Source organism: Pinus tabuliformis, chromosome 1_1 (genome assembly GCF_031772625.1).
Source record: "Pinus tabuliformis cultivar Carrire ecotype Pingquan chromosome 1_1, CPIR1, whole genome shotgun sequence".
Lineage (NCBI taxonomy): Eukaryota > Viridiplantae > Streptophyta > Pinopsida > Pinales > Pinaceae > Pinus > Pinus tabuliformis.
In genome coordinates, this window is record NC_142297.1 from 381,129,616 (window position 1) to 381,201,704 (window position 72,089).

At 39.3% G+C, this 72,089-nt stretch overlaps 1 pseudogene; it reads right to left on the minus strand.

The window, feature by feature from the left end:
* Positions 1-19,999: 19,999 nt before the first annotated feature.
* On the minus strand, positions 20,000-60,109 carry LOC149213226 (polygalacturonate 4-alpha-galacturonosyltransferase-like; annotated as a pseudogene).
* Between the last annotated feature and the right edge of the window lie 11,980 nt (positions 60,110-72,089).

The window sequence follows — 72,089 nt, forward strand, 5'->3', positions numbered from 1 at the left end:
AAACTAGAGCTTTCTTTGATTTGGATTTTACAAATTCCAAATCAAACTCTTGAAGGATCGCTATCCATTTTGAATATTTGCCCCCCAGTAACTGTCGCGACAATATATAAGTCATGGGGTTGCAATCAGACAAAATGGTAGTTTTCCGAAAGAGGACATAGTGTCGAAATCTTTGTATCGCCTGAACAGCTGCAAGCGCTAGTTTTTCAACATAAGAATATTTACTTTCTGTATCATTTAATTTTTTACTTAAATAATATATAGGGTGTTCAATTCCATCGACTTCTTGAACTAAAACCATTGCGATGGTCGTATCTGCTGCAGCCAGATACAGGTTAAAATCTCTTTGATAATTGGGGGCGTACATTAGTGATGCTTTCATTAAGGAATCTTTTAAAGCATCAAAGGAAGCTTGCGCAACCTGATCCCAGACGAAGGGTACCTCCTTTTTCAAAAGACGTGTATAACCTTTAGCAAGTTTTGTGTAATTTGGAATGAACCTCCTCAGAAAGTTTGCTTTCCCTTGGAGTTTCTGAATCTGAAGCAAATTTGAAGGTGGAGGCAAATTTATGATTGCCTGTACCTTGCACGGGTCGAGACGAATCCCATCCTTGGAGACTACAAAGCCAAGTAAACGACCAGAACTGACGCAAAATACACATTTGTGCGGATTGAGTCGTATCTTGTAGTGTCGGCAACGTAGAAATATTGCCCTTAAATGCTGTGGATGATCAGTCCGCTTCCGCGAATGAGCCGGAAGGTCATCGAGGTATGGTTGAACGATGTTCTTGATGTCATGGAAGGCATAATTCATTGCCCTCTGAAATGTCGCCTCTGCGTTCTTTAAACCAAAGGGTAATTTTCGATATGCGAACGTGCCCCACGGACAAATGAATGCAGTCTTTGATTGGTCCTGTGGGTGGATATTTATTTGATTATACCCGGAAAATCCATCCATGAATGAAAAAATTTCACATCCGGCGCATTCATCAATTATCTGGTCGATGAAGGGTGTCAGGTAGTTGTCTTTTGGGCAAGCCTGATTTACATCCCTATAATCGACACACACTCTGATTGTCCCTTGTTTCTTCATAACAGGGACAATGTTCGATACCCAATCGGTTAGAGGAACCGGGTAGATGAAACCAGCATGGAGAAGTTTTTCAACTTCTGCCTTAATGGCAGCGGCTTTCTTGGGGTGCACCTGCCTGAGCCGTTGTCTTACCGGTTTGACATCTGGATACATCTTAATTTCGTGTTCAACGATACTCGAGTCGATGCCTGGCATTTCACTGTATGACCAAGCAAAGACATCTCTGAATTCGCGAAAAAGAGCGTTATATATTTCCAGTTCTGAAGGAGAACAACATTTGCCAACATAAATATTCTCTACAACATCTGTTTTAGTCGAGATATTTATGGCTATAGTCTCTTCAATGTTGGATAAGTTTCGCTCGGAATCCACCGTATTTACAGTATTTGAAAGGAATTCAAAAACTGAAGGATGATAAAGGTCATCTTGAGTATCTTCTTTATAATCTGGAAGAAGGGAACGATGGTGGCAATCATTCCATGGTGCCCCTTCAATCAACATTGATTGTACAATTCCTTCGTCGGTTCCATGCACTCGCGACCAAGGGTCTGAAGGGGTGCCATATTCTCTAGACCTATCTACCCAAACGCTTGACGAGCGTTGATTTGGGTTTGCCTCCCATGCTAGAAACATTGATTGCTACAATATTTCTATTGGGCTTGGGGGAAAAACCATTGCATGATCCATGTTGACATCGTTTTCTGAAATCTTTGTGGAAGATATCATATTGCAGGTACCTATCAACGCTACCTCCGCCAAGTTGATTGGAGGTGGAAGAGCGAAAGTTCCCATTAGTATAGGATCTTTTAGTAGGCCTACTCTGATATTCTGAAGCGAATGGGGGCTTCCATGGATCATGGGAATGCTTCCTGTAACTTGAGAACCATTAGGGAGGAAGTTTTGTTGATCGATGATTGTAATCCCTCCTTGGAAGGGGAATGCAATCTTCCTAAAATAGGTCGACACAACAGCTACCATGGCATATATCCACGGTCTTCCTAGTAGGATGTTGTAATCAAGGTTTCCATCGATGACTTCAACATCTATTTCTACTGTTTTTCCCCCTAGTTCAACCTTCAAGTTATTTAGGATACCATACGCAGTATATGTCCTTCTGTCGAATGCTTTTAATGTCGTCGAAGATCGCGACAAGGTTGGAGATCCTAAAGTTTTCCAGCAACTCATCGACATAATACATGTAGATGCCCCCTCATCAATAATTGTTCGATGAACAGTTTTGTTGAGGGCTTTCACTTGAATAAGGAAAGCTAGTTGGGCTGGTAACTGAGGATCGTATCCTTTGTGGTCGAAGGATACAAGATTGGAATCCTTAGGATCAACCCCACCAATGGCTGATAACAAAGCCTACCTTTGGGATGGGCAATTTTGTAGCACCTCAAGAGTCGACATAGCGGATGGCGATTGGGCCAAATCTTCCACTATGTTATAATGTTGCGCCGCTCTAGCACGAGGATTAAACGTCGACTTGTGTACTACTCCCTTTGGCAGTTTTATTGTTAATTCAGGAATGATGGGTGGTACAACTTCTGTCGAAGTTGTTGTCGAACTACTTGGTTGATCTTTATCCTTGTCGTTCAACAGCTGCGGATTCCCGTAATATTTGTTCCTTGTCGAAATCAAAGCATCATTTTGTTGCTTCGAAATCGACAACATTAGCACTTGCGACGGGGAAGCATTTCCACTATCAACCATATTTGTGCCTGGATTTGGAAACGGATCGGTTAACACAGCTGAGGTTTTCGAACTCTTAAAGAACTTTTTAAGCTCAGATTTGTATGGGCATTCTCTCGTCCAATGATCCTCATCACATATCTGACATGGATATTTTTGTTTCCTATTTCCAGGAGGGTTTGAAGAAGTTTTTTCAGGAGATGATTCACCCTATTTCTTCTTCTTCCCTTTGCTTTGTTTCTTCTTGCTTCCTGGTTGTTTGGTTTCTTTGCCCTTATCTGCTGATATGGCATTTACTTCCGAAGCAAGAATTTCGTCTTTTGCATTTTGATCTGAAATCTTACGGGCTTTTTTGGACGTAGCCTTTGTCGATTTCACGTTTTTCGTGCCAATCACGCCATCGCCGGCGTGAGAGTCATTGTTTTATTTAGGAGGAGGAGGAATTGAGAATTATGGTCTAGGGGCGTCAGGTATTTTGTCGTAGAGCGTGCTAGACTGAGTATAGACTAAGTCCAGATATTGTGCACGAGTGATGACTTGCTCTTCCGTTACGAATCCCCCCTTCGCCACATCTTCCGTGATGGCAGGAAGTAATGACTTGATAAACCATTCAGCTAATAGATGATCAGGAACGTACGTTTTTACCATCCTACGACGACATCGTCACTCATGTATATGATCAGATATGTGAGTGGCCGTTGTCTGTTTGAAGTTGGTTAGGATTTCCGTTCCCATTTCATACCTTATCGGTAATTGAAAATGGGTTAAGAAAGTCGTGGCTAAGGTACTGAAGTTGTCGAACGAAGCTCTAGGCAATTCAATATACCATTTTGCCACTGGGCCCGTTAACGTCCTCTGAAAAAGGCGAAGCCTTATCGAATCATCGTTTAGGGTGTTTGACGAACACCATAGATGAAATGTCATCGCGTGATTCGATGGATCTTCACCTGGATTTCCATTAAATTTAGGAATATCTGATGGAAGTTTATGATGGATCGCTGGCCACCAAGGGGCATAAGCAATTGGATCGTTTGTTAACCGGTCTAAATCAGGTAACTCTAAAGTTGCCATGAATGGTAACTGTTGATTCAGGTTAGGTGAAGCATACCCAGGATATGATGGAATTGCCTGAGCAGTTGGCCTTTGCATACCAGCATAATGTAGTTGATGCTGGTATGACTGATACAGTTGGTGGACATGACCATTGTAAAGTGGTTGATTTTGACTGTTTTGAATGTACGGCTGTCCACTGTTCGCAAAGATCTGCTGCTCAGAACCTTGGTATACTTGTTGGAATTGTGGTTGTTGGTATTGCACCAGCCACGGTTGTGAAGCCATGTTCTGTTGCGCTATACTAACCGTTGGACCAAGGTGTGGGGTAATTGTACCCGTTTGGACCTGTGTCATCCCACCAGTTGGCGATTCTGGTTGAGTCACAGGGTCAAGGGGCTGTTGCATTACAACCTGAGAAATCTGAGGTTGATATACAACAGGCAGCGTTTGAACTTGTGACACTGTTACAATAGCCGGTGTAGTCGGGATGTTCGACATAGGTACACATTGTTGCATAGCATACACAACCCTTGGTTGTTGGGGTAGTATAGGTACCCAACCCCTTGACGTAACTCCAGTATAACCTGAATACTGTTGTGAACTCCCATATGGATATCCTCCCGGAGGGGGTAATGAAAGGGCATACTGCCCCCCATACGGTGGCAATCCGGAACGCAAGGGGATTGTCTGCCCTTGGGGACTGGATTGCCCAAATTGACCTCCAAATGGATCAATTTGGCGAGTCTCAACATAAGAGTTGCCGGATATTATTCCGGAGGAACAAGCAAGAACGGACCATACTGTCGAAATAGCCCCCGGATGGACTCCTTCTAGCAGTTGTGAGCTAGTCAGGACATATGGTACGCCGGCAAACATTGTCGGAGTGACGGCAGGGAGTTCTGCTGTCGCTGTGTCAGCCGACACAATCCTAGATGTTGACTGTTGTTCAGACATTTTGAGTCTATCCAAAAGATTACCTAGCGATTCTACAGGAACTTCCACTGGTGATAAACTAACTTCTGATGTCGAAGGAAATAGAGTGACCCCGACTCCAAAATGTGTTGGAGTACTTGCTTGCGGATCTTCTACAATTTCCTCTATCGCAATCAAACCAGGTGGAAGGGGAAGACCGTCAGGTCCGTAAAATATTTCTGGTGCCGAAGAAGGGGTTGAATCGACAGCGACAGATGTTTGAGGAGCAAGACTCTCTGAACCGGTTACAGATGGAACTGGTTCAGTAACACAAGTGTTTGCTCTCAGACTAGGATCAGTGTCACTGTCCCTCTGTGGCTGTTGAACTTCTTCTGTAGAGGCAGGGTTTCCAGAAATGTTTGGACTAACCGGAATCTCGGATGTTGTTGGAACACTTGTTCTAACTTTAATAGGAGATTTCGAACTGGTTAAACGAGTTCGCTTTGTCCATACTGTTTTCGACCGGAGACAAAGACGGTTGGCTCATAAGCCTCCGCGAACGACGGGGTTTTAATTGACTTTCTTCCACGATTGCGGATTACTCGATCAACTAAAATAAAAAAGGGGAAATGTGTTTCCGAATTAAATGAATTTTAGATGCTTTAGACACAACTTGCTTTTTCAATTTTAAAGAGTCGAGAAAAAGCAAGAGATGACTCTAGTCTCCTTCGATGTTTTAACGAGCCCGAAGTGAAAAATGCTCGGATGGACTTTTTCCGTTATAGAGTCTAAAAAAGGCCAAAAGGAACTGCTCTGGAGTTCTAGGTAGAGGGTGTGCCAAACTTTTCGCAAAACCGCAGAATACTTTTTAAGGTACGGGCGGTCAATCTTCCCGAATGCTGTGTTCAGTGCATTGCGATCAGTAGGGTAGCCGACACGGCTTCCTATGGATAAAGGTTTTATGCCTATAGGGGTCTCCCAATATATACTCGACGGTACGTGGGAGCACAATCCGTACTGGCACTTATCGTCTCTCAAGAGGAATCACCCAACCATTAGTGAGGCGACCAGTGACCAGGTTTTACGACGCCGGAACACGTCTCTAGCCTAGACCTCTATGTTGTGCGTTAAGTTACAAAGCGTTGTTAAGTTCATTCAATTTATTTTAGGTTGATCTTTCTTATAATTTTGCCTTTTTGGATCACCATGAGATGTATGATACAATTCCTAAATGCAGTCTAAAGATGATAAGCAAGCTTTTATATCTTTTCAACAATGAAAATCCTAGCCACAAGGGGAAAATAAAGACACAAACTTTTCTCAAAGAGCATAGAGCACACTGTAAATGCACTTTTCCTAAATCAAACCATACAAACTATCAATATGCAAATGCACAAATGCATGTATTTGTTTTTCACTTTCTTAATATTGATGCCTAAAAGGAAAGCTGTTGTACAAATTTGAATTCGATTTCAAGTGAAAACACAAACAAGTTTCTTTTTTGAAATCAAAAAGACGATTACGACACTTTGTGATTTTGAAGTAAACACTTGTTTCGACACTAGAAATTCCTAAATTCAAACCAAAAGACAAAAGTAAAAGCGTAATCAACTGTGAACAGCAAACAAACTCACTCCTAAGATCACAACGACACTTACGACAGGTCTAGATCTAAGGGCAACAATATGACTAGTTTACTTTTGTAATGGGAAACTGCAAATGATGTAACAAATACACAAAAACAAATACAGTTTCTTTATACAACTGAGGTGGAATTAAGGCAAAGAAAAGGGGTTTCAGATAGGTACACACACTGATAACAGGCTGCAAAAAACAGAGACAAAACTGAGCAAAAGGAAGCAGGGAACCACAGCTGCACAAGGCAAAGGCTGATCAGCGCACCCCCAGCACAGAGAAACTGAATTGCAGCACAGGTAGCCCTCTCGGGACCTGCGTTGAAATGCAAAACCTCTTCACAGAGCCTGCGCTGAAGCAGAAACGAGAATTGTCTCTGGGTTCTGGGTCACGGTTTGCAGTTTAATCTACAGTTTTTGGCCGGATAAAAGCTATCAATTAGGTACAATTAGAGGGATGATTTAAAGGAGGACTAAGAGCTATCACAAAGGGCTGTTAGAGCATTTGTGGATCAGTTTTTCAGATCATAAACAGGCCCAGTGAATGGACTAGAGTAGCAGATCTCTACTTTGCATTTGTAAATGGCAAATGCAGTTCGATTCAGCACTCCTGAGTTTATGAGAAGAACAACAATAGAAACACAAATAAACTAACTAGATACGATCCCCAGCGAAGTCGCCAATTTGTTGTTGGGAAAAGTATCCATTCAGAACGCCCCTATCCCACTCTAAGGTGTGATAGTGCCTTAGCAACAAACAAGGAAACTTACTTGAGTATTCTTCTTTATGAAATGTAAATGAGGAGAAAGGATCTAACTAACCTGTGTCTTTCGCTAGTATGTTGATCCAATCGCTCCTCTCTTCAGTAGCACCTAGCTCCCAGCTCCCTCACTGGCCTAGCTTCACCGAATTCCTGCAAGATCACAAGAGAGAGAAACTATACGAAGATATAGATATACATTCATAAAAAGCTCAGGATCAGATTAAGCTAAACATGAAAATATAACAAAACATCATTGATACACAGCATGTAGGAGAAACTCAAATAGTTTATTGATAGAATAAGAAAGTCCAAGAGGAGATACAACCAAGTGAGTCCCGATCCAGCATCTACCTCCCAGCAAAGGAATCCCTTCCTCTCCTCCAACAAAGCATAAATCACCCAATGTACTAATCTCAATCTCAAACCAACAGCAATTCTCTGCAAAGTACAAAATTCCAGCCTCTTGGATCTCTGGGTGAGAGACCCATATATAGATGTAAGCAGAGAGGATGAGTCAGCTTATGTTTTGACTTGTGGCTTCTCTCTGTCAGTTCTTGCTTCCACTTGGAGGTTGAGAGCCTCTTACTCATCACTAGTCGAATTCATTGAGGCAGGTGTCACTGGAGAAGATTCTGGAAGCTTCCATGGTCTTTCCACCTCGTTGAATGAGCTTTCCATTTGTCATTTCCCGCTCAGCGCACCCTGGTAGTGCATTTAGGTGCGTTGCAACGCACCTAGCTAGTGTACTGGGGTGCATTGCAACGCAGGCAGCTAGTAGAGCATCTGAATTGATCCTGAATTGACTGTTTCTGAGTGGTTTTTGGTGGAGAACTTCTGGGAGAAGCTGTCATTGGTTGACCTTGTTCCTTTAGGGGCAGGAACAACTCTTTTAGGGACTTTGGATCCCTTGGATTATGGACATTTCATGCTCAATGTTGTAAGGCACAAAAATGTCTATAACACTCATAGTGTGTTTTTAATTGGGGAGTTAGCAAAAAATATTTTCCATCATTCCCAAGGTAGCTTCATCAACAATATCATCATAATCATATTCCAGTATGAGAGAAATCACCAAAATTTCTTCTCTAGAAGGATTTGGAAAGGAAAAAGCTGGGAAAGGAAAGATAATTTCAAGAAGAGGGACTCCTTTTCGGAGGCAATGAGGCTATAGGCGTTTTACTTGAATTTTTTTTATGGTTTTAAATATTGCGATGAAGGATTTTCATTGTCCAAGTGTGCAACATTCTTATATAGTATTGACATCTGATAAATAAATGTAGTAGTTATAGGAAAAGTAATTCAAGAATAATCAATGGACATCATGGCTTGCTAAGAAGGATTATCAATTTTGGCACATAGAGAGACACAATCCTAGTTGGGAATTCAATCACAAGAATCCTAAAATTTTCCAAACGTTACATTGAAAATATTGTATCGTGTTTCCCTAGTAACGTAGGTTGTGAAAATATATAATTCATGGTGAATTGGGCTTTCATCTTTAGGGTTGTTAGAAAGGGTTTTTAGAAGGAACAACATATTTCTCTAGAAGCCATAGGAAATGTTATTAATACTACAACTAATTCAAAATGTAAAATGAAAGTAGAAAAACAAACATATGTGATTATTTTAAAACTTTGGGGTAGTGAATAATGCTTGATATTTGAAATGGGACTCCAAATTTTTCCAAGTTCTATGCTTGTAAATTTTAATGGAATTCCATGAATAATAACTTTCTAGATGATATTTTCAAACCATGAACTTGAACTTCCATTGGAAATAATTAGTTGGGATTAATACTCCCTTGTCATTTAGGTAAATTCCCCTTTTTATTTATTTTGGTTGAAAATCAAGTCATCACTAATTACTTTTCCAACCATTGTATAAGGATTGCAAGAAACCTCATTTGGATTTATGTTAGGGTCCAACCCTAACCCCTTTATTTATGTAATAGGGTCGAGTCATAGTTATAGTTATTCAAAGATTCAATAAAGCTCGTATTAATAATTGTATGTGGTTGAACTGCATTTAAGAAAGGGGCCACAGTTAGTTGCAAACAGGCCATGGTATTAGATAGATGGTATTGAGAGAACCATGGTAATGACCCATGGTATTTTATTTATGAATCCTATATAAAGGATAGAGACTCCCCATTGAGATATATCGAGTCTTATTTTGTAATTGAGCTCTGCTATGTTGGAGGTTGCCTCCTCGAAGAGGCAAGTGAACACTACTTTCATCTCCTAATAATAAAATACTTGTTCTTTTTCTCATTTTGTTCTATGTTTTGGGTTGTATTTCTTTGCATATTTGGTATTCTGGAATTTCTCGCAGGTCAAGGGCATAACAATTTATGAATGGTACATGGAGGATTTTCCAATGGTTTTTAAAACTACCATTCTCCTTCAACATACCATGTGTGGTTCAACAAGTGCAAGGTTATCTTATGATTGTGACACCTTGTTAATCTTTGAAATATCTTGCAACCTTTTCTTTGCAAAGTATACATGAATTTGATCATCCATCCCATCACATTTTTCTTTCTATAATCCTTGGATTTACTTCCAACATGTGAATAGATTTTATTGAGAATTGTATATTGAAGATGCCAACTATTGACATGATTTTAATGGTGTCTTGTGCTAATAATTACAAATCATAGATAAGCTTACATAACACAATGCCTTAATTTGTGGATGAGATCATCAAGGCCAGCTTTACTCATGAAATTTTAAAAATGACTACAACACTTACAATCTCAAACTCCTTCCTAAAAAACAAAATCGTAGGGGTCAAAGGAAAGGCTTTATGAAACCTATTTTCAACTTGAAACAAAATATAAGGAGGCAAGCCATCGGTTCTCCACCACCCCAACTTAAGTTCAAATGAAAGGTTTATAAAATAGTATGAGAGATTCATCACAACTGATTTGAGAGGTAAATCCTCCAATTTTGAACTCAATTATTTTTCCTTAAAGATATCTTCAATAACCACCGAATATCTATAATAGTAATCTTATTATGAATCCAACTGATATTATTACATGAAAGAAATTGATACTAGATAAAACTATATGCATTTCTAATAATATTAACCACAAAAATACATTTCCAGGAAAATAATGAATCGAGTGATTCTATTGAAATAAATTCTCAAAAAGTATTAAAAAAAAAAAACAATTATTGACAAGACTACCAAAACCTATCTTACATAAACAAATTTATTATTATCTTACATAAAAAAACCTCATTATTAATAATAATTAAAAAATATACCACACATATATTTCCTTCGGAGTATAGAGCTAAATGTGATACCTAAATTCAATGCAAGATTACCTTATTATTAATAATAATTAAAAAGTATACCACATAGACTAGATTTTCATATAACCACACTAGATTTTCCTTCCGGAGTATAAAGCGACATGTGATACCTAAATTCACATGGTAAAAGTCCACCAAAAAATTGTAGAGCAACTTATGACACCAGGTAATGGCAACTTAACTAGACCAACTTATACTAAGTGGCTTTTGCTTTCCTCTCTGAAATTTATGCATCGCTTTTGCTTCACTACTGCACTATATGAACAAATATGTCATCGTTAATAATTTTGGCATTAAATATGTCATGAATTTCTTTTCCTTAGGGTTAATTACATTGTCATTGCATGGCAGGTATGGGAAAGAATAAATGCAGTCGAAGATTATCTGTTTATCTAAGACTCACTATGTGCTGATATATAGTTAGTTTAGAGCCAAATAGTCTACTTATAAGGCATTCCCATATCAATTCAAGGTTTTGGTTAAGTACATTATTATTGCATGCCAGGTATGGGAAAGAATAAATGCAGTCGAAGATTATCTGTTTATCTAAGACTGACTATGTGTTGATATATAGTTAGTTTAGAGCCAAATACTCTATTTACTTATAAATAGAAGAAGATAGATGCTGGTATATTGTAATTCTAATTTATGTATGAGCAAAACCTACCTACCTGGTTACTTTGTTTTAATGATTTTATGGTCGGGTCGTGATATCTCCTAATAAGTAGTTAATTGAATAATTAATTAAATAAAAAAATTATCAATCAAAATTAAATTTAATGTATATATTCATTTAAATGTATCTAATTAAATTTAAGTGTACCTATTATTACATATTTATAGATATTTATGTGATATCTTGCTTCATATTTCTTCAGTGCAGTACAAGCAGTTAAATATTTCTTCAGTGTAGTATATGCACAAATATGTCATGGTTCATGATTTCGCTTTCTTTTTGGTCTACACAAAGGTGTCATCGATTTCTTTTCTTTTGGTTTTGGTTAAGTACATTATTATTGCATGGAAAGTATGGGAAAGAATAAATGTAGTGCAAGATTATCGATTTATCTAGGATTGACTATGTGTTGATATACAGTTAGTTTACACTACTACATAAAGGAGGGTTTTAAGACAATATTTGAGACAATTTTTGGGTAAATTATCTTAACTTAAGAGAAAAAAAATTGTGTATTGTCTTAAATATTGTCTTTAAGCGAGTGTCTCAAAAACGATTGTCTTAAAGATTATTGTCTTAAAAAATAGTTTCTTAAATATTATTGCCTTAAAAAATATTGTCTTAAAGTATATCGTTTTAAAGATTATTGTCTTAAAAAATATTGTCTCTATAAAGAGAGTATATAACACAACCATTATTGTCTCTTAGGAGACAATTTCATTTTTGTCTCTCTAAAGATAACACTTGGATTAGAGACAATATGTCTTTAATACTAGCTATTGTCTCTCTAGAGATGATAAAAAATTTATTTAAAGATCACTTTTGTCTCTTTAGAGACAATATAAAACAATGAATCCAAAAATATCTCGCCATTGAAATAAATCGATATAAAAAACATTTAATTAAAAATGAACTACAAAATAATTGATTAATTCATGTTACCTCCTAAAGCAGATGCATTCCCTTGAGCTAGCACACTTTAAAAAATTATGTGAATAGTTATGCCAATCCTTAAAATTACATTTATAGTCATTGATTTTAAATTAAAGAACAAAGTTGAAAGATACAAATTAAAAACTACGAACAAACCCAAACACCAAACCAAGTGAAGAGTTATGGAAATCCTTAGAATTACATTTATAGTCATTGATTTTAAATTAAAGAAAGAAGATAAAAATTAAAAACTACTAACAAACCCAAACACCAAACCCAAACAGCTTGTGGAAGCTCTTAAATTTGTGACCAAGGCACTAGTGTCTTTGCACAACCTTTTGTTTATGCACAGGGATCTCAGGTGGGATAACGTGATGAAGAAGGTTGAATCAGATGAGTGGTTTATAATAGATTTTTAGGATGCCATTGGTGCACCTCAGATTTACCCTCATAATCTTAGTGGCTTGAACCATGCTTCTGAGATGTCTAGGGGTGTTCATGGGGTTAAAGTTGATGTGTGGAGTACTGGACATCTTATCAGGACAAGTGGACTGAATGTGTCTGTGCTGTTGAGGAATTTATAGAATAGATGCTTGGAACAAGACCCGGATCAGAGGCCTTCTGCTGCAAATTGCTATCATCACCTTCTTCAGTTGCAGTCTTCCCTGCCTAATTACTGAGATTAAACATTTCCAACCATGGTCAATTCTTAGTCCTATGTATCCCATTATTACTATTCATATGATCCAAAATCACATGATTATTGAATGTTGTATTATCAGAAAATTTGATATATCTAACAAAGAACTTGTTTCAGATTTTACACAAGGAAGACACCCCTTCCTAGAATGCTATTAGTTCACAATGGCGATCTCATGTAAACAAACTGCAATTTTCATAACATCTCTCATTATTATTCTTTCTTATTTGTCCTGATGATGGACCCCCTTTGGGGTTTGAAACGTTGGCAGAATGAACTGAAAACTGTGGATAATCCGGATCATGAATCAAAAAACTTCCACAGAAGCCTAAAATCTAACATTATCATAGCCTTGACACTCGATTCTAATGGAAATAAGCATATTTCCATGTTGTTCCCTGATAGGGGGATTTTTAAAAATGGGTGTTCTGATTTGTACCTTTGATATAATTTGACTTTTAATTCGATGAGCTGCATGTTTATTCTGTTAAAATAGAAATGACGTGTTTCACAGTTTGGTGTATGCCACGCCAGAGAAATCGAAACAACATATCTCTCCGTTTTTTTCATTCAAATAAATTATATATAAATAAAGCCTTATTTTTTATGATTTATGGTGAAGGGCAGATGATAGTTAATGCTCAGCGTATAAAACAGTACTGAATGTTAAAGATCATGTAGTGAAAGGCAAAGCACAAATAAGGGCAGATGATATTTAATGCTTAGTGTATCAAACAGTAATGAATGTTAAAGACCCTGTAGTGAAAGGAAAAGCACAAAAAATAATTGAGGACTCAACTGTCCATAATACCCAAGTGTAATTTACCCATGTAGAAGGCCCCACAAAGTTGGACATCATATAATAACTAAAAAAAATAATGACTTGAATGACTTGAATAGAAACATCCCGTGTAAGACTAGTGATAAAACAACCCAGAGTGCACTAGGACATTTTCAATTCATTTGGAGACCGATTTCTGTAGTCTCATGAAAGAAAAAAAGTTTTGAAGTTGGCCCCCATTTCTAACATTCAACATAACTGGAGATGAATAGCCAAAAGAGAGCAGCTCAATGCACCCTTTAAAAATTTCACTTTGTTTTCCATTTTTCTCCATTATATCATATAGACATGTTATGCTCAATTGAAAAAATGATTCATCACCACCGCCACAACAAAATCTCACTGTTTCAATCCACTCCAAACTTATTTCATCAACTACATAGGTTTACACACATATGCATCTTATGATAGAAGAGAAAAAGGCTCTGCTAGGTACTGGAAACTTTAGATTCAATCTTAGAGAGAACAAGTAGAAGGAAAAAATAAAATCCAAAGCTGCAACATTGCCATATAAGTGGGGAAAGGGAAAATAAAAGTGATACAATGAATCTGGTTCTTCCTCAATTGAATGAAACTGTGAAATTACAAATATGTAATGTGGGAATACTCTGATTATCATCCAGAATCCAACTTAAACTCTATCCACTAATTCCTCTAAGAAATATTTCCAGCAACTAATAAAAAGATGAATGTAAGAATAAGCCAATTGTCAACAACCATATAGGTAAGGCAGGTCTACCCTTCCGCAAGGGCAGGTGCCGAATAGAATTTCAAGCTTTTACCATTAAGTCTAGCAACCTTGTTAGATCCTTTGGGGGTAGTGACTAGGCCGAGAGTACCCCAGGTGACCAGGCCATTATGACCTTATCATAAATGTGCAGACTGTAATTGAGACCAAAAGGGATTTAGGAGTACGGCATACTACATTGAGAGAGCCTCGGGTCACCAGGTCATTATGAACCTAATCGTAAACAGACAGACTATAACTGATCAAGAATTGTCGCATAAAATATTACATTTGTTGAAGCCCGAGCTTTACCAACTCACGCCCAAACAATAAATGGATATGGCAAAAAACTGAAATAAGTAATTTGAGGATGTTGTTGTTTCAATTTATCCTTGAAATAATTTTCTGGACACTCTTGGAAAAACAATATATGTAAACCAATCAAAATGACCATATCCAAAAGAGTGAAAGAATATGAAGATGAAGTGTGGGTTTGGTGAAAAAACCGCTCTTTTCTTAAAACCCACTCTTAAGGGCTATAAAAAATCATTCTCAAGCAGCCCATGGACAAGAAAAAATTCAATCAATCCACAGATGCACCAATAAATCAAAAAAATAATACATAGTGAAAGGAATGGGATTTTTTTTTTTAAAAAGATAAGAAAAAAACCAATTTAAAATTAAATAAATAAAATAAAATAACCCCAAAAAGCAGTTTTCAGAGTGCATGAGAACTTACCCTCTCAAGCTCATCCTGGGTTCCCTACAGCTTTTCAATGGAGAGAACAAGCTCACCATCTATGTGCTCTTCCTCTTCCCCTTTTGATCTCTTGGACTTGTCCATCCTGCCCAGTCCTTCTGACCTAAAAGTCCTAAAAATCGAACAGAGTCGAAGGTGCATGCAAAGTGGTCCTAGCATTCATTATTACCTCCAGAAACGTTGCACGCTCCATCTTACCATCCTCAATGAAGAAAACTTCCAAAGCTTAAAATTTAGATCCTATCATTCATTATTACGTCCAGAAATGTTGCACGCTTCATCCTACCATCCTCAGTGAAGAAAACTTCAAATGAAATATTATCATTAAAATACCAAACAAGTTGTTGATTATTTTTTACTTCCACCTACAAAAGAGCATTTTCCAGTCCAGGAGATATGTTTTGAAATAGTACCATTGGTAGCAGTGTGTGTGCTGAGCTACCAGGCTGCAATGGTGGCAGCTAATTTACTAGGAATGAAACTTAGGAAAAGGACTCAAAATAGATGTGCATCTACATCCTATTAAACTAGCAATATTTATAGTAAATAGAACTAATATCTCAACTATTTTCACACTATATGAATTGTACCTGTAGAGGTCCAGTAGCTACAATACCGAAAGAGTTATTCTAAAGCTTCAAGCTATAAAAAATTTGACCATCACGCCATATAAGTTTCCCATTGATATGAAGGCCTTGACATACTGATGTTGCAAGTAAAACAGGAAATGGAGGCCTACACAAAGCATTAACCAAATATCACAAGTTGCTTTAATCATGTTGACACTTATCATAATAAATACAATTCACATCTAACAACAATAAAGACAATTTTTTCCATTTGTTATTTACAAAATCAAATGGAATTGACTATCTAATACCCACCCAGAGCCTACTACTCACTAATCTCTAGGGACAAGTGCATTTCCTAAACCTATCAAATAACCAAGAAGAACTAGGATAGGAGGTGGAGTTGCTGCTATGGGTACTGCTTTTGATTGAACATTGGCACCTTTGGCAGGTGAAACATTGATTTCTGTCTCAGTGGCTGATAATTCTTCATATGGAAGATAACAGTTTACTTGCAAGTTTGGAGGTAACAAGGTACAAGGTACATATGGAAAGACATATGGGAGGTAACCTGTACAAGCATAAAAGGTGCTTAGAAGAATATATGTGTGCTCTGACTTCTCAGCAACATCAAGGAAAGACTTAATTTCAAAAATAAACTCTTTAATGATCTTTGTACCTATTACTGACCACTTCAGATAGAAGTGTTGAGCGTGACAACTGCCCAAAAAATATATTATTATTACACATATTAGAAGGAAAGTCCTTGAACTAAACATAAAATATAATACTTATACTATAAAAACCTATACAAATGCAAACATCTCAAATAGTGATAGATGAACTTAAGCCTTTTCATTGAAATAACTTACCACTTCTCTGGTATCCATTTTAGAATCCAAACTAAATCCCAAAACTTAGAAGACTAGCCATTCTTGAACTTCTTTCCTTCTCATTCTCCAGCTCAAAATGGTGAGCCCCATTCTTGTGATCATAGGGCATAAAAGGAATGGCATCCAACAATCGAGATGATGCCATTAGCTACAAGTCCTTCTATGTTAAGTATTTATTGTAGCTTTTTTAGAGGATATAGAGCTTGTGCCATGCATAAGCATGATACAAATGACTTTCTAATATCTAAAATATCTTTGTTAACTTTGAATAGTAGATTATCACCATTTGAGGTTTAGGAATATTCTTGACCATACACAAGGCCATGAATATCTTCTATAGAGTGAAAAGCTTCCTACATATCATATGCCATCTATCATAAGAAATAGTATAAGGCAAAAATATATTAAAAATAAAAATAATTTAGCTCACAGATTCTATAGCAGGTTCATGAAATTTCATTCAACCCAAATCTTCCTCTGCAATAGGGTATTCTCCAATAATTAATTCCTACAAGATCAAACTATATCAACCTTCCCATCTCAAAAAGTATAATCCTATATCTAATTCAATAGATAACATTTTAGATTTCTGGCCCCCATTTGATAGTGATACCTTCTTAAAGGTGTGCCAAAAATCTACTCAACATGACATTATAACTATTTACATCATGGGAAATATGGGTAAACTCCCAGCCAAAGATAAATGGTTTCTAGAATATGAATTTTCTACACATTTACCTCATCCCATTTCACAATGGCAGCCAACAAAACAGATGATGCCATCAGCTACAAATCCTTCTATGCTAAGTATTTATTGTAGCTATTCTGGAGGATATAGAGCTTGTACCATGCATAAGCATGATACAAATGACTTTCTAATATCCAAAATATCTTTGTTAACTTTGAATAGCAGATTGTCGTCATTTGAGGTTTAGGAATCTTCTTATGGTGTGCCAAAAATCTACTCAACATGACATTATAACTATTTACATTATGGGCAATATGGACAAGCTCCCAACCAAAGCTAAATTTGTTGTGTTTTTTTCCCATAAGCATTTATTAGCATACCCTTTTTAGTTGAGAGAAGATCCTTTGGATAGTGGGATACAATCTTTAGTTCTTGTGAGGGAATCCAAAAATCACCCTTGGACAATTGACTGCTAGCATCTTTACAACAGTTTTTTCTCACTGACTTGATACTTGTCTCAGGGGAGTTTTCCTTGAGGGTATTTTGCCCAACACTTTTCCTTAAGGTAAAAATGTTTATACATTGTTTTACATAATCTTGATCTTCCATATTATCAATACAAGAAGATACAGATCCACCAGTTGAATATGCAATAAGTGCAAAATCGGACAGCTAAAACTATTCACACTTTGTGTTTTCATCGAAGTTGGCTGATGTTGCATGTTCTTCATTAGAATTTGTCCATATTTTTCCATACTATTGTATTTTCTTTTTCTACAGTACAACTTTCATCCACATTGCCCCTTGAATGCGATTTCTCCTCATTCATTTCTTCAACCTTATCCTCATTATACATCATACTGGACAATCATCATTCTAGTACAGAACAACCTCTAGATATTATTGGTGAATAATTGTAGTTAATGGGTTCTCATGTAATGATTCCCAATACCAATGGAACAACATATAATTTGAATCACTCAAGTAATGAATCTCAATTTAACAACATTATAATATAATTACATTCTACCATAAATAGACATCAAGAATGCTTTGCCTTGTAGATTTTGGCACCCATGTATTCGATGGATTTATGGGAATGAAGGGAAATTGGAAAGCCAATGATCTCCTACAGTTATGTATGGCCTTGTCTAGTACCTATGGCCTCTTAGACAACCAAGATTGAGCTCAAACTCACCCCAGCAAATGAAAATAATGCTCAGGGGAGAGGGAAATGACTCTAGTAAGTAGAAATCCACCCAAGAACACTTAAGAACACTCCAGGTAAGGAGAGAGAAATTCTTAACAGTTGTACATAAACCAAATTAGCAACTCCTTGAGGAAATGTAACAGCTCCAGAACCGTGGCAGTTGATCTCTAACTCAACAAGAAAGTGGATTATGAGTAACTCAGAGCTGATGCATTTCATAGAGCATCAATCAATCAAGAGTTTTTGAATGATGCTAATAGAAATTCAATGGAGAGCTATTTATTTCAGCCATGAGCACAAAGACAAGGAGCGCATATAATATAACTGAGGAGTAAGAATGATGATAACTCATACACCATAAGTTTATTATATCTTAGGAACATATATTAGATGAGAGCCTGGCACATTGCCTTCATTGTCAAAAGAGAGATGTTAATGTGGAAATTAACCCTCGCTCGATGTGAGACTATTGTAGCATAGCTGCTATGGGAAAATAAAGGAATTGGACATGGCAGTTAAACATTGAATTGAGGTAGTTTCAGTGTTGTCCAATTAGGGCTATTGCATCTTGTCACAGGAAAAGATTGCAGGACATTCCAACATTACAAAGGGAACAATCCAGTAATAGTCACTCTTTGTTTAGTTAAGTCAAAGCTCATGGAGAATGATATCCAGGTGTTTTAGCCTATATTCAACCTCTTTTGGGTAGAAACCACGAAAGTGAAAAAGCTCAAAGTCTGTAATCCAATGGGATAAGAAAAACTGAGGATAAAAGCAAGTCTACAACACTTAAAGAAACCAATGTCTGTGACTAAGATGAATCTCAATCTAAAGCTATCTATTTGCAGCAGGATTTGAATATCTATGGTAAAGATTCAAGGGTTTTCTATAGTAGCTAAAGATCAGTATTAGAAGGAAAAGAGTCTGTAATTGGAAGTCATTGTATTATAATAAGAGACTAAACCTACAATAAGGACAAAAATTCAGAAGCTGCTTCTGACTTTGACTAGGCAGAGACTCAACTATTGACCTTGACGTAAAGAGGAGGGCTAACTTGGAGGGACTCTTTGGTCTTGTGTTGGATATCTCATTTTGAATAAATTCAATAAGAGGAGGATTGTTGGGTTTTCCCCTATTGAGAGGTTTAACCATGCCTTGAAAGCCTAAATCTTTGTGTTGGAAGAACAATTTGTGTAATTACTTGATGAAAGAGAAATATTAACTAACCAAGAAAAGAATACTTATTGAGGAGTTTACTTCCAACTATCAAGGAATACAATGAGGACATAAAATTTGTAAATCTTAAACTTGGCTAGGCCACTGCACCTCCAAAAACCTGACTCATTAAGCCATAAACTAGAAACCTTCTGTGGAACTCCAAAAACAAATGAATTAGAATGAATTATCAACCAGAATCAAGGGCCTTTACACTTTACATTTGACAATCTATTGCAGTATGAATATTGAGGTCACAACTATTCATTTATATTGCACTGTTGTAAGAAAGGATGATCATATTTTATATATTTTGTCTAGTAAGGCCAGCACTTCATCATTGCTAGCTCTAACCAGGGTTTCATGTTCCCATTGTAATTAACAGTAGCCGCATTGTAAATCTCTCAACAGTCCACACTAGGATTATATCCTAAACCCAACAGATGCCAAGACTTGTCCAAAGGATGGATCAAGCCATAAAACGTTCAATCCAGGGGGTAGTGTTCCAAGGTTCCGCAACACTTTATCCTCATTCTGACATACAATAAAAGAAAAACTTAGAAATCGAACAAAGAAAAACACATTAAGTTTTCTAGCTAATTACTTTAGATTTACTTCAAATACTTTAAAGTAAGCATCACAGGAATTAACATAAATACACCACACTACACACTTATCGTGTTCTGCCACTTGTGATATATACCAGTTATATCTTTTTTCTCCCATTCTTTGAGATCAAATACATTCATCCCATATCCCACACCACAAGCATTAGGATCAAAGTGCCTGGCTATGTGTGGATTGGAAAAATTAAGGTATTTGTCAAACCAGTGAAAGCTTTCTCCACAAGTTTCCACTAAACCATTAACCTTTCCATGAAGATCTACTGACCACAAGGGCATCAAATCTTTCTGCACCACAATATCATCATCCAAGAAAAGGATCTTGTCCATTTTGGGATAAACTTGTGGAAGATAGAAACGAAGATGATTTAGCATGGATAAATATTTTGGATTTATATATTTCAAATTGGAGGAATGTGCTGAGAGTGTAGTCGAGTGATTTGCCTTGAAATAATACTCTTTCATAGCTGCAGATTCAAGTTGGCGAAGCATAGGGCAATAGGAGGAATTGAGCCATTTAAAATCATCTACATTTTCTACATGTATCGCAGCTTTCCCTGGGGGATTAAGTAAAAACCACATTTTCATGGCCCCAAAATTTAACTTGTCTATGATGAGATGAAATACATGTTTCTCAGATTCCTGCAAACACATGTAAATCACCTACAATGAGATCCAAAGATTAAATGTAAAATGCAGCAAAACTATTGAACTTCCAAACTTTAGAGTAATTTAAATTAATAACACTTCACCTTAGCATTCATGACATTTGGATTCACAACCACAGATGCAACCAATACATTGTCACAAAATAATGCATAGTGATAAAGAGTCGGATCCTCCAACTTGTCCCTTTTAAGAAATTATCGCTTTCTAAGAGGAAGAAAGATATAATCTATGGTCAATCGCATGTACAGACAGTGCAGGCTCTTGCGAACAGACTTTGTTGCCACCTGACTTAAAAATTTACTTTGCTTTTCTGAGGTCCTTACTTGCTCATCTGCAGACTGAAGCATGGATTTCAACTTCTTTGTTACTATCGCATAGCCATAAAATTGTTCTCTAGCCTTGGATAGGACATGACCCATAGCCTCAATCTTCTCAGGTGCACTGAAACATTCATATAGATTACCGGTCATGAAAAAGAGAATGAAAAGCAAAAAGATTGACACACAAACTGCAACTTTAAAAAAAACAAAGGATATGAGCACCAAATGGAAATGGAAGCACTTACTACTCTTGATTTAGAAGCAACCAATGTGAAAATCCAAGGGGTAGTGTTCCAATCTTGCACAACACTCTATCCTCATTCTGACATACAATAAAAGAAAAACTTAGAAATCGAACAAAGAAAAACCCATTAAGTTTTCTAGCTAATTACTTCAGATTTAATTCAAGTACTTTAAAGTAAGCATCACAGGAATTAACATAAATAAACCACACTACACAGTTACCATGTTCTGCCACTTGTGATATATTCCAGTTATATCTTGTTTCTTCCATTCTTTGAGATCGAATACATTCATCCCATATGCCCAACCACAAGCATTAGGATCAAAGTGCCTGGCTATGTGCGGATTGGAAAAATTAAGGTATTTGTCAAATCGGCAAAAGCTTTCTCCACAAGTTTCCACTAAACCATTAACATTTCCATGAAGATCTACTCACCACAAGGGTGTCAAACCTTTCTGCACCACAATATCATCATCCTAGAAAAGGATCTTGTCTAGCTTGGGATAAACTTGTGGAAGATAGAAACGAAGATTATTTAGCATGGATAAATATTTTGGATTTATATATTTCAAATTGGAGGAACTTGCCAAGAGTGTAGTCGAGTGATCTTCCTTGTAATAATATTCTTTCATAGCTGCAGATTCAAGTTCGCAAATCATAGGGAAATAGGAGGAATTGAGCCATTTAAAATCATCAACATTTTCTACATGTTTCGCCGCTTTCCTTGTGGGATTAAGTAAAAACCACATTTTCGTGGCCCCAAAATTTAACTTGTCTGTGACGAGATGAAATACATGTTTCTGAGACTCCTGCAAACACAAGTAAATCACCTACAATGAGATCCAAATACTAAATGTAAAATGCAGCAAAACTGTTGGATTTCCAAACTTTAGAGTATTTTAAATTCATAACACTTCACCTTAGCATTCATGACAGTTGAATTCACAACCACAGATGTAGCCAATACATTTTCAGAAAATAATGCACAGTGATAAAGAGTTGGATCCTCCAGCTTGTCCTTCTTAGGAACTATCACTTTTCAAGGGCAAGCAAGTAATAATCCATTTTCAATTGCATGGACAGATATTGCAGGCCCTTGGGAATAGTCTTTGCTGCCATATGACTTAAAAATGTACTTTGCTTTTTCAAGGTCCTTACTTGCTCGTCTGCAGACTGAAGCATGGCTCACAACTTCTTTGTTACTATCCCACAATCATAAAAATTTTCTCTAGCCTTGGATAGGACATGATCCATAGCCTTGATCTTTTCAGCTGCACTGAAACATTCATATCGATTATCGGCCATGAAAAAGAGAATGAAAAGCAGAAAGATTGACACATAGACTACAACTTTAAAAGAAACAAAGGATATGAACACCAAATGAAAATGGAAGCACTTACTACTCTTGATTTAGAAGCAGCCAATGCAAAAACTATTACCTTTGAGGTAGATCAGAATCTGCATTAGCCTCACCCAATGTACGCTAACATTCTTTAATATGAAGCATCAATTCATGGTATAAATCAAGATTATTCCTAGCCTGGGAAATGCTTGAATACACCCTAGCCATGATCAGTTGGTCTCGCATCAATCTAATAGTGGAGTCAGAATTCTCGTTCTCATTCTCTCACCTCAAAATACTATATTTTCCCAGGACAACAGAATCTACATCCTTTGAACGTTTGATTGTTGCGTTTTCAAGCTCAACTCGTTTTTCTTCATCCTATTGAATCAACTCTGTTGAACTTTTCTCCCTCGTCTTTTGTCTTAATTGTTGTAAGCATTAAACTACTATAAATTAAAGCATACTATGCTAAAATCTAAGAAATATAAAATTTTTCTATTGGAGAAGTAACAATCAAAAAGAATTTTGGAAAATAATATAACAATTCCCTTTTCCATGAGAACAAAAGTAGCGATCTAGTGCAGCAAAGAATTTTACCCTCTGTGAAACTTTGGATGGAATTTCTTCAAGCTGCAAATGGTCTGCATTACAACAACCATTGTCCTGGGAGTTTGACTAGACATTACCTTATAGTGGGCTACCAACATCATAGATCAGTTAACTAGGGAAAATCAAAACTTACAATCAAAAGCATTCTCTTTGACGTCTTGATGTTCACTTCATGTGTCATCCTCTTGAAACCTCATAAGAAGTTCTTCATCATTGGAAGTTTTTTTCTGCACCTCTTCATTCATTTTAAACCCCTCAGGATTTTCCTTGCCTTCTTCATTGAAGATCACACCACCTTGTTGCAAATGTAACTTTTCTAAGTTGTCTCCAGAAGTCATTTGCCTCTGCTTGAGGTACACCGTTAGAAAGATAGAAGCACCCCTACCAATGTCATTTTTCACGTTATGCTTAATACAACCCTACTTAACTACATAGATCATCATCACATAGGTTTCCTTACATGTTCAATAGAGAAAATAACCAAAATCTTCACCAATCATACCTCAGAGTTAGTAATATCCATTTGGTTTACTTCGGACGGCTTTTCTAATACCCATGAGGTAGATATCCGTTATGACATCAATCACCTACCCAGTAAATAAAATTTATTTTCAATTCTCTTCTCAATAAGGGAGAAATGAAATTTAAGATATCCAAATGGAGCAAGTTTCTTATACTTGCCTCTTTTGGGAAGAGAGAGTCAATGCTCTCTGTTAAACTCTTCTTTCTCCAGTCATCTGCCTATTCCTGTGAACCCCACAGCTAAATAGATAAGAGTGATTTTAAACATATGACAAAGCGCCAGTATCCTCAATAATTCCTCTTTATTTCAATCCACTCAGGTCAATTAAATTTCAGTTTAGGGACATTATTTATTTTTTGGGATTAGACTAACGTAAGTGCAAGTACAATGCCTAGATCCTGAAAAAGAACAAAATGGCCATAGAAAAATAGAATTGGTTTTCAAGATGTGGAAAGAGAATACCATTCTAACAGATCCATCTCCTGAGAAGTTGTGCCCTGCTATTTTAAATGATAAAAAATGCATAAAAGGTCAGGTAGAAAGACTTGATGGAGAAGAATATCTATAAAAATACTGAAACGCTAAAAAGGGGGTTGCTTTGCTATCATGCATATGCTAAGATCGAGATTTCATTACACATCAATAATAAAATGGTGTGTATAATATCTATCGTTTTTTTTGGCCAATGTTCTTTGAACACTGTGGGAATAGTGTGAAAATGATATGTATAGCAGAAAGTAGCTGCTGAACAAGATTATCATTGTGAATTGGGTCTAGGTTGGGTGGATCAGAACTGGTTTTAGCTTGATTGATGAGAAGTGGATTTAGCTTTATGGATGGAAAGTGGGTCTAGCTTGGATAATGAGTGGACCCGAAGAATGATTGTTACCCTTCCCACCCGGATTCAATTCCCACAAGATTTAATTCCCATGAGTAAGATGTTGAACTGAACTTTTAACAAATATATTATTATAATATCCATCCAGCTTATGCAGAATTCAACGCACACTTAGTACCATCCTACTCAGAATGGGCAGTGCCCAACGAATTCACCGAGTAGTTGCCCAACGAATTTACCAGTCATATGCATTTCCCTTTATTAAAAAATGGAAAGAGCATTGTTATTTCTTGCTATCAGGATCAATTGTGTGGAGTACTAAAAAGGTATGGTTTTGATGATCATTTCAGTGGCTTTTCAGTAGAATTTGTAAACCTTTTTGCATCATGAATTTGGAAAACAATAAAGAATTATAACAAAACATATGAGAATTAACATGCAAGACTTAATCACTGATAATTTTTATTCTTCTGTGCAGGAAAGGGTGAAAACGAAGAGTTGCCATTCCGAAGGGAAAGACAAAGACGAGATAACTGCTGTCCCTTTGAAGGGAAACCGAATGCAAACAAGGTTAAGCAGATCAAAGCAAATCGGCCCGGAAAAGGAGGAGAAGACACCACCTCGACGGAGAAGAAAAGAAAAGATTAAGGATTGATAGTTTGGCGAATCCCTCAGGATCTTTGATCCGGAGGGATCGCTGCTTTATTTATCTTGTTAGTTGGACATCTCTGCCGTCACCTCTATATAAAGGGACAACACTGTTAGCTTTGGATATAATACTTTTATGTAATTTTCTGTTAAAGATCAACTTTGATCATCGAGTCTCGTTGAGAACTAGTTCATTGTACTTTTGTCTTATGCATTAATATAAACTTGGTGATTATCTCATCTCTGCGTCTGGATTAACTTAAGGCGGTGTACCCTTGGAGGCTAAGGGCCCGGCCCCGGAGGACACTTCCTTCTGTATCACTACGATTTGATTTCTGCGTGGTTTGCTTATCGTTGTTATCTGGTAATCTAATATGCTTTATAAGTTACATCATATGCTCTGTTAAGATTCGTTCATTAAGATTCTTTATACTGACTCTGCATTATATCATCAATACTTTCAGAGTTGATTTGATATTAGTAGACTTAATTGAACATTGTTCTCATTTTGTTACGGAGCCTTTATGCTATGTATTTGTGTTAAGGAAAATATCTGAAGATGTGTTCTTTATGATTCAGGATTCATGTTGTTCCATCTCTGAAACACAGTTGTAATTTCTGTTAATGATTGGTGTTAAATCAGATTACTTTTCCAGTGTGTTGCGCATGTATATGATTTACTGGCACTATTCCATAACTTATCAATAATTAAGTGTTGTTCCATTAGTGTATTCTGCTTGATTTGCCTTAAGAGTGAAATATTGTTATCTGATTGTGAAGAGTGCATTTGGGTTAGTAGGTTAAGTTTGGTTACAACTCGCGAGACTTAGTTGTTCGATTGCTGTTCCATTTTAGAATTGCTGTTCCATTTTAGAATTGTTGTTCCATTCTAGATTTGTCGTTCAATTTCTTATTTGTTGTTCCATTTTGTTATCTGTCGTTCCATTTACTTGCATTTTTTATTTTTGTGTGAGAGACGATCTAAGGCTGTAGCGAGCCTCGGCTTTTACTGCCTCGCTCCCAGACCTGTGGTCTATGCTCTAATTTCCCTTCCATCAGTTTCCAAAGGGACGGGCTATTGTTGCCGAACCCTTGACTGATAAATTGCCTGGTTTTCTGAACGTGTGATTTTCCATGCTTTAAATTCCCTTTCCATCAGTTTCCAAAGGGATGGGTTATCGTCGCCGAACCCTTGACTGATCAGTTGCCTAGCTTTAAGAGTGTGTGTCTTAGTCATTTGAAGTAACTTAGTTATAGACAAGCATCCGTTTACTCTTGTATTTTTGTAGAAAGTTGTACTACTAGCATTACTCTGACAAATAGCCTCAGATTGAGTCACTCTTTGTAATAACCAAACGCTTCTGGACTGACATATTAATGTGAGGTAATTAGAGGTGAAAGAGACCCTTTTTATAGCTTTACATTTTGGCACCGTTGCCGGGGAAAGAGTGTAGCCATTTGTCTTTTTCAGAGTAGTGTACAAGCCTGCTAGGGAAGAGTTGGATCTTAAAAAACGGAAGGTAAGAACCTGCGTGCGGAGCATGTAAAAGCCCTGCTCCACTGTCCGCTTTCCTAACAGATTTTTTTTTGCTTTGTTTGAATAGAATTTAGTAGTTCATTTGAGTGCATGAGTAAGCAAAAAAAACCAGAAAGGAATATTAAACCTCCATCCAAGCGTGAAAAAGCTAAGGGGCCAGTGACCCTTGGCCGAACGACCTTCATAGACGAAATCTATAAGAAAACAGAATCTCAGCCATCAGTAGGCCCCAGGAAAATCATTTCTAAACAGCCTACTAGTTCCCTTCAAGCCACAGGATCACCATCTGTAGCCTTTGCTGAGGTGCATAGTCAAACCGAAGAGTAGGATTTTCAAGAAATTGAAAATTCTACTCAAGAACTATTGTAGGAAGGGAATTTCAGCAAATTTTGTGAAGGATAAGGAGAAACAGGGGAAACTGAGGAACCAAAATCTCCTATTGGAACAAATCAGCCATTAAATAGCCCAGATAAGGGGAGTGCTGCAAAAATCATTGTTGAAGGAATCCAATCTCCTCAGACATCAGGTATTCTCATTATTCCAGATAAAGGAAGTGCTATTAAAACTATTCCTGTCAAAACCGTTCTTGCTCAACCTAAGAATACCCTCCTAGAAATCCCATAAGGTTATTGGCATATATTCGATCCCATGGCTCAGAACTAGCCAAATGCTTAAACCTCTACATTACAATATCCCATAGTGGATTCTGCAGCAAATGCACCCATGAAAGCTATCCCTCTTCAGCATATCCCTACATTTCATGGTCTCATATCAGAAGATCTGGATGCATTTTTATTCGAATTCGATGTGTTATGCAGGGGATATGATTACACCACCGATGCCAAGAAATTGAAACTATTTCCCTCTACATTAAAAGGGGCTGCCTTAAGATGGTTTATTGGACTAGGTGGTGGGGTTATCAATAATTGGGATCAAATGAAAGAATCCTTCTTAAAAAAGTATCAGGATTATTGTAGGTCTAGAGAATTGAAAGACGAAATATTTCAAATGACAGCCAGACCGAATGAAACATTAGAGGAGTATGTGGAACGTTTTCAGTACAATCTACAAAGATCTCCTTATGCATCACTACCTTTACCTGATAATGTGTTAAAAACTGCATTGATAAGGGGCATGAAGGAACAATGGATTGAAACATTAAACATCATGGGAAAAGGGGATATTTATCAAGAGAATTTTGCTGACATCATTGATTTATGTATCAGGAGTTCGAGAGGTAGCACAAGAATAAAACCGGCAGAATATGATCGGTTTGCAAGAGATAACAAAGTATCAACAGAAGGAGTAACACGTGTAGAGATTGGAAATTTATTAGAAAATTTTAAAACTGATATTCTGGGGACACTAACTTCACAACTCAATATTGTGCAGGCTAAACAGAAGCAGATGGAGGCAGAATAGAATTTGGCGATCTTCTACCCCCGATGCAGGAAAAAACATAGCCACAGGGAATGTCCACTGGATACAGTCCAAACATGCACCATTTGTACAAAAGATCACCTTACGAAGAGCTGCCCCTCACTTCCTGGATTGAAAGCGGTATATAAGGAAGCGGAAGAAGAACCAGAATCGGTGTACTTGATCAACCAGCATCACCAGTGGCAGCCGAGACAATCTGGTATGTTTCCAGACCCAATCTCTTCTTTTCAGCCTCCACAGTATAATGCCCAACAATATAGTATGTGGCAAAATCAATCTCAACCCCCATTTTCAAACTGGTCACCTCAACCATTTCCTTCCTCAAACTCGTGGCTGAATCAGACAAGCCAATCTGGTTGGCCGAATTTCCCTTACACTCCATCATATTGGCAAAATGGCCCATATCCCTCACAATGGACTCCCCCTACTTCGCAAAGTTCACCCTGGCAGACAAGCTGGCAAAGACCGATGCACCAGCCAGCTGGGACTATTCCGCTCCCTCAACCTACTCTGCCAGCCTTACAGCAAAATCCCTAGTCTAATCTGAGACCGCAACTCCCAGCCCAACCTAATCCCAATCCAAATAACAGACTGGTCCAATCTCTCCAAATCATAGAATCACTAGAAATAGGACCCGACCTGAGGGAGTGCAATGATCTTCAGTTAAGATCTGGACGTATAATTGAAACTAAGGGAGATAAAACAATTCATATTGAAAATCAGTTACCAAAAGAACATCAGTTGCAACAAGAGGATGTAAATAAGCAGCAGACTCATAAACAAATAACCACATCCTCTCCTCCGTTCCCAGAACGATTAGTCATACCTCGACCCATACAATATCCTGACTTTGACATTCTGGGAGAATTACAAAATCTGTACATAAAAATCCCATTCCTCCAAGCCATTCAAGACATTCCTATATTCGCAAAAACTATCAAAGAATTGTGCATCAAGAAACCAAGGAGGAATATAACAACTAATCCATGAGTCCAAGTAGTCGACACTTTATCTGATTTACTATCCGGGAAAGAAACACCCATTAAATATGAAGACCCAGGAAATCCAATTGTAACTGTTCAAATTTATGATCAGACCCTGTCTAATGCCTTAGTTGATCTAGGAGCTGCAATTAATATTTTAACAACCACTACTTGCCAAAATCTCGGCATTACATCTGTAGAACCCACCTCTACTTTGTTAGAATTAGCTGACCGATCTGTGGTTAGACCAGAGGGTACTCTACATGATGTCATGGTCTCGATAGATTCCTGGGAATATCAAACCGATTTCCTGATAATTAATCCAAAAACCCGACTTGATGGACACCCGTTAATTTTAGGTAGACCTTGGCTTGCCACTGCCGATGCTTACATTGGTTGCCGGCAGGGAAATATGACTATAAGCAGAGGACCGAATATCAAGAATTTAGCTCTATACCCTCCAGCGCAGCCGAGTGTCACAATAATTAAAACGAATAAGCACCCTATATCATACCTTACTGATAACATTAGATCTCCATTGACTATACAAGAGGCACTTGATTTTAAAGACCAAACAGAGGATGATGCCATTAATAATTTCATTAGTCAAACCGAATCTCGCACACAGTGTCACATGATAGAAGCAGCATTTGATAATGAATTAGAAGAAGATCCTCTGAAAGATACACATGACCAAACGATACCCGTTACTTCTGTTGCAAATAGTAAAATTGTGGAAATTGAACCGGGAAAAACTTTAAATATCAATGCCAATCTCATGCCTGAACAAGAAACAAAGCTCATCCATATGTTAACAAAATATCAAGAAGCATTTGCATGGGATTACCCTGATATGAAAGGAATCGATCCCTAATTATGTACACACCACATTTATATAGAAAAAGATGCCAAACCTATTCGTCAGCCGCAAAGAAGACTTAATCCTCATCTAAAGGATGTGGTAAAAGAAGAACTTCAGAAACTTTTAGATGTCAATCCTATTTCTGATAGTAAATGGGTCTCTCCGCTTGTGGTGGTACCAAAAAAGAATGGAAAATGGAGAATCTGTGTGGATTATAGGGAACTAAATAAAGCAACACAGAAAGATCATTTTCCTCTCCCATTCATAGACCAAGTATTAGATACTTTAGCAGGAAAGAAATTCTTTTCTTTCCTGGATGGCTTCAGTGGATACAATCAGATTCAGATTGCCCCTGAAGACCAGGACAAAACTATTTTTACTTGTCCTTGGGGAACATTTGCCTATCGAGTTCTACCGTTTGGCCTATGTAATGCTCCTGCCACATTCCAACGGGCTATCCTTAACATTTTTGCAGATTTAATAAATGATGGAATTGAAGTATACATGGATGACTTTACACCATATGGAGATGATTTTGATCCAGCACTAGACACCCTAGAAAAAGTCCTATAGCGCTGCATTGTTACTAGGCTTTGCTTAAGCCACGAAAAATGTTACATGATGATGACTGAAGGACTTATCCTAGGGCACTATGTTTCAGCAGCCGGCATTCAGGTAGACCCAGCCAAAATCCAAATACTTTTACTTATTCCCACTCCTACTACTCAAACAGAGGTACGCAGCTTTCTTGGATTTTCTGGTTATTATAGACGATTTATAGAACATTATTCGCACATTGCTGCACCTTTATATGCACTAACTGGTAACGTTGATTTTCTTTGGACAGAAAAATGTGACCGTGCTTTCGAAGATTTAAAGAAGCTCGTATCCACAGCCCTAGTCCTTCATGGACCAAATTGAGATTTACCATTCCAAATATCATCTGATGCCTCAGATACAGCCATCGGCGCAGTCCTTGGGCAGGAAGAGGATAAAAAACCATATGCTATCTATTACATCAGCAAAAATTTATCCCCTGCTGAATTAAACTACACTGTTACTGAAAAAGAATTCCTAGCTGTGATACATGCTGTCAACAAGTTTAGACATTATATTACAGGCTATCCTGTTATTTTATATACAGATCATTCTGCCATAAAATATTTAGCAAATAAGCCTGTTACAAATGCCAGAGTAACTAGATGGTTGATTTTATTGCAGGAATTCGATATCACAATCAAGGATCGGCCTGGCAAAGAAAACCCTATAGCCGATTTTCTCTCAAGAATACCAAAGCCAATCGATGCAGCAGCAGTTGAAGATCAATTTCCAGATGAGCACCTGTTTGCTGTTGCTGTTCAAACACCCTGGTATGCTGATGTTGCCAATTACCTCGCAGTAGGTAAATTACCAAAAAACTTAACCCCTAATGAATGCAAGCAGATTGTTCAGAAGAGTGCTAGATTCTCGTGGATTGGGGGCTATTTGTTTCACACAGGGGCAGACATGCATATCAGGAGGTGTGTTCGAGAAGATGAAATCTTTGACATCCTAAAAGCCTGTCATGATGGACCGTGTGGTGGACACTTCGCTGAGTGTAGAACTAGACATAAAGTATTGCAGACAGGATATTATTGGCCTACCATTTTCAAAGATGCAAAGAAATTTGTCCAAGCCTGTGACAGTTGCCAGCGAGCAGGACATCCTGGTCAATCTGATGAGATGCCTCTGAAACCACAGTTAGTCATTGAACCATTTGAGCGATGGGCTCTTGATTTCTTTGGACCCATCAACCCATCATCAAATCAGAAAACATATATCTTGGTGGCAACAGAATATGTCACCAAATGGGTTGAGGCAGAAGCATTGCCAAGAGCCACAGAGGACTCTATCATACAGTTCTTGTTCCATCTATTTGTACATTATGGCCTTCCAAGGGAAATAATTACAGATGGAGGACCACAATTTTCTGGGAATAGATTAGCTGCAACACTCAACAATTATCACGTCCAGCATAAAATCACTACTCCATATCACCCACAGGCGAATGGGCAGGTAGAAAGCAGCAATAAGATAATAGAATCAATCCTAACGAAAACCATTGCGTCACATAGGCGTGATTGGGCTGCCGGACTACCTGAAGCACTCTGGGCCTATAGAACAACATGGAGAAGCACCACCTGTTAATCACCTTATCAATTGGTGTTTGGAAAACAACCCATTTTCCCATAGAATTCGAAATCCAAACATTACGAACAGCACAGGAAGTTGGTCTAGGTCTAAGCAAGGCACAAATCAATCGACTACAGCAGATCAATGAATTGGACGAAATCAGGCTCTCTGCACTACAAAATACAGCACTGATTCAACAGCAGCGAGCTAAATGGCACGATGCGCTCATCAAAACAAAGTCTTCCATGAGGGAGACTAGGCTCTATTATACGACTCTCGGTTTCAGGACTTCCTTGGGAAACTCCAAACTCGTTGGTTGGGACCATACGAAATCCAGAAGGTGCATGACAATGGAACCCTTACTCTAATCACAATCGACGGTTCTGGATATGCATTCAAAGTAAATGGCCACCGAGTTCGTCTCTATCGCAAACCACTTACTCGGGAGTCCTTCTGCCAGCAGCTACGCCGAGACACTGATATGGAGATTTTAGGAGAGGAAGAGAAATCTTCCTCACCTGTAATTCATTAAGGAATTCATTTCTTTTTTACAATCTGTACATAAGTTCTTTTCTTCAAGATGTTCTTGTACATATGTTTGAACTAAATGTTTTCTTTCTTTCTCAAAATTTCGATTTTTGTCGTTCCGTTTCTAAAAGAATGGCATTTGCGTGTTTTGCTGTTCCTTTTCAAAAGGAACAGCATTCTTGGTTTTTGCTGTTCCTTTTCAAAAGGAACAACATCTTTGACATCTTTGATTTTTGCTGTTCCTTTTCAAAAGGAACAGCATCTTTGATTTTTGCTATTCCTTTTCAAAAGGAACGGCATCTTTGATTTTCTGTTGTTCCTTTTCAAAAGGAACAACATTCTTAATTTTTGCTGTTCCTTTTTCAAAAGGAACGGCTTTTCTTGTTCTGCTGTTCCTTTTCTAAAGGAACAGCATTTTGGATTTTTGCAGTTCCTTTTCCAAAAAGAACGGCACTACGGTGTGTTTGTTGTCCCTTTTCCAAAGGTGCAGCATATTTTAATTTCTGCTGTTCCTTTTTCAAAGGAATGGCATTTTTGCGTCTTTTGTTGTTCCTTTTCGAAATGAACAGCATTTTTAGTTACTGCTATTCCTTTTTCAAAGGAACGACATTTTGAGTATTTTTGCATAGCATTTTATTATTATTATTATTATTTTTGCTGTTCCTTTTCCAAAGGAGCAGCATTTGCATTTTTGCAATTTATGGTCTTTTTCCCAGAAAAACATCGCTAGCATACTTTTGCTCTCCTTGTGAAATATCTTATTCCTTTTGCTGATCTAAATTGAGGATGCTTCTTGCCCATATTCTTTCAAGTCTTTAAGATACAGCTATGCACTTATGCAATGAATATAAAATCACAACATACCGAAATCCGCAAATCATAAATCGCTATCTTTACAAGGCTCTGCATTGGTAAGAGGACAAAAGGAAGGACATACTTGTTTCTTATCTTTTGTTGTCATTGTTTTACTAATTTTGCTCTGATTGGTTATCTTTATCATGTTGATCCCTTTAACCCTCTTTGATTATTCTTTAGGAATAAGAGCAAAAGGCTTATATCTTCCTATTGAGATGATAAGACTTCTTCCACCATTCGTACTCTTAAGGAGTGTTGAACCACCCTTTGTGTACAAATAAGAAAAAGTACTCTATGAAAAAGAAAAAAAGTGTGAACATGATTTACGAGATGTCAAATGCAGGATAGGGGGTCTCATCAAGAGCCAGCCTACCATGATCATGAGGATGGAAGTGAAGTGGCATTCCCACTATGGCCACCACACCAAGGATATGGTCCAAAAGGTATATGAAATAATCAAACCTTGGAATAGGAGGTCTCATCATGAGCCGGCCTGCCCACTTTTCGCTCCTTCGTTGTGAATGGCATTATGGTTAACTGGTCACCAAGCCAGCATAATGGCCTACACTTTGACATAACAACATTCCTAAGTATACACAAAGGATCATGGTTCCAGGGGTGAAAAAAACAACTCTGCCAAGGTTATGGACACCTGTCGGCAGCAGAGCACTGTTAATGGTATTGAAGTCACATTGCTTACATCAATAGGTAAGATACTAATACTCTTTTGTTTCTTATACCCTAGGAACTAATCATATATTATTTCTCGATTTATATATCGCATGAACATTTATTACCACCAATCATGGCAAAGGAAGTGACAATGACCACTTGACATTTGGCAAGTACGATAGACGTCCTATCCCCCAGCCTCATATCATATCACAGTAGCCTCTTACGTAATACGCGATCAACTCTCTGCCTCGATTTCGGTAATTCGTTGTCTCTCTAAACATGCCATAATTTCATACGTTGTTCCTTTATAACTCGGTTGCAGATCGGGTGCTGCTCCTTTATTTGACGGCTGGGACAGCCTATCACATTGCGGGGGGGGAGGTTAACCTCATTATTCCCTGAATTACATGTCAGCCCACTATTCGGGAAAGATAGTGTACGACGGTATGGCATGGCTTAACGGCATGACATTTCTATTTTTACGCAAGTTGCTATTCATAATCCATTTCTATTGCATACTCTGTGTTTTTTTTTTTTTTTTCGAAATCTTGCGATTATTACCCTCTCTGTGTTTCAAACAGCACAAGCAATTGCTGTTCCATTGAGAATCCACAGTGAAACCATGGGAGGAAGGGCAATTCCAAGCGAACCTCAGAAGTTGACAGTCTCCGCTGCTGCCCGGGAGATCCTGGAAAGAGTAGGGTGGCTGAATTATCTCAGTCGCCTGCAGGAGTCTAATGAAACAATGGCGATGGAATTTCTGTAGAACCTGCAAGACGAGCACTCCACAGTAAGGGGGAAGCGGATAGCGGTCACCGCTGATATAATTGCAGAAGTCTCGGGACTACCAGCCACCGGACCAGTATGGACACTAAAGAAGGAAAGATTACAGAAGATCATGGAAATTTTCCAGGACGAAGGCCAGAGCTTGACAATTAAGGGGAAGGGAGTTCTGCCAGCAATGCTAGGAGAACCCTGGACGGAATTAGCAAGAATAGTGCAGAGCTACATCACCTGCGAGGGGAGGAAAGACGTGGTAAGACCACGACATCTTAAACTTTTAGCTGTTTTAAAGTAGAAATGCTCTGTAAATCTGCCTGCACTTCTGAATTCATTATTGCATGATGCTGCATGAAGCTTAAAAAAGGCACAGCATGTAGAGTCAGTCGTCAGTCACCATGGGTTAATACGATTAATAGTTAGTCATAGTCTCACCCAGCAGCAGAGCAGCTGGGAAGAGCTGATTGCAATGATTGAGGGGGGATTGACAGCACCATCCCCAAAACGTAAACATTCTACAAGCACACCAGAACGTCCAAAAAAACGCAGAGAATTAGTAAAACAAAAAAATGTTGCTAGTGCATCTGAACGACCAGAAATACACCAGGAATCGACAAAGCGTAAGCATGCCACCGATACACCCGAACGGCCAGAGAAGCCCAGAAAATCAGCCTGGTTAGCTCGGATAAGAGGAAGGCTAGAAAAGCTCCAGGAAAGCACCAGCCAGCTAGTGGTAATTGAGGACAAGCAATCCTCAAAACCAGAAGTAGAGATAGAACAATCTGAAGAGGAGGCCGAGCAATCCGGAGAAGAAAATGAGGAAGAAGCTGACGACTCTGAAACAAAAACTAAGCATTCAGAGGCAGAAATAGAACAATCCAAACAAGAGGGGGACATAGGACAGCAGGAAGGTAGCCCACCACAAGACCCAGTAGGAGAAGATGAATTGGCCGCAATCTTGGCCAATATGGGTGAGTATGGCCAACCTTCCAGTCCAGTAGACCTCCACGACAAACCCCAAGAAGAAAACACATCTGAAAAATCACATGCAGTAGAGGCAAAAGAAGGAAATCTGCCTGTTCATGATGAACGGGAACAATCTGTTCCCAAGTCACGAGAGGAAATTCCGGAGGGAGTAGGAGCAGAACAAGCAGTTGCCCGGAAGAGATGGAACCAGCTAAGGTTCCTACCCCAGAACGGCCAGAGCAGAACAGCGAGGAAGCACCCCAAGAGAAAGACCCAGAGACTAGTCATGGTCCAGACCGCAGTAGACAGCCTGCTGTCCCTTCTAATGAAACGCTGGAAATTAAGAAATTGCGAAAGGAATGGTAGAAATTATTGAATACAATAGCCCAGCTCCGACAGCAAATTAGAATTCTGAAAGCAAACCAGAGGGTAGGAAAGACCGCAGGGAAGAAAAAGAGGGCCACTGCAGTAAAATCCCGCAAGGCAAAAAGGCGAAGGACCAACAATCGCCCTGTTGTTCAAAACCCTGCTGAAAATCCAGCTGCCGTTCCAAATGATGCTGAAGAACAGACTGTTGTTCCAAATGATGTTGAGGAACAGACTGCTGTTCCATTTGAAAAGGAATAGCATCAAGCTGATATTCGTGTTAAAAAAGAAGAGGAGAACAAGGAAATCCAGATAGAGGCACCACCCTCACGGGTAATAAGGGTTCTGAACTCCAAATAGTGTAATAAGAAAGTTCAGGTAAAATTCCCGGCCTCCACTGACCTATGAAAAAGAGATCCGAAGACAAGAACCTTGCATAAGATGATGAAGCAAGCCCAGCAAGAAGCTGAACAACTTAGAGAGCAAACGGTCCCCCGTGAGAAATATGAAGAGTTACAACAGCAACTAAGGAACGTCAATCAATCTGAAAGCCAGGCCTTTGAAGGGTGGCGAAAGGAACAAGAGAAAGCTGCAAAGGTAACCCGTAGGCTAGATACTGTTATCAAGCAGATGGATACCTTGTGTTCTTTATACAATGACGTTTTAGCATGTAGGGCCCCTGCCAAAAAATATGCTTTTTTTTTATTAGAACGATATTTGAAATTAAAAATAAAAGTTGTTAAAGCAGGCGCCCCTATACAAATCAACACTGTCAATGACTTTATAGACTGCTGTAAACATTATGGGGTGAAGGTTCAGAGATTGTTATGTGAATTTTATTTGCATAACCTCGTGCTAGATCAGGAGACTGAGTTGAACCCTGGCCCTTTTGTTGGGGACATTCAATTGCAAGCATTCATCTCATTTGGGGTTAATCAGATTAAATGGCTCAAAGCCTATAACACTTTCCAGAGGCAGGAAAATGGCCTAGACTTATGGGTAAGGGCTGAGCCTAGGGACCCAGTGCGGTTATGGAAAGCACATAGAAACCTTATGAGAACTCCGGGTGTCATCAAAACGATAGGACCTATGCATGAGGCACTCATTCGACAAAGTTTAGAGTATTTTCTTTCTATCAAAGACCTCGCCATTGATGCAGCCAAATTCCGGTACCGAATCTCTAATCCAAACATCCAGCTCAGGGAGCCATTTAAGTATGAGAATTTTCAATTAGCTTCCAACCGTTTGAACCTCTATGGCGAGAGCATTTTGAAAGCAGGGCCATCCTGGTTAGGATATAGATTTCGCAGTCCAATTATTTGGCACCCTGCACCCAGATATCAAGCCCTGTATGAGATGCCTGAGGGTCAAACAGGTCAGTTCTTTGACTACCTAGTCACTCACCACGGCTGTAGGTGTTGTAGATCTGATCCAAAAGATATATGATAACAGAAATAAACCCAAGAAGAATAAGATTGAAATAGATAGAAATGATTCTCTCTATTGATCAAACCCTTAAGGTAGGGCAGCACCATACAATCACTCCTTAAGGAAGGAGAACACTCCACAAGCGATATGCCTGTTCATACAATAATACTTCTCTTCATATCTCTCCATGTGGAGTCTCTAGCCTCTATATAGGCCTCATACATACAATACCATGGGTCATTACCATGGTTCCCTCATACCATCAACTAATACCATGGGCCCATTACATTATTATTAACTACTTGTGGTCCCTTACATGACATGGGTTAACCACCTTATTTATTACTATGGCCCATCCCATTATTACATTATTACCTTGGGTACATTCCCTTGGTACCCCATATTATCCCCCCTAGGTATATAACATTCCACCCCCCTAAGTATGTTTCGTCCCTAAAACATGGGAAGAACACAAATAATAAGATCTACTCAAAAGAGTAGTCCACTGATACCATGCACGTGCATCTAGCCATCCAAGAGAAAGGTGAACCCTCGATCTCGCTGGTGCCTTGCTCGCTTGAGATGGAAGTTGACCGTGGCAGCTCTTCTGTGTTGATGTGCAGTGGGTGGATCTTCTCTGCTCGTTATCCGTCATGTGACGACTTGGTTTCCATCTTGATGGTTGTCTCGCTGGGTGATGTGGGTGATGATATGTTGAAGTTTTAACCCACGATGGCTGTTTCTTTACTTCACTCTACTGTGGTGCCCGTTGTGGTGTCTTCTTTTTCAATATGACTTCAACCACTACGCCCTCGTTTGATGTATCATCATGTGTAACCTTTTCTTCTGCAGCCTCTGTTTGTGTTTGATTGTCGATCATCAAAGGCTCATCATCTGATATGTCAGTCCCTTGAACATCTTCTGCTTCAGCCTCCATGTCCTCTACCTGTTTATGGATGGAAATATCCTGTAATGTAATTTTCTTCTTTTTATACCATAGCTTCAGGAATTTCTTCTGCACATTAATATTGATAGTACCCACGGATTCCATCAAAGGATACCCCAAAACAACATCCATATTATCCATTTCTGAAGCATAAAAATCACCATGCAACACATATTTATCCATAGAAATCTTCAAATTTTTGTACAATTGAACATCCTCATCATTCACCTGTGTGTTTTCAATGTGTTTTGCTGGAACTGGCAATTTTTTTGCCAAATTAACATTGATAAAATTATGCTTGCAACTAGGATTTATAGACACAATGATCTTCTCCTTTTGAATCAATCCATGAACCTGCAATAAGGAGACACCAGTAGAAGATAACCCCTTACGTGGCTCATTCTCCTTTTTTCTAGCACGAGACCATTTGTCTAAAAGGACTTTTTCAAATTCTACATCTGAGAGTTTGGTCAACTGTTTGTCATAAAGTGAGAAATACCATTTGTAAGCCTCATCTTTGAAACCAAACCACACTGAATCCTTCCAATGTTTTGCCCATGCTAACTTTTTGTATTTTACGTATTCTTCAATAGTAGAACCATCATCTTTTCCTGTAAAATATAGAGTCGCCATGAAGAAAAAATTCACTCACTTGGAGAAAATTTGTAATTGTCACAGTTTCATCAATATTGCTCAGAATCTCTATTATAACCTGTTTTTGGAAATGGAGCAACCATTCTGCATCTGCCCATGTGATAGAAATCCTGATTCAGACACTGGAATTACAGATCTGCGCTGCTACTTTCCCGCCGTCACCCAAAAATTCTGCAAAAAAAAAGCTTATTTTAAATCAATGATATCTCCCTCATCCGGACTCTGATTCAACTGATTTTTTTTTTTGAAAGCATGCGTTTTTTCACAAAGATTCCAGATCTACAATTAGATTTTGTAGATCTAGTGCCAAGATGTCTAGATCTGTGCTGCAAATTCGCTGCCCCGAAAATTGTCTGCAACCCTACTGATTTTTAAATCAGCGACATCTCCTTCATCCGGAATCCGATTCGACCGATTTTTTTTTTTAAATCAGCTATTTTTTCACCAGGAATACAGATATGCAATTAGATTTTGCATATATTTCACCAAAACATACAGATCTGATCTGAAAATTCGCCACCCAAAAATCCCTGCAAAAAAAAAAAAAAAAAAAAAAAAAATCTCCACGGTTTGCCCAAGAAAGAGCTTTGATACCAATTGTTGTAGATCTAACCCAATAATATATGATAATAGAAATAACCCAATAAATAACAAGATCTGAATATAGAATAGAAAATTTTCTTTAATAGATTTTGCAGATCTTTCAAAATTAATGCACCCAAATTCCGGTACCGAATCTCTAATCCAAACATCATTCTACTGAAAAGCCACTGAAATGATCATCAAAAGCATACCTTTTTAGTACTCCACACACCCCCCTGCTTACCCTATTTCATGCCCTCATGAAAATGTTGTAGTTGACATGCAAAACAGTGAGTGAATAGGCCTGCGAGGGAATCTCATGTGGAGGCCTACAGCCGTGGTGAGTGACTAGGTAGTCAAAGAACTGACCTGTTTGACCCTCAGGCATCTCATACAGGGCTTGATATCTGGGTGCAGGGTGCCAAATAATTGGACTACAAAATCTATATCCTAACCAGGATGGCCCTGCTTTCAAAATGCTCTCGCCATAGAGGTTCAAACGGTTGGAAGCTAATTGAAAATTCTCATACTTAAATGGCTCCCTGAGCTGGATGTTTGGATTAGAGATTCAGTATCGGAATTTGGCTGCATCAATTTCTAATAAATCCTAGTTGCAAGCATAATTTTATCAATGTTAATTTGGCAAAAAAATTGCCAGTTCCAGCAAAACACATTGAAAACACACAGGTGAATGATGAGGATGTTCAAGTGTATAAGGATTTGAAGATTTCTATGGATAAGTATGTGTTGCATGGTGATTTTTATACTTTAGAGATGGATAATATGGATGTTGTTTTGGGATATCCTTGGATGGAATCTGTGGGTACTATCAATATTAATGTGTAGAAGAAATTCCTGAAGCTATGGTATAAAAAGAAGAAAATTACATTACACGATATTTCCATCCATAAACAGGTAGAGCACATGGAGGCTGAAGCAGAAGATGTTCCAGGGGCCGACATATCAGATGATGAGCCAGTGATGATCGACAATCAAACACAAACAGAGGCGGAAGCAGAAAAGGTAACAGGTGCTGACACATCTAATGAGGGTTCAGTGGTTGAAGTCATATTGAAAAAGAAGACACCACAACAGGCACCACATGTTATAGAAATTTTTGTGCCTTACAGCAATAAGCATGAAATGTCCATAATCCAAGGGATCCAAAGTCCCTAAACATGTTGTTCCTACCCCTAGAGGAACAAGGCCAACAAACCACAGCAATTCACAGAAGTTCTCCACCAGAAACTGCTCAAAAACAAGTCAATTCAAGATCAATTCAGAAGCTCCACTAGCTGCCTGCGTTGAAATGCAGAGGTTACACTAGCCAGTTGCATTGCAACACAGGTAGAAGCACTACCAGGGTGCGCTGAGCGGAAAGTGACAAATGTCAGGGTTCTTGTGAAAGGTGTCAAAGACTGTGGAAGCTTCCAGAAGATTCCTCCATGACACTTGCCTTGATGAGTTCGACTAAGTGATGAGTAAGAGGCTCTTAGCCTCCAAGTGGAAGTAAGAACTGACAGAGAAAGAGGACACTAGTCAGGTCACAAGCTGACTCATCTTCACTCTAAACATCTATATATAGATCTCTTCTCCATGAGATCTAGAGGTTGGAATTTTGTTATTGCAAAGAATTGTTGTTGGTTTGAGATTGGAATCATTGGGTGCTTAATGCTTTGAAGGGAGGTGAAGATAGGAATTTCATTTGCTGGGAAGGAGGTGCTGGATTGGACCACTTGTGGTTGTATCTCCTCCTGAACCTTTTTATTCATCAATAAAGCTATCTTGGTTTCTCCTATATATTGATGTGTCTTTGATGTATGATTGCATTAGTGTATTCGGTTTATTTCTAATCCTAAACTAGTTATGAATGTGAATATCTATCTTTGTGTAGAGTTCTTCTCTTGTCGCAAGTAGCTGTTCTCTTGTGATCTTGCAGGAACCCGTTGAAGTTGGACAAGCAAGAAGGCAAGTAGCTGTTCTCTTGTGATCTTGCATGAACCTGTTAAAGCTGGGCGAGTGAGAAGACAAGTAGCTGTGAACTCCCAAAGAGAAGAGAGACCAGATCGAGGGACAAACGGAAGACACCGGTAAGTCTATTTATCTCTCTTCTTTCACATTTCATAAAGGAATAAACCAGAATAGCTGTCCTTGTTTGTTGCTAAGGCACTGTCACACCTTAGGTGGATAGGATCGTCATGCATAGGCATTTTTCCCCACAACAAATTGGCGACTCCGCTGGGGAGATCTGTTTAGTCATTTTATTTGTGTTTCTATCATTGTTTATTTCATAGACTCAATAGCAGCAGCTGCTGCTCTGATCCAATCACTGGATTTGTCTATGATCTGAATGATGGACTCACAAATGATTTGATGATCCTTTGTGATAGATCTTAGTCCTCCCTAAAAGCATCCCTTTGATTGCACCTTGTTTGTTGCTTTGATTTGGCCTGAAACTGTAGATTAAATAGCAAACCATGACCCAGAACCCAGAGAAACAACTCTCGTTTCTTCAGCGTAGGCTCTGTGAAGAGACTCTGCATTTCAACGTAGTTCCCGTGAAGGCTACCTGTGCTGAAATTCAGTTTCCCTTCTATACAGGTGCGCTGAACCAGTTTTGCCTTATGCAGCTAGGGTTCTCTGCTCTGTTTTGCCTTGTTTTGATCTCTGATTTTTGCAGCCTGTAACCAGCATAGGTACCAGTCTGATAACTCCTTTTCTCTGCTTAAATTCCACCTCCTTTTGTACAAAAGACTGTGAGTTTTTTTATTTGTTTGTGGCGTCATTTACAGTCTCCTTTTGCATGAGTGAAATAGTCATCCTGTAGCCCTTGATTCAGATCTGTTGATTGTGATCTTAGGAGAGAGTTCATTGGCTGTTAACAGATTGGTTATACATTCATTTTGGCTTTTGGTTTGAGTTTGTCTCTTTTAAGTGTCAAAACAAGTAGTTCTTTTCGAAAAATCGTTAAGTGTTGTAATCTCTTCTACCCTTTCTGATTTCGAAAAAATAAACTTGTTTGTAGTGATCATTTAAAAGCAAATTCAAAGTTGTGCAAAAAGCTTTCTTTGTAGGCATCAATACTAAGAAAGCAGAAAACAAACACTTGAATTGTGCATTTGCATCTTGATAGTTTGCATGTTGATTTAGGAAAAGTGCATTTTAGAGTGTGCTGATTGCTCATTGAGAAAAGATGGTGTCTTTCTTTTCCCTTTGTAGCTAGGATTTTCATTGTTGAAAAAGAGATAACAATTGCTTATCATATTTTAGATTGCATCTAGGAAGTTGTCTATACATCTCGTGGTGAACCTCAAAAGGCAAACTTCTAAGAAAGATCAACATAAAATAAACCGAATGAACTTAATAACTCTTTGTAACATAACGCACAACATAGAGGTCTAGGATAGAGACGTGTTCCGGCGTCATAAAACCTGGTATCTGTTGGCCTCGCTGATGGTGGGTGATTCCTCCTGAGAGACCAAAAGTGCCAGTACGGATTGTGCTCCCACGTACCGTCGCGTATATATTGGGAGACCCCTATAGGCTTAAAACCTTTATCCTTAGGAAGCCGTGTCGATCGCCCTACTGATCGCAATGCACCGAACACAACATTCGGGAAGATTGACTGTCGTACCGTAAAACGTATTCTGTAGTTTTGTGATTGGTTTGGCACACCCTCTACCTAGATCTCCAGAGCAGTTCCTTTTGGCCTTTTTCAGACTCTATAACGGAAAAAGTCCATCTGAGCATTTGTCACTTCGGGCTCGTTAAAACATCGAAGGCGACTAGAGTCATCTTTAGATTTTTCTCGACTCTTTAAAACTGAAAAAGCAAGTTGTGTCTAAAAGCGTCTAAAATTCATTCAAATAGGAAACATACTTCCCCTGCTTATTTTAGTTGATCGAGTAATCCGCAATCATGGAAGAAAGTAAATTGAAACCCCGTCGTTCGTGGAGGCTTACGAGTCAACCGTCTTTGTCTCCGGAATCGAAACCAGTACGGGCAAAGCGAACTCGTTTAACCGGTTCCAAATCTCCTCTTAAAGTTAGAACAAGCGTTCCAATGACATCGGAGGTTCCGGTTACTCCAAACATTTCTGGAATCCCTGCCTCTACAGAAGAAGTTCCACAACCACAGAGGGACAGTGATACTGATCCTAGTTTGAGAGTAAACACTTGTGTTACCGAACCAGTTCCATCAGTAACTGGTCCGGAGAGTGGTACCCTCCAAACATCTGTCGTTGTCGATACAACCCCTTCTTCGGCACCAGAAATATATTACGGACCTAACGGTCTTCCTCTTCCACCTGGTCTGATTGCGATTGAAGAAATTGTAGAAGACCCTCCAACAAGTACTCCAACCCACTTTGGAGTCGGGGTCACTCTTTATCCTTCTTCAGAAGTTAGTCTACCACCAGCGGAAGTTCCTGTAGAATCGCTAGGGAATCTCTTGGATAGACTAAAAATGTTTGAGCAACCGTCGACATCTAGGACTGTGGCACCTGACACAGCGACAACAGAACTCCCTGCCGTCATTCTGACAATGTTCGTCGGCATACCATCTGTCCCAACTAGCTCTCAACAGCTGGAAGGAGCCCATTCAGGGGCTATTACGACAGTATGGTCCATTCCTGTTTGTTCTTCTAGAATAATACCCGGCAACTCTTATGTTGGTACTCAACAAATTGATCCGTTTGGAGGTCAATTTGGGCAATCCGGTCCCCAAGGGCTAACAATCCCTTTGAGTGCTGGATCGCCACCATATGGGGGGCAGTATGCCCTTTCATCACCCCCTCCGGGAGGCTATCCATACAGGAGTTCACAACAAAGTTCAGGTTACACTGGAATTGCTTCAAGTGGTTGGGTACCTATGCTACCTCAACAACCAAGGGTTGTATATACGATGCAAAAATGTGTACCTATGTCGAACATCCCAACTATACCAGCTATTGTGACGGTGTCGCAAGTTCAAACGATGCCTGTTGTATGTCAACCTCAGATTTCTCAGGTTGTAATGCAACAGCCCCTTGACCCTGCGACTCAACCACAATCGCCAACTAGTGGGGCGACACAGGTTCAAAAGGGTACAATTACCCCACACCTTGGTCCAACGGTTAGTATAGCGCAACAACATATGGCTTCTCAACCATGGCTAGTGCAATACCAACAACCACAATTCCAACAAGTATACCAAGGTTCTGAGCAGCAGATCTTTGCGAATAGTGGGCAACCGTACATCCAAAACGGTCAAAATCAACCATTTTACAATGGTCTTGTCCACGAACCTTACCAGTCATACCAGCATCAGCTGCATTATGCTGGTATGCAAAGGCCAACTGCTCAGGCGATTCCATCGTATCCTGGGTATGCTTCACCTAACCTGAGCCAGCAGTTACCATTCGTGGCAACACTAGAGTTACCTGATTTACACCGGTTAACAAACGATCCAATTGCTTACGCCCCTTGGTGGCCAGCGATGACACACAGACTTCCATCTGACATCCCTAAATTTAATGGAAATCCGGGTGAAGATCCGTCGAATCACATGATGACATATCATCTATGGTGTTCGTCAAACACCTTAAATGATGATTTCATAAGGCTTCGCCTCTTTCAGAGGACGTTAACGGGTCCAGCGGCTAAATGGTATATTGAATTACCTAGAGCTTCGTTCGACAATTTCAGCACCTTGGCCACTACCTTTTTAACCCATTTTCAATTACCTATAAGGTATGAAACAGGAACGGAAATCCTTACCAACTTCAAGTAGACAATGGCCACTCACATATCTGATCATATACATGAGTGGTGACGTCGTCGCAGGATGGTAAAAACATATGTTCCCGATCAGCTGTTAGCTGAATGGTTTATAAAGTCATTACTTCCTACCATCACGGAAGATGTGGCCAAGGGGGGGGGGGTCGTAACAAAAGAGCAAGTTATCGCTCGTGCGCAATATCTGGACTTGGTCTATACTCAGTCTGGCACGCTCTACGACAAAATACCTGATGCCCCTAGACTAGAATTCTCAATTCCTCCTCATCCTAAATCAAACAATGACTCTCATGCCAGCGATGGTGTGATTGGCACGACAAACGCGAAATCGAAAAAGGCTACATCCAAGAAAGCCCCTAAGGTTTCAAATCAAAATGCAAAAGACGAAATTCTTGCTTCGGAAGTAAATGTCGTATCGACAGATAAGGGCAAAGAAACCAAACAACCAGGAAGCAAGAAGAAACAAAACAAAGGGAAGAAGAAGAAACAGGATGAGTCATCAATTGAAAAACCTTCTTCAAACCCTCCTAGAAGTGGGAAACCAAAAAATCCATGTCAGATATGTGATGAGGAGGATCATCGGATGGCAAATTGTCTGTTAAGAGCTAAGCTTAAGAGATTCTTTAAGAGTTCTAAAACCTCAGCAGTGTTAACTGATCCGTTTCCCAATCCAGGTGCAAATCTGGTTGATAGTGGAGGTGCTTCCCTGTCTCAAGTGCTAATGTTGTCGGTTTCAAAACAGCAAAATGATGCTTTGATCTCGACAAGGAACAAAGATTACGAGAATCCACAGCTGTCGAACAACAAGGATAAAGATCAACCGAGTAGTTCGAAAACAACTTCGACAGAAGTTGTAACGCCACCAGTAATGCCTGAATTAACAATAAAACTGCCAAAGGGAGTAGTGCACAAGTCGACGTTTAATCCTCGCGCTAGAGCAGCGCAGCATTATAACATAGTGGAAGATTTGGCCCAATCGCCATCCGCTATGTCGACTCTTGAAGTACTACAGAATTGCCCATCCCAAAGGCAGGCTTTGTTATCAGCTATCGGTGGGGTTGACCCAAAGGATTCCGATCTTGTATCCTTCGATCATAAAGGATACGATCCTCAGTTACCAGCTCAACTAGCTTTCCTTATTCAAGTGAAAGCCCTCAACAAAACCGTTCATCGAACGATTATTGTTGAGGGGGCATCAACATGTATTATGTCGATGAGTTGCTGGAAAGCATTAGGATCTCCAACCTTGTCACGATCTTCGACAACATTAAAAGCATTTGATCGACGATCGTATACCCCATATGGTATACTGAATAACTTGAAAGTTGAACTAGGAGGGAAAATAGTAGAAATAGATGTCGAAGTCATTGATGGGAAGCTTGACTACAACATCCTACTGGGAAGACCGTGGATCTATGCCATGGCAGCTGTCGTATCGACCTATTTTAGAAAGATTGCATTCCCTTTCCAAGGAGGGATTACAATCGTCGACCAGCAAAACTTCCTCCCCAATGGTTCTCAAGTTACGGGAAGCATTCCAATGATCCATGGAAGCAACCATCCACTTCAAAATATCGGAGTAGGCCTACTGAAAGACCCTACATTGATTGGAACTTTCTCACTTCCACCTCCAATCTATATAGGGGAAGTAGCGTTGGTGGGAACCTGCAACATGATATCTTCCACACAAAAGATTTCAGAAGACGATATTGACATGGATCATGAAATGGTTTTGCCCCCAAGCCCGATGGAAATATTGTAGCAATCAATGTTTCTAGCCTGGGAGGCGAACCCAAATCAGCGCTCCTCGTGCGTTTGGGTAGATAGGTCTAGAGAATATGGTACCCCATTGGATCCTTGGTCGCGAGTGCATGGAAGCGACGAAGGAATCATACAATCAATGTTGATTGAGGGGGCACCATGGAATGATAGCCACCATCGTTCCCTTCTTCCGGATTGTGAAGAAGATACTCAAGATGACCTTTATCACCCTTCAGTCTTTGAATTCCTATCAAATACTGTAAATACGGTGGATTCCGAGTGGAACCTATCCAATATTGAAGAGACTATAGCCATAAATATCTCGACCAAAACAGATGTTGTAGAGAATATTTATGTCGGCAAATGTTGTTCACCTTCAGAACTGGAAATATATAACGCTCTCTTTCGCGAATTTAGAGATGTCTTTGCTTGGTCATATGATGAAATGCCAGGCATCGACTCGAGTATCATTGAACATGAAATTAAGATGTATCCTGATGTCAAACCAGTAAGACAATGGCTTTGGCAGGTGCACCCCAAGAAAGCCACTGCCATTAAGGCAGAAGTTGAAAAACTTCTCCATGCTGGTTTCATCTACCCGGTTCCTCTAACCGATTGGGTATCGAATATTGTCCCTGTTATGAAAAAACAAGGAACAATTAGAGTGTGCGTCGATTATAGGGATGTAAATCAAGCTTGTCCAAAAGAAAACTACCCTACACCCTTCATCGACCAGATAATTGATGAATGCGCCGGATGTGAAATCTTTTCATTTATGGATGGATTCTCCGGGTATAATCAAATAAATATCTGCCCACAGGACCAGTCAAAGACTGCATTTATTTGTCCGTGGGGCACATTCGCATATCGAAAATTACCCTTTGGTTTAAAGAATGTTGGGGCGACGTTTCAGAGGGCAATGAATTATGCCTTCCATGACATCAAGAACATCGTTCAACCATACCTCGACGACCTTCCGGCTCACTCGCGAAAGCGGACTGATCATCCGCAGCATTTAAGAGCGATATTTCTACGTTGTTGACACTACAAGATACGACTCAATCCACACAAATGTGTATTTTGTGTCAGTTCTGGTCGTTTACTTGGCTTTGTAGTCTCCAAGGACGAGATTCGTCTCGACCCCTGTAAGGTTCAGGCAATCATAAATTTGCCTCCACCTTCAAATTTGCTTCAGATTCAGAAACTCCAAGGGAAAGCAAACTTTCTGAGGAGGTTCATTCAAAATTACGCAGAACTTTCTAAAGGTTATACTCGTCTTTTGAAAAAGGATGTACCTTTTGTCTGGGATCAGGTTGTGCAAGCTTCCTTTGATGCTCTGAAAGATTCTCTAGTAAAAGCATCATTAATGGATGCCCCGGACTATCAAAGAGATTTTAACCTGTATCTGGCTGCAGCGGATACGACCATTGCGATGGTTTTAGTTCAAGAAGTCGATGGAATTGAACATCCTATATATCATTTAAGTAAAAACTTAAATGATACAGAAAGCAAATATTCTCACGTTGAAAAGCTAGCACTTGCTGCTGTTCAAGCGATACAAAGATTTCGGCATTATGTCCTCTTTCGGAAAACTACCATTCTATCAGATTGCAACCCCATGACTTATATACTGTCGCGATAGTTGCTGGGGGGCAAATATTCAAAATGGATAGCAATCCTTCAAGAGTTTGATCTGGAATTTGTAAAATCCAAATCAAAGAAAGCTTTGGTTTTCACAGAATTATTATGCGATCTCCCATCGTCGTCCAACAATGAAACTTCCCAAGAATCAATCATGGACGAGAGTTTGTTTCTGATATCAACAAGCGATGAGTGGTATGGAGATATCATCGTTTATCTCCAAACCCAAAGATTTCGGCCAAACACCTCCTACTCAGAACAAAAACGTATTCGATACCAAGCAAAAGACTACATGATCGTCGGTGATACACTTTACCGTCGTGGTGTCGATACGGTTCTGAGAAGGTGCCTCACCCATGAGGAAGGCGAAAAAGCCCTGAATGAGTGTCATTCAGGCGCCTATGGGGGGCATCAATCTGGATATGCTACAGCACAAAGAATCTTACGAGCAGGATACTTCTGGCCAACCATGTTCAAAGATTGCATAACCGCAGTCAGAAGTTGGCATGCTTGTCAGATTTTTGATAGCAAAACCAGAAGACCTCCCGCTCTGCTGCAGCCAATAGTAGCTGTGGGGCCTTTCGCCAAATGGGGCATCGATTTCATGACATGTAACCCCACCTCGACCGGGGGGCATGGGTATATTATAGTCGCAGTCGACTATTTTACCAAATGGGCCGAGGCGATGCCTACATTAGATAATACTGGTGAAACAGCTGCCCTATTCTTTTTCAATCATGTAGTCGCCAGATTCGGCGTACCACAGGCCATAGTTACAGATCATGGATCGCATTTTCACAATCACATGATGGTCGAATTAGCTGCCAAACTAGGGTTGTCTCACGACAGCTCTACCCCATATTATCCGCAAGCTAACGGAAAAGTTGAAGCAATCAACAAAGTCCTGAAGCGCATGCTGCAAAGGATGATTGGGGTTCACAAAAGAAGATGGCACCTAATCCTGTACTCAGCTTTGTGGGCCTACCGAACATCGGTAAGAAATGCAACTGGGTTCACACCTTTCCAACTGGTGTATGGCCTGGAAGCAATCCTACCAATCCAGTGTGAAATCTCGTCTCTTAAACTCGCAATTGATCTCCTCCCCAGAACTTCGGAAGAAGAGGCTCGTTCCTTGGAATTAATCCAATTGGATGAAACCCGTCGTGATGCCGCATTGGCTAATGAAGCCCATAAGAAATGAGTCAAGGCACAGTTCGACAAGAATGTCAAACCCCGTGTCTTCTCAGAAGGTGATTTGGTCTTACTTTACGACCAAGAATCCGATAAATTGGGAGCTGGTAAATTCAAGTCTTTATGGATGGGCCCCTATATTGTTAAAACGGTATTAGCAAAAGGAGCCTACGAGTTAATGGATTATGACAGAATTCCACTAGCGCAACCTCGTAACGGGTTGTACCTCAAGCGTTACTATGCCTAATAGTAACTTGTATGCTTTTGTTACATTTTTGTTTTCGCTAAAGTATTTATTTTGGTTAAGTAATCCACTTTTTACATTTATTGCAGATGTCAAATCCATTGGAACCGTGTGTTGGATATGCCGACGGAGCGAGTCGTAGTTCGCGGAACCTATCCTCCGCAGCCTGGGCCATTTTTTATCCAAGTGGCAAGTTAGTGAGTTTCATAGGGGTATGTATTGGTCAATCAACGAATAACATCGCTGAGTATAGCGCGTTGATAGAACTACTCTCTGATGCCATCACCCATGGCATACGCCGACTAATCGTCAGGCTAGATTCACAACTCGTAATACTGCAACTCACTGGTATCTACTCTGTCCGAAATCCAGCTATTTATCGCAAGTTCCTAAGGGTTAAGATTTTGGAAAGACAATTTGATTTTATTCAATATCAACACATTTCCAGAAACTTAAACACATTAACGGACTCATTAGCAAACTATGTGTTAGATAGACATTTGCAAAATTGATAAAAAGAGAAGCATCATCAATGTTTCACATATGGATCACATAAAACCGAAATAAAACTCCGAAAATCAAAAATATATATAGCTGTTTACGGTTTACATATAATGTTCTGTAACCAAGACAAAATCGGTCATATGACCCAAAAACTCAAAAATGCTAGGGGGCACCCTAGTCTAATGATGCTCGTGATAACAAGTCACGGCCTGTGCGATCATGCGCAAGAGACGAGTCCATCGTCTGGGCACACCAGTAGTATGCCGCTGTAGCTACAACGACAACTCGTCGATCCTCACATCTGGAATACCGAGAGTAAGGCTCTCGACCTACTCCTGCACAGCTAAAAGAGTCTCAGCCACATCGAGATCGCGAAGAATAACTCTCCCGGCAGCTTCTCCTGCTGGGGCGATAGCTGGCACTCTCGGGCGGGCTACTGGACCGACAGGACCAACATCTGCATGTACACATGAGTTTGATTAAAGTCTTGATAGAATAAAGCACAAGAACATTATAAGCAAAAACAATAAACAGTGATATGGTCAGAGATTTTACCAATAGCACCCCACTGCTCGCCAGCCCGCAGTACTAAATCGGGATCACCCCGGAAATCCATGCCAACATATGGATACTCGACATAAAACATCTCCTGATGATCAAACCACCGGAAGAAGGTATCCGAAAAGGAAATCTGAGACTGGCCTGCATGTCGAGACATGTGAACAACCCATCTCTGCATGCGTGGTTCGGTAGGAGAAGGTAAGTCAAGTGCAATGTACTGAGGCTGCATCAGTGGTATCCTCTCCAAGGCAAAGGCAGTCAAAATAGAACCAAACCCAAAGTTCTTCAATCTTCCGGTCTTTACCTTGGTCAGCTGTTCTTTCATCACCAGAAGTACTGCATCACACCAGTTGAACAATTTCGGTTGGAGGCACTCCAAGGCATGCTGCATATAGGACCTGTTGGCTACATGAAGTGACGCGCTACCGGCCATCCTACCAAAAGTAAACAAGATAGCCCTGAGAGGCCTGTTGGTGACATCGCGGATAATGATCTTGCCGTCTTTACTCAGCTGAGATCCTTCCCTACAATACTGGCGAACATAATCTCTAACAGAATCGCTCCCCCGGATCGAACCTGCCAATGAGATGGGGGCACCTCGCCTCGACAAACCAGTCAAGAAGTAGATGTCCATTGCTGTCAAGGGGATGGACTTGCCCCTAATCTGAAAAACTTGGTGGTCGGGATCCCAAGCATCAAGCAAATACTGCAGTAGGCTGATCTGCTGTCGCATGCTAGAGATGCGGAAGAACTTCAACAAACCACAGTTCCTCAGCGCGTTCACCGTAACCGGATCATGTAGGGCAATCATGTCCTCTTCTTCATGCTCTTGTTCTCGCCATGTAAGGGTCATTTTGCTCAAGGATCCCTGCAAAACAAACAAGAGAAGGAGTGAGATCCTGATTTTGATGCAAAATAGGCAAAATTTTTATCAAAAACTGTGCAACAAATTCCTCTTTTTCGCCCAACGCACCTACAAAAGTGGATCACCTGCGTTGAATGTCAAACTGCCTTCATACTGCTTGACATTCAGCGCAGGTTTCGCTAGGTACAGGGTGCGTTGATCAAAAAACGAGCTCATAAAACCCCAGGTGCTCAGAAAATCAAGAAAACAGGCACAGAATGCAAAAAGGAAACCATGAAAAGAAAGAGCTAGGGTGTAGCTCCTACCTGGTCCAGACGGCGCCGAGAATCGTCCATAGAATCTCCCGAAATCAGCTGATGAAAATCGAAGAGGAAGAGGCACCTCCAAAGTTCCAACAAACCAAATGCAAATGAAATGGTAAAATGAGAGGTAAAAACACTTTTTAATTTCTTTTTCACGTAGTTCAAAGTAAAATAATTAGTGTTTCAAACTCATTTTCAAGCAAATGTTGTTTATTTCTAACTTGTTTGATGGAGCAGTCGAAGATACAGTACTATCTATTGAAGAACAAAGCTATGTATGGTAAAAATAAAAAATAAGACCATCATCGAGCAGTTTTGGCACACAGTTCATGCTCGTTAAAAAATAAACGCAAGATCCGAGCAGTGTTAGCACATAGTTTATGCTCGTTAAAAAATAAACATAAGATCGAGCAAATGTTTAAGCTCGTTAAAAAATGAACTATTCCGGGAAATAACCGCGGTGAACGTAATATCATCAGCCATTAAAGCCTTGGTCGTGTTTGCCCACCACCTCCACTTTTCCATTGGCCGATCATTCACCTCCATATGATTGTTTACCCATTTTGAGGAACAGCTGCGAAGAGTGATTTCACTAGCCATCCTTGTGACACTGCCATGATTTGGAAATTCCAATCCCTCCCTGGAATCAGCTGCTACCCCTATTTATCACTCGTTCCTCAAAAGACGAGTCTTCTTTAAGCTCTTTTCATTTGACTCGTAAAACATGAAAAGGTTGCCGAGTTTTTGCCTTCCAGCTTGTTAAAGTGACCGGAAGAGCTATCCCTCCTCTAGATTTTAATCTTTTTGGACCTGAGGGATTATTGCACAAAAAGATCGAGCGCTTGTTTTATTCGGCTCGTTAAAAAGATCGAAAACTCATCCCTTCTGTATTGTTTTATACTTTTTCGGACTTAAGGGATTAGATGACGAAAAAGGACCTTTGGAGTTAACTTTATGTACCTTTTCAGACTCTCTAAAAATGAAAAGGACCGAGTTATCCTTGTCGTTAGACTCGTTAAATGCATTAAATAGCGACAAACTTATCTTTAGACGAGAATGAGTTTCCCTATCGCTAGGCTCGTTAAAACATAGCGATGGGCTTGCCCGAAGGGCAGGTTATAGAAAAAGCATATGTTATCCTCCTCAAGCTTGACAAAAATAAAGAGGTACTGGTCAGCAATGACTGGGGAAAAATTGGGAGAAACTAAAGAAAACTTTGATGGTAGCAAGTCGCTCTTGAACATGACACTTTTCCTCCATACCACAATCGGGTTGGGTTGTTTCATTCACCGGTCACGTCACCATGGTCTCGCCATACCATCCATATTTGGGGTAATGCTACCGATCCATCGCATCAGTGTCACCATATGTTCAAGAGAAATCGTTCAAAGAAGTCACCTGTGTCCCATCCACTACCATACATTATACTCTTTCATGACCGCCACCCTGAATCATATATCACCAGATCGTTTTCACCTCCATCAAAATCATTAGCTCCGTTCCGTGTCACTGATGTGGGATTCATTAAGGCCCTCCTTTGACGGATCACTTCTTGTCGACATCAGCTCATTATCCAAGAAGTTGATCTAGGAACACCCCCCTCAGTACTTTGAAGCTTGCATGCCTTAATGGCAAGTTTCTCACTTCCGGCGACAGGTATACATCAATGACCTTCGACCGAAAGATTTTGCGTGGTGTTCGACGCCAAGTCCTCTATTCACACCACGTGAATTGTACTGCAGTACCTTGAGGGTCATCATCATTATCGGTGATTCCTCTCGCGCTTGTTAACAATTTACATCATTGACTGGCAATCAAGCGATGTCTTTCCATGTTCGACTTCAGAGAAATTCTCACATGGATCGACTTGTACTTAGAGTGAAGATTGGACGAGATTGAAGACCCCAGATCTAGTTTCATCCATCCGGGCTGCGATATATATTCAGGAAAAATAAAGACATTGACATGTACAGCATTGCAGCAAATGATTATCCTACCAAAAGGATGATGATTTCATCAAAATCATCAGTCTACCATCAGACGATTGTCTGTTCTATGTACAGAAAAATGAATTTATAAAGCTGCGCATGGGAATGCCCGCTTCAGCTAGATCATAAAAAAAAAGTATGAAAATAATGTATTGTATTGTATTATATTACAGGTCTCCTCCCAGCAATGAATGAACTTCGGATCCTCCTAATAAAGCATTTCACCCGATAAACGGCCTCATACTTTAGGGGGCAACTGTTATAGACATTTTTGTGCCTTACAGCAATAAGCATGAAATGTCCATAATCCAAGGGATCCAAAGTCCCTAAACATGTTGTTCCTACCCCTAGAGGAACAAGGCCAACAAACCATAGCAATTCACAGAAGTTCTCCACCAGAAACTGCTCAAAAACAAGTCAATTCAGGAACAATTCAGAAGCTCCACTAGCTGCCTGCGTTGAAATGCAGAGGTTACACTGGCCAGTTGCATTGCAATGCAGGTAGAAGCACTACCAGGGTGCGCTGAGCAGAAAGTGACAAATGTCAGGGTTCTTGTGAAAGGTGTCAAAGACTGTGGAAGCTTCCAGAATATTCCTCCATGACACTTGCCTTGATGAGTTCGACTAAGTGATGAGTAAGAGGCTCTTAGCCTCCAAGTGGAAGTAAGGACTGACAGAGAAAGAGGACACTAGTCAGGTCACAAGCTGACTCATCTTCACTCTAAACATCTATATATAGATCTCTTCTCCATGAGATCTAGAGGCTAGAATATTGTTATTGCAAAGAATTGCTGTTGGTTTGAGATTGGAATCATTGGGTGCTTAATGCTTTGAAGGGAGGTGAAGATAGGAATTTCATTTGCTGGGAAGGAGGTGCTGGATTGGACCACTTGTGGTTGTATCTCCTCCTAAACCTTGTTATTCATCAATAAAGCTATCTTGGTTTCTCCTATATACTGATGTGTCTTTGATGTATGATTGCATTAGTGTATTTGGTTTATTTCTAATCCTAAACTAGTTATGAATGTGAATATCTGTCTTTGTGTAGAGTTCTTCTCTTGTCGCAAGTAGTTGTTCTCTTGTGATCTTGCAGGAACCTACTGAAGCTAGACAAGCAAGAAGGCAAGTAGCTGTTCTCTTGTGATCTTGCATGAACCTGTTAAAGCTGGGCGAGTGAGAAGGCAAGTAGCTGTGAACTCCCAAAGAGAAGAGAGACCAGATCGAGGGACAAACGGAAGACACCGGTAAGTCTATTTATCTCTCTTCTTTCACATTTCATAAAGGAAGAAACCAGAATAGCTGTCCTTGTTTGTTGCTAAGGCACTGTCACACCTTAGGTGGATAGGATTGTCCTGCATAGGCATTTTTCCCCACAACACCACAGCAGGGTGAATTAAAGAAAAAGACACCGTGGGTTAAAACTTCAACATATCATCACCCACATCACCCCGCAAGACAACAACCAACAAGATGGCAACCAATTAGCCATAAGGACAACAACCCCCGTATGACGGATAGCGAGGAGCGACGATCCACCTACTCAACACAGAAGAGCTACCATGGTTAACTTCCATCTCAAGCGAGAGAGGCACCAGCGAGATCGAGGGTTCACCTTTCTCTTGGGTGGTGTCAGCACCTGTTACCTTTTCTGCTTCCGCCTCTGTCTGTGTTTGATTGTCGATCATCACTGGCTCATCATCTGATATGTCAGCCCCTGGAACATCTTCTGCTTCAGCCTCCATGTGCTCTACCTGTTTATGGATGGAAATATCATGTAATGTAATTTTCTTGTTTTTATACCATAGCTTCAGGAATTTCTTCTGCACATTAATATTGATAGTACCCGCAGATTCCATCCAAGGATATCCCAAAACAACATCCATATTATCCATCTCTAAAGTATAAAAATCACCATGTAACACATACTTATCCATAGAAATCTTCAAATCCTTATACACTTGAACATCCTCATCATTCACCTGTGTGTTTTCAATGTGTTTTGCTGGAACTGGCAATTTTTTTGCCAAATTAACATTGATAAAATTATGCTTGCAACTAGGATTTATTAGAAATTGATGCAGCCAAATTCCGGTACCGAATCTCTAATCCAAACATCCAGCTCAGGGAGCCATTTAAGTATGAGTATTTTCAATTAGCTTCCAACCATTTGAACCTCTATGGCGAGAGCATTTTGAAAGCAGGTCCATCCTGGTTAGGATATAGATTTCGCAGTCCAATTATTTGGCACCCTGCACCCAGATATCAAGCCCTGTATGAGATGCCTGAGGGTCAAACAGGTCAGTTCTTTGACTACCTAGTCACTCACCACGGCTGTAGGCCTCCACATGAGATTCCCTCGCCAGCCTATTCTCTCACTGTTTTGCATGTCAACTACAACGTTTTCATGAGGGCATGAAACAGGGTAAGCAGGGGGGTGTGTGGAGTACTAAAAAGGTATGCTTTTGATGATCATTTCAGTGGCTTTTCAGTAGAATTTGTAAACCTTTTTGCATCATGAATTTGGAAAACAATAAAGAATTATAACAAAACATATGAGAATTAACACGCAAGACTTAATCACTAATAATTGTTATTCTTCTGTGCAGGAAAGGGTGAAAACAAAGAGTTGTCATTCCGAAGGGAAAGACAAAGACGAGATAACTGCTGTCCCTTTGAAGGGAAACCGAATGCAAACAAGGCTAAGCAGGTCAAAGCAAATCGGCCCGGAAAAGGAGGAGAAGACACCACCACGGCGGAGAAGAAAAGAAAAGATTAAGGATTGATAGTTTGGCGAATCCCTCAGGATCTTTGATCCTGAGGGATCACTGCTTTATTTATCTTGTTAGTTGGACATCTCCGCCGTCACCTTTATATAAAGGAACAGAACTGTTAGCTTTGGATATAATACTTTTATGTATTTTTCTGTTAAAGATCAACTTTGATCATCGAGTCTCGTTGAGAACTGGTTCATTGTACTTTTGTCTTATGCATTAATATAAACTTGATGATTATCTCATCTCTACGTCTGGATTAACTTAAGGTGGTGTACCCTTGGAGGCTAAGGGCCCAGCCCCGGAGGACACTGCTTCTGTATCACTACGATTTGATTTCTGCGTGGTTTGCTTATTGTTGTTATCTGGTAATCTGATATGCTTTATAAGTTACATCATATTCTCTGTTAAGATTCGTTCCTTAAGATTCTTTATACTGACTCTGCATTATATCATCAATACTTTCAGAGTTGATTTGATATTAGTAGACTTAATTGAACATTGTTCTCATTTTGTTACGGAGCCTTTATGCTGTGTATTTGTGTTAAGGAAAATATCTGAAGATGTGTTCTTTATGATTCAGGATTCATGATGTTCCATCTCTGAAACACAGTTGTAATTTCTGTTAATGATTGGTGTTAAATCAGATTACTTTTCCAGTGTGTTGCGCGTGTATATGATTTACTGGCACTATTCCATAACTTATCAATAATTAAGTGCTGTTCCATTAGTGTATTCTGCTTGATTTTCCTTAAGAGTGAAAGATTGTTATCTGATTGCGAAGAGTGCATTTGGGTTAGTAGGTTAAGTTTGGTTACGACTCGCGAGACTTAGTTGTTCGATTGCTATTCCATTTTAGAATTGCTGTTCCATTTTAGAATTTTTGTTCCATTCTAGATTTTTCGTTCAATTTCTTATTTGCTGTTCCATTTTGTTATCTGCCGTTCCATTTACTTGCATTTGTTATTTTGGTGTGAGAGACGATCTAAGGCTGTAGCGAGCCTCGGCTTTTACTGCCTCGCTCCCAGACCTGTGGTCTATGCTCTAATTTCCATTCCATGATTTTCCAAAGGGACGGGCTATGGCTGCCGAACCCTTGACTGATAAATTGCCTGGTTTTCTGAACGTGTGATTTTCCATGCTTTAAATTCCCTTTCCATCAGTTTCCAAAGGGATGGGTTATCGTCACCGAACCCTTGACTGATCAGTTGCCTAGCTTTAAGAGTGTGTGCCTTAGTCATTTGAATTAACTTAGTTATAGACAAGAATCCGTTTACTCTTGTATTTTTGTAGAACGTTGTACTAGTAGCATTACTCTGAAAAATAGCCTCAGATTGAGTCACTCTTTGTAATAACCAAACGCTCCCGTATTGACATATTAATGTGAGGTAATTAGAGGTGAAAGAGACCCTTTTTATAGCTTTACAAATGGTTTCATTATCATTGGCAAGGGAAATTACCCTAGGGGTAGTTGGTAAAACCTTTGCTCTTGCATGAGAGAGGTACAAACTTTGAATCTTTCTCCTGGTAGGTATTGTACCATGTTAATGCAGAGATGGAGTTCACAGCTTCACATAGATCAAATGAAAGGAAAATCAAATTCCAAAGAAGGTCCATGGGGTTTTGGTTCAATGCTTAACCGGGGCTGGTGAAGGTAAATCAAATTTCAAAGCAGGTCCATGGGGTCTTGGTTCAATGGTTAACCGGGAGTGATGATAATTCCCTGCCAAGGCTCAAATCACATAAATACATTGTTCAATAGGTTCTCAATGAAATGGATCTTTCTAAAATAGTATAAGACAACTACATTTCATTGTAATGGAGATCTTACTTGAATGTTGTAAGAAGTCTACACTTCACTGTAATACTATGAGATTAAGAAAGGGCACGCTTGCCAATAAAGATAAATTAAACGTTGACCCACCCCAAAAAAAGAGACAGAAGCAACCTGACGAGGGAGGAGGGTAGGAAGAAGCTTACCAGTGACGGAGGAGGGCAGGAAGAAAATTGCCAATGAGGGAGGAGGGAAGGAAGAAGCTTACCAGTTGCAGATGTAGATGCTGAGTGACGAAACCTAGCTGCCAAAAGAACCAGTGGCATGACCACAAAGATAACAAGGAAGCCCACCACAGCTATTCGAGGATGAAAACCCCAACCTCCCCATCCTCCATTTCTACCACCCTGGTAGCCTTGCCACCCTGCAATCCATACACCTCCACTTTTCACAGGCATCTTTAGCTCTCAACCCTAACACCACTTGTCTCCTTCTCCTCCTCCTAAACAGATATCTAGCAATGCAATCCTTACTCAATCATAATCCACTACATGAAACCAATATCATGGTTAGTCGAAATATATGAAGTCAACAACAACCCAAAAAACCTTAGATCTCATATATACTTTAGAGAATTTGATAGAAAAATTTACCAAAGGCATTACGAAATGGATAGATCAACTGATTTCATGCAGCTTTGAGAAAGAAAGGGACACTGACATGGTAAAAACCTAGATGAAAATTGGCATAGGGGCCGGAAGTAGATAGATTTGAGGGTCTCTATCTCTGTTAGCCTTTTTGGTTAAAAAACCAAAACATATAATTAAGGGAAACATGTCATTCTGATTCAGATGCCAACATAGATGTTATTATTAATGGGGATCCTCACCAGTCTGGCTGACTGTTCATACACAATGACATAGGAAGATGAAGAATAGGTAGGCAACGTTGGGTATATATGACACCCCTCAACTTACTAATTTAACTGAGCAGGTACTGACTTGGCATGCCTTGCATTGGGGCATGTAAAGGTAAAGGGAATGCTAGGGGGGTAATTTGATGCAAAGCAAGGGTGAATTATGCCTCCTTCAATGCACATCATGGGACTATGTTTAAGATTCGCAATTCTGAAGCTGTGAGAATACTAGAGTGTAACCACAAGAGAGAAGCTAAACATATTGGGATCTAACATTTAAAATGGTGACTTGTTGATTGATTTCTCATGCAGAATGAAGAGAAAAAATTTGATGACTAGGGGAGAGAAATGATGAGTGTTTTATTGAGTAAATGAAATACATCATTTTGAGGCCATGGATAGATCTTAATGGTCTGGGATGCCAGTGTTAGTAAAACTTTACCTAAATGCATTATGACTGCCATATGGATGAGTGTTACACTTACACTATTGATGCACTCACCATAGGGATTTGGTATAATATTCATGGTTATGGGTGCTTACAAAACTGGGTTTTCATATACCTATGAAGTGAAAGGGAAGCAAGCACCCTTTCTTCAAGATATGAGTAAGGTTGTAAGCTTTAAACCAGCTGACAGAGAAATTTTTTGTTAAAGAATACATTTTACACATCCTGTGTCCATTAATGTGAACTGGTTTATAAACATAGTGTTGGATTAATGTCATAACACTTCTAGAAGTTGTTTTGATTCTCAGAAAACATGTTGTATGTTTTCATATACTTCGAATTTTTCACAAGAAACAGTTGGTCCTTTAACAAGACTTGAGTGTGCCAACATGGACTAAAGAAAAGGTTATTAGCATTGCAAACCCTCTTCTCAGATCAGTATGTCAATTTAAAATTTAGCATAAATTGGCAATAAAACATATGATGTTCTAGAAGCTAAAAGACAGATAACACATGAATCTACAACTTCTTACCTCTATTGTTGTCATGTTTAGCTTGCTCTGCCAGAATGGTATCAAAGCTAAGGTGAGGGCAAGGTATCAGAGCAAAGGTGAGGGCAAGCCCAAGCAAGGAAGAAAGAAATCACAAGAATTTTTCTGACAACACTAACCTCCTTCCTCTTCAAAGATCAGTCATTGTGAAGCACTGAAACTCCTACTGCAAAATTCTAGGTTGCAGATCCCAGAAAGGAAATGAGATCAAGGCCTCATCAATCAAGCATCTCTAGGATAGAGCTCTCTATCAAATTGTTGGTCAAATGATCTATATCTAAGGCCTTTTGTCATGACTACAGCCAGGAAGCTTTGGTTGCTTTAGGGTCAAATCTTCTATTATGAAATCACCCTTGAATTGAATTTGGTTTGGAGATAGTGTCTCACTCGGAATTCCTTCTCTGTTGTAGGTTTATATAAGATCATATTTGAAGCTATAAAGTTCCTAGCATCTAAGCTCATATATATAATATTATTCTTGAGCTTATTGACATGCCTTTGGTCTTGTATTAGGGCTTTGTCTGTTTCACAGAGAAGTATAAAAGGCTACAAAAGGTGAAGTATCCTTAGCCATTGGACATCAATCAAGAGAGTTTGAAAAATAGTGTTCATGGTTTTCCATTGGGTAGATGCTTATTGAAGGTAAAGGATCAACCTTTGTGCATCTTTGAGATTCTGATATCAAAGGAAAGGGGGTTCATGACAAATAAAGATCATTTCAAGGATCTTGAAATATGAAACACAATGTTCTAAAATCTCATTTAAATAGGTATGACTTTTATTGATGTCTAAGCCAAATGCATCTCAACATTTCTTTTCATATCAACTCATTGAGGCAATCAGGACACACGCGTGGGTTTAGCCTAGAGCCATCACTTTTTATATGATTTTTACATCTTGGGTTTAAAAAACCTTTATATACTCTAATTAGTAATTTCTAGTACCCATGCTCGATACATGCTGCACATTATTTTTCATAGCTGCCAAATTTGCATTCCATCAATTAAAGCTAGGATAGAATTAGTCTTAGTCAAAGAAGTCTATTTTATTTGATGGATTCAAATTGAATTTAATTTACTATGGTTTTTCCTTTCCTTTAATTTACTCTGGTTTCAATAACCATCAAATCTTCCAAAGACAGAAATTCGATAATAGAACTGGAGTCAGATAAAGACTTACTGCTGCGAGAAATGGATACAGTCGAAAGTTCTTTCCCAAGGCTTGGTGAGTCGACGAGCTCCATTTATTTTTTTTCCCTCTTCCTCAGATTTATCAATGGCCTTTGATGTAGCAACCTCAAAGGGGTTTTTGTTGCCTGTGCTAGGGAAAATTTATGATTCCGAAGGGGATGTCCAAGAACCGAAGCTTTTTCATCAGTTACTCGAGTCCAGAATTTCTGGAATACGTCTATCAACCTCTTTCACTACCTTGGAGGAGAAGGCGACAACCTATGGAGAGAGGGGCATTTTTTGGGTGATGATGGACAGGAAAAGTCTTGTTTGAACCTTATGTAGGTTTGGGATTCCATAGCGAAATCAAGGAGCCGCACAAGTTCTAGTTAGGTGTCATGTTCCCTACACAAAACCCCAACAATCCCCTGCCTCTGTCAAACTAGAAGGGAAAAATAGAATACTCGTACCAAAATGTTGGTCTCCATTACTGAAACCTCCTCCAAAATTCAAAAATTCATGGTTCGAACAAAATTGCTGAAACCTTCTCCAGAATTCAAAAATCTAGCGTATGAACAAAATTGTGTCACCCATTGTTCTTCTTCCATTCTTGAAAGCTCCTTGAGGGTGCCCCTTGAGGGTTTGAAGAAAAATGGCATCACCCACCTTGAAATTTTATTTGGTGACTGGTACGTAGGAGACAAAATGTCTTAAATAAAGTTACTAAATTTCCATGGCATGTTTTAACAAGCTCTTATGAAATATATATATATATATATATATATCTTCTAATGCCTCTCAATGTCTTCCATGGGGAATTTTGATTATGATAAATTTAATAAATAAAATGAAATTTTAAGATGAATTCATGTAGTAGTGATTCAATGGAATGGAATCATTTTTAAATGCTTTGGAAACTTTTTTTCATGATGTTTTCAGATATATTTTTTTTCTAGACAGTTTCAACTTTTTCAAAGGGGGAAGAGGCGATAGTCTCTTGTAGTAGTGATTCAATAAAATGGAATCATTCTTAAATTTTTGGAAACCTTTTTCCACGATGTTTTTATACATTTACCATTTTTCTAAAAAGTTTCACCACTTTCAAAGGGGCAAGAGGCGACAATCTCTTGTTGCTCTTTCATAAAAGGTGTCATGTCACTCCTTGTCAAAGGGACTAGAATGACACGCTTCAAAATGTTACACTCTGCCATGGTTTGAGTCTAGATTTTAAGCCAGTGAGGTGGAAGGGTCTCTAAGCTTGTTTAGATGTATAGTTAAAAATGAAAATTTCACTGTCATTATCATCTTCAAATAAAAGCTCATGGAAGAGCTCAGTCTTCTCTTTTTATCAATCTGATAAATAGTTTACATAGGGAAGAGGGTATATCTTGGCTACAAACATGGGCTATAAAGTTTGGGGTGGCATGGGACAACAATAAAAAGGTCTGTTGACAAATGTAGATCCTCCCAATCTCCACCCCAGGAAGAGGCCTCAGTGCAAAATGGCTACATGAATCTTCAAAGGAAATTTATGATGAATATTGTGCTCGTAAGCTAAAGTTTCATGAACATGAGATGGGAAAGGATATTGTTGGGATGTTTAAGAAGAATTTAAAGCAAGATATGTAAGCTCAGAAACCCCAAGGAGAAACCCAAGATAAACATATGACCTCTAATCCTCCTCCTGAGTCATCCAATGCTACTTCTTCACAAAAAGTATATTATTGGTGTTGGTGGATAAAGAAAAAAAGCAAAGGGATGCTAATGATAGGGAAGGGAGAGTGAAGATGAGATAGATGAGATTGACGTTTCCCCTAGACAATGCCATTTCCCCTATCCCCCAAAGTCTATTTCCTCTTCTTAATGAAAGACATATTACATTAAATATATAAATAATTATAAGCCATGCATTTTTATGCCCTTGTACATTCTTCTTGATTAATGAAAAATCTTTGACTTACAAAAAAAAATAACACAGTATACTCACACACAATGCAATAAGCAAGCCCCCAGTGATGTTATGCACTACTTTAAATGGGTTTAATAGCCTTGGATGGCTCTAACAATCATTGTTGAATGTATATGATGTTAACTCATTTAACCAACAAAACATGCCTTCGATAATGGTAACTAGACTTACACTCCATTTACTGCATTAAACAATCAAGTGAGGCTTTAATAACTATAACCAAACATACAAGTCGTTGAACAAGTTAACCAACCTAACACAACTTTAATAGTGATAACCAAAATGTGCATGTTACTAATCAATTGACCATTGTGTCATGCCTCTAGCATGTGCAATTCAACATAAATGTTGTTGATGGGGTTGACCTATCTAACATATCTCCCACAATTGTAGTCAAACGTATATGTTGATTCTGTTAGTCTCCTAGATATTTTTAATCAAAAATACATATTAATATCCAACCTAACATGTCACTAATAGTGACAATGGAATGTGCATGTCAATGGCTAAGCTAATTGACCTTATATGTTGTTCATTGACATGATTAACACATAGCTCACTAAGCTGACCAAGTTGACAAACCATTGGTTTTATCACTGAACTAACATGCCTTTAATAGACACAACTAAATGTACATGATGTTACACGAGTAAACCATCATGACATGACTTTAATAGTAGTGACAAAGTGTGCAAGTTCTGGATTGGGAAAACCAAACTAATATACCTATGATAATCATAATTGACCATACATGTTTGTTGTGATCAACCCTTCAAGTTTTCCCTTGCTTCTATACAAAATTAAGCATTCCATGCAACTCTCAAAGTAACTTTGATACATATATAAATTAAGTTTGTATTTACATGTTCGATTTGTGTTAAAGTGTTTCCTATTTAAAGGTCACAGGATTTGATCAAATGGAAATTAAGGTATGTACACATCCATAGATTAAATAGTTAAAGCATTGAATGGAGGGCATCCCTTGTCTCACAAACAAGGGGGTCTCATATGTCAACTTGGCAGCTACATGCATTATAAATTAATATTAAATAATATTCTTATTTTTTCAATTAATATGAATGCTTCTAATATTTAATATATTGTTAAGGAGATCACCCCTTGACTAATTAGTCAGGTATTTAATATTGGATGAGAGAGTTGTAAGGGTGAAATTTTGGCTACCACGGGTTAAGTTGGGTGTTTGTATTATGTCAATGCAAAATTAGATTTCACACCTCTCCAGGAATCAATCAAAATCATTTACACATACCATTCAAAGGTATTCAATAGATGGTTAAAGAAGTTGTTGGGAGGAGTTCACTGTCATATCCATCCAAGGGTTTCCAAACTAGAGAAACAGGGGCATGTGTTTGATTTATGGGCTAACGTTTGAAATATTGCTACGAGGAGAGGAGTTGGTTGGAGTCGCACCACTTCGTTTATTTCTTAAGGTAGTGTTATAGACATTTTTGTGCCTTACAGCTCTAAGCATGAAATGTCCATAAACCAAGGGATCCTAAGTCCCTAAAAGTGTTGTTCCGACCCCTAGAGGAACAAGGTCAACAAATTATAGCTTCTCCCAGAAGTTCTCCATCAGAAACTGCTCAGAATCAGTCAAATCATGATCATTTCAGCTGCTCCACTAGCTAGCTGCGTTGCATAGCACCCAAGTACACTAGCTAGGTGCGTTGCAACACACCTAAATGCACTACCAGGGTGCGTTGAGTGGGAAATGACAAATGGCAGTGCCATTCCGCGAGGTGGAAAGACAATGGAAGCTTCCAGAATCTTCTCCAATGACACTTGCCTCACTGAGTTCGACCAAGGATGAGTAAGAGGCTCTCAGTCTCCAAGTGGAAGCAAGAACTGACATAGAGAATCCACTAGTCAAATGACAAGCTGACTCATCCTCTTTGCATACATCTATATATGGATCCCTCATCCCAGAGATCCGGAGGCTGGAATTTTGTACATTGCAGAGAATTGCTGTTGGTTTTGAGATAGATATCAGAGTATTGGGTGATTTATGCTTTGTTGGAGGTGAAGAGGGGATTTCTTTGCTGGGAGGTTGATGCTGGATCAGGAATCATCGGTTGTAACTCCTCCTGGATCTTCTTGTTATATCAATAAAACTATTTGAGTTTCTCCTACATGCTTGTGTATCATTGATGTTTCTTATATTAGTATGTTTAGCTTAAATCTGATCCTAAGCTATTTATGAATATAAATCCATGTCTTTGTGTAGTTTCCTTCTTCTGTGATCTTACAGGAACTTGGTGAAGCTGGGCAAGTAAGGGAGCAGGTAGCTAGAAGCTGTCAAAGAGGAGAGAGATTGGATCAAAGGACTAGCGCAAGACACAAGTTGGTTCATCCTATTCCTCTTCATTTATAGTTCATAAAGAAGAATACAAAAGTAGTTTTCCCTGTTTGTTTCTAAGGTCACTTTCACACCTTAGTGGGATAGGGTCGTTCTGAATAGACACTTTTCCCGTCAACAAAATGGCGACCATACTGGGGATCGTGTCTAATTAGTTTTTTTGTGTTTCTCTTGTTGTTTGTTTCATAAACTTATAAGTAGCAAATCGAACTGCATTTGCCATTAACAAATGCAAAGTAGACATCTGCTACTCCAATCCATTCACTGGATCTGTTTATGATCTGAACAGCTGATTCAAAAATGATCTGATTACCCTTTGTGATAGATCTTAGACCTCCTTTAAATCAACCCTCTGATTGTGCATTACTGATTGCTTTTACTCGGCCAAAAACCATAGATTAAACTGCAAACCGTGACCCAGAACCCGGATAGAATTCTTGTTTCTGCCCCAGCGCAGGCACTGTGAAGAGCTTCTGCATTTCAGCGTAGTTCCCGAGAGGGCTACCTGCGCTGCAATCCAGTTTCTCTGTGTAATAGGTGTGCTGATCAGCCTAGCCCTGTGCAGCTGAGGTTCTTGTGCTTCATTCTTTCCAGTTTTGTCTCTGTTTTTTGCAGCCTGTGATCAGTATATGTGTCTGTTTAAAAACCCATTTTCTTTGCCTTAATTCCACCTCCTTTGTAAAAAAAGACTGTAGGTGTTTTTGTGTGTTTGTGGCATCATTTACAGTTTTCCAGTGCAAAAGTAGAATAGTCATACTATCGTCCTTTGATTTAGATATGTCGTAACTGTCGATTTTGGTCTTAGGAGAAAGTTTATTTGCTGTTGACAGTCAATTATGCTTTTACTTTTGCCTTTGGTTTGAATTTGTGACTTTCTAGTGTCGAAACGAGTATTTATTTCAAAATCATAAAGTGTCGTAATCATCTCTACCTTTTGATTTCGAAAAGAAGCTTGTTTGTGTTTGTCATTTGAAAGCAAATTCAGATTTGTACATCAACTTTCTTTTTAGGCATCAATATTAAGAAAGTGAAAAAAAAAATACATGCACATGTGCATTTTCATATTGACAGTCTGTTTGGCTTGATTTAGGAAAGTGCATTTATAGTGTGCTCTGTGCTCTTTGTGAAAAGATTGTGTCTTTCTTTTCCCCTTGTAGCTAGGATTTTCATTGCTGAAAAGAGATAAAAGATTTGCTTATCATCTTTAGATTGCATTTTAGGAATTACATCTACATCTTGTGGTGAGCCCAAAAGGCAAACTTCATAAGAAAGATCAACTTAAAATAAATTGAATGAATCTAACAACGCTTTGGAACTTAACGCACAATATTTAGAGGTCTAGGCTAGAGACGTATTCCGGCGTCGTAAAGCCTGGTAACTGTTGTCCTCACTGATGGTTGGGTGATTCCTCCACTGTGAGACGATAAGTGCCAGTACGGACTTGTGCTTCCACGTACCGTCGAGTATATATTGGGAGACCCCTATAGGCTTAAAACCTTTTATCCATAGGAAGCCGTGTCGGCCGCCCTACTGATCGCAATGCACCGAACACAACATTCGGGAAGATTGACTGTCGTACCGTAAAAAGTATTCTGCAGTTTTGCGATTGGTTTGGTACTCGCTCTACCTAGATCTCCAGAGCAGTCCCTTTCGTTCCTTTTCAGACTCCTTAACGGAAAAGGTCCATCTGAGCACTTGTCACTTCAGGCTCATTAAAAATCGAAGGAGACCAGAGTCATCTTTTGTTTTTTCTCGACTCTTAAAAACTGAAAAAACAAGTTGTGTCAAAGTGTCTAAAAATTTATTTTAAACGGAATATTCATTACCCTTTTCCTACGTTGATCTTAGGTTGAGAAAATGGAATCTACCAACCAAGGAATTCCCCTTGGTGGAAATCCTAGTCCCTTCTCCTCTTAGGGAGATGTTGGTGCACCCCATATGGCCACATTGTCGCTTCCAGGACTGACAATCGGCTTGCCAGTATGGCTCTTCTCAACCAATGTCATTCAGAACACCACTAATCCTGAACAATCAAATCGGCAATTAGACGAGTCCAGAGTTACCCACCAACCTTCTACTTCCTCTAATTCTTCTTCTCCTCCTTCCTCTTCGCTTGATGGGGCTAGCAAAGCCAAAAATCAAGTTTCTAAGGAGAAGAAGGAAAAGAAGAAGAAAGAGAAGAAGAAGAAGGAGCCAAAGGCGAATGGGGGAAAACAAGTGTCGTCTAATGAAAATCCACACACTGCACCGACCAGGCCTAAATCACCATGTGTCATTTGCAAAGGAGACCACTTTCACAGAGATTGTCCTTGCATCCCTTCGATATTAAAGGACTGGTCTCCTCGTTTGCACAATCCACTGTCATCAACCTCTGGTGATCATGTTGAAAGCACACCATCAACTAGCGAAAGTGAAGCCCCAGGACAAAAAGGGAAAGCTAGATTTCCCTGTAAACTGTGTGAAGGCAGTCATGCCATCCACCGTTGTCCCTTCTTAGACGAAGCTAAAAGAGTTTTGGACGATCGTCCGGTTTCGCCGTTACGACTTCCTCCTGGATATGAAAAACTCTTGCCGAGTCCGTCGCTAGTTGAGAATCCAGCTGGCCCGCTCAAGTGGTCAGTTGAAGCGCCTATCATTGAAGATAAACCATCTGGATCCATACCAGACGAAAGTCAAAAGGTCGAGGCGGCAGTTGACCCGGTCTTTCCTTCAGAGGTTTTATCTTCGGATGATACAGTCACTGAAGAGAACAAGGATGACACCGTCCAAATTATCTTCATCAACACAGACTCCGACGAACATGGGGGCAATCTACCCATTCCTTTACCACAGGAAGGAAGTTCGTCAGAGCCATACCCGGCCGTCTACTCGGTCCCACCTCCAAGCAACCTAGTTGTCTCCTTCGACTGGAATCAACTAGGCAGACCCCGTTTACCAGCAAGCATACCATTCCGAATTATCGTTCAAATATATAGAATGGTCATGGCTGGTACCATCATAGATGAGGGGGCTTCTGTGAGTATCCTTTCCTCTACTGCTTGGAAAGCGCTTGGTTCACCATCGCTTTTGCTTGAGATGAGAAATCTAACAGGCTTTGATAAAGGAACCAGTCGACCCTTAGGGATCCTTCCCAATGTGCCCATAACATTGAGAGGGAAGACAGTTCAAATGAACGTAATGGTAGTTCAAGGACCCTTGGATTATAACCTACTCCTTGGACGAGACTATATTTATTGCATGGGAGCCATCATCTCCTCACTCTTTAGAGTAATGTGTTTTCCGCACAAAGGAAGAGTGGTCAAGCTCGTGGACCAGCTTTCATTTCCCGGATCACGCATAGCAAATAGTCATATACCGTCCCTAAATGGTCTTTTCATGCAAGAAATGTCTCAATCCCCATTCTGTCCTCCCGATGCGCGCAAGTAATTCGGAGGGATATGACTGAAACCCAGGGGGCATGCGTCCTGGTCTGCTTCGGCAGGAAAACTTCGGGTATAGGGTACGTTTCCGCAGGAGAATATGACTAGTCTGTACCCCGTCTGTCGGTGGAAGAGGGGCTATTCGAGAATAAGATTCTCTTGTCAAAGTTATGTGAGTGGTGGACATCGTTGCTCACCTTTGTTTATCTCGGTAGACATTGCCGAAGAAGTGTTTTGTTTGCACCGCGAATAGAACAATCTTTGGGTAACCTGTAAGAGGTAGGCCTTTCCTGATAGAACAAATGTTTTGTCTGCAAATTGAGGGGTAACCTTGAAACCATATTTTATACCTGGGGGCATGCAAACCTTTTGGAGTGCAAGCAAGGGGCGGCTATTTATTTTTTAAAATTTTTAGGACCTCTAACCCTTTAAACTCGTAGGATTAGTCGTTTCCTAACTTGCATAAAGAAAGGATGTGGGGCAAAAATCTAAAAATTGCCATTTTTATATGAGGCTTTCTTATCATATGAATGGATTAATCGAGCAGTTTTAGCACATAGTTCAAGCTCGTTAAAAAATAAACATAATACATGAGCAAATGTTTCCACCCACGTTTAAGCTCGTTAAAAAATGAACTATTCCCCGGTAAATAACCATCGTGAATGTAGCTTATCAACCATTAAAGCCTTGGTCGTGTTTGCACCGTCACCTCCACTTCTCCATTGGCCGATCATTCACCTCCATTCGATTGTTTACCCATTTTGAGGAACAGCTGCGAAGAGTGATTTCACTAGCCATCCTTGTGACACTGCCGTGATTGGAAAATTCCAAACCTTACCTGGAATCAATTGCTACCCATTTTATCACTCGTTCCTCAAAAGACGAGTCTTCTTTAAGCTCTTTTCAACTGACTCGTAAAATATGAAAATATTGCTGAGTTTTGGCCTTCCAGCTCGTTAAAGCGACGGGAAGTGCTATCCCTCCTCTAGATTTTAATCTTTTTGGACCTGAGGGATTATTGCACAAAAAGATCGAGCGCTTGTTTTGTTCGGCTCGTTAAAACTATCGAAAATTCATCCCTTCTGTATTGTTTTATACTTTTTCAGACTTAAGGGATTAGATGACGAAAAAGGAATTTTGGAGTTACCTTTATGTACCTTTTCAGACTCTCTAAAAATGAAAAGGACCGAGTTATCTTTGTCGTTAAGCTCGTTAAAAAGATTAATAGCGACAAACTTGTCTTTAGACGAGAATGAGTTTCACTATCACTAGGCTCGTTAAAACATAGCGATGGGTTTGCCCGAAGGGCAAATTATAGAACAAGCATATGTTATCCTCCTCAAGCTTGACAAAAATAAAGAGGTACTGGTCAGCAATGACTGGGGAAAAATTGGGAAGAAAACTCAAAGAATCTTTATTGGTAGCAAGTCGCTCTTGAACATGACACTTCCACTCCGTGCCTGAGTCGGGTTGTGTTGTTTCATTCATCGGTCACATCACCATGGTCACGCCATACCATCCACATTTGGGGTAAATGCTACCAATCCATCACATAAGTGTCGCCGACATGTTCAAGAGAAGTCATCCAG